The following is a 72089-nucleotide window of genomic DNA, read 5'->3' as shown; positions in this document are numbered from 1 at the left end:
CACCTGATGCTGATGTAACCGAATAATTTTTTTTAAAATCTCAAATCCCCTCAAAGACTGCCTAATTATCCTCTTCCTCCTCAATGATCACGCTGATAGCTTGTAAGAACATTTTTGGCTCTGGGCGCCGCCACCAGTGCCTAAGGCCCAATTTTTCAGCCCCTGTTTAACAGGGGCGTGTAATTACAATTTTTAATGCAATACTTTGCAGCAGGGCTCGTTCCTGCGTTCCAACTAGAGTATCTGTGAGGGGTTGCAGTGTTGTGGCACCAGCACCAGTGCCTAAGGCCCAATTTTTCAGCCCCTGTCTAACAGGGGCGTGTAATTACAATTTTTGATCTAATATTTCACAGCAGGGCCCGTTTCTGCTCCCGCCAAGAGCGAGTGAGGACTTACAGTGTTGTAGCACCAGCACCACCACCACCACCAAAGGCCCAATTTTTCTGCCCCTGTTGGGCATGTAATTACAATTCTTGATCTAATATTTCACAGCAGGGCCTGTTTCTGCACCCACCAAGAGCGAGTGAGGACTTACAGTGTTGTGGCACCAGAACCACCACCACCACCAAAGGCCCAATTTTTCTGCCCCTGTTGGACATGTAATTACAATTCTTGATCTAATATTTCACAGCAGGGCCCTGTGAGGGCTTACAGTGTTGTGGCCACAACACCTAAGGCCCAAATTTCTGCTGAGTATATAGGGCAGGCCCCTACTTTCAAACATCCAACTTACAAAAAACTCCTACTTGCAAACAGAAGGAGATAACAGGAAGTGAGATGAAATCTACCCCTAGGAAGGGAAATTCTCTCCTGTAAGAGTTAATATGGGAAAAACATTTCTCCTTTCCACTGATGCTTTATCACCAATCCTTGTTTCACAAAAAAACCCAAATTTTCAAAAAACATTTGTCATTGGGACAAAAAGTGAGGTGAAATTTTCTGAAGAGGAGCACAGGCAGCAAAACAAATGTCACAGGGGTGATAACCCTTCCCTATGTTTTCCAAAAAGCTTAAAATAGATTTTTTGGCTGGAGCTAAACACGCTAAAAATGTACCAGTTCAGAATTACAAACAGATTCTGCTTAACAACAAACCTATAGTCCCTATCTTGTTTGCACTGCCTGTATACTGCTGTTCAGAGTACAGAGCCTGTATACTGCTATTTCCTTTTTTAATTTGGGTGCGGGGTTCCCCTTAATATCCATACAAGACCCAAAGGGCCTGGTAATGGACTAGGGGGTACCCATGCCGTTTGTCTCACTGATTTTCATCCATATTGCCAGGACCCGACATTACATTAAAGCCGCAAGCAGTTTTAAATGACTTTTTTTCCTTTAAAAATGACATTTTGTGCAGGGACTGTTCTAAGCATGGGAAACATGCCCCACTTTACAGGCATACTATAGACACCCCCCAAGAACGATAGTTAAAGGAATATTTCACTTTTTTTTTTTTTTACTTTAAGCATCATTAAAATCACTCCTCCCGAAAAAACGGCCGTTTTTAAAAGTTTTTTTTGCATTGATACATGTCCCCTGGGGCAGGACCCGGGTCCCCAAACCCTTTTTAGGACAATACCATGCAAATTAGCCTTTAAAATGAGCACTTTTGATTTTGAACGTTCGAGTCCCATAGACGTCAATGGGGTTCTAACGTTCGTGCGAATTTTCGGTCCGTTCGCAGGTTCTGGTGCGAACCGAACCGGGGGGTGTTCGGCTCATCCCTATTGGTGATCCCACAATAGGGAGACAACTTTATCGCAGATGGGAGTTTAACAAGACTTGTAGCCACTCATTAAAATTAGAAGAAAAGAGGTTTAACTTTAAACTACGTAGAGGGTTTTTTACTGTAAGAGCAGCAAGGATGCGGATTTCCCTTCCACAGGCGGTGGTCTCAGCGCTGGGGGGGGCATTGATAGTTTTAAGTAACTATTAGATTGAATGACCGCAACATACAGGGATATACAATGTAATACTGACATATAATCACACACACTGGTTGGACTTGATGGACTTGTCTCTTTTTTCAGCCTCATATAAGAAATTATATTCATATTTACCAAATACATTTTTTTCCTGACAATAGTAAATAAAGAAATGATGTGTAATACCACTACATGTGCCTTTTAGAAACACTCTGTGTTTAACTATAACATTCATATAAAATAGTAATTTTGCCAGATCATATTCTTGTGTCTTAATGGATGGTAACATCCTTCTATAACACATTGACTGCCAATGAAATATGATTGCTTTGTCAATCATTGTGGCTGTTATTCACTTGTCACAGATGTGGATCTCATCACGAGCCTTTACAGGTTGAAGGTTTTCAAAAATTAGCCAGTAACCCAAGCTGGAACAGACTGTGGACTTAACATATGTTTCTCCAGAAAACTAACACCCAAGGTGTGATGTCAGTGGCTGCAGGGAGCACACCTTTCACCCAAGCAGCACAGAAAATATACTGATGGATGTGCATCTCAGCCAGCTGTCACTATAGATTGATTGCACAAAGGATGCTGTTGCGATTAAAAATTGAGAGTATAATATTTCTGGTCTAATGATATATGCTGAGCTAGAATTCACTGGTAATTCCACATAAAAAATAAATAAGAGACTCAGAACATATGGCTTTTATGGAATATTGATTAAGCAAACAGATCACTTAATACTTTCGATACTACACCAGAGACTCTTTATTTCAGCATCTTCTATATTAAAAGTGTTTTTCTCTTGCAGGAATTTGCAAGACCTGTCTATGAACATAAGTATCCTTCTGAAGTGCCCCCCCCCATATACAGAACAGTGCAGGGAAGTTACATAGCTTTGTATGTCTGCACCGATCCCCACAGACCCATTTACAGTATGTGACCACACAGGTGTAGGAGCCGTTAGTTTGAAAAGTACTCTGAAACTGGTTTCTTTCCCAACTGATTAGAATACCACCTCTACCACTCATCCCCTCCAATATGATGAGCTGATCGGTTTCTATGTGGAGCTGCACCAGATTTTGCACTCTCCAGTTTTAATGAATCAACCCCAATGCATATTATATAGACAAAGAATATGGAATTCAGTCCTATGGACTTTTATTGTACCACCATGAACATGGACCATGAAAGTCTATAGTGCCTCAATTCCATATTCTTTGTCTATACATTATATTGGGATGAAGGTACCTTATCTTAATTATATTTTAGCCCACTTTAAACCTCTATGTAAATTAGAAAATGGATTGGTCAAATAAAAGCAAGGCAACACAAACTGTAACCAAATGTAGTAACACATTCTTCCTATACAGGGTGATTCTATACCAGTGTTTCTCAACTCCAGTCCTCAAGGCACCCCAACAGGCTTTCCATTAGTTTGCTCAGGTGATTTGATCAGTTTCACTGCCTTAGTAATTACCATAGCTGTTTCATCTGAGAGAAATCCTGAAAACATGAGCTGTTGGGGCGCCTTGAGGACTGGAGTTGAGAAACACTGTTCTATACCAACATTATATATAGAAAGCAACACCAAAGGTAATCGGGCCCAGGTCTTACCATATAATCTGACCAACTTAAACTATAACAGGGTCACCAAGAGTGCAAAAGGGCAACTTGATGAAGGATAGTATAAACCCCCGGAGGCTACGCTGTCACCAAAACCCTGGCGTGACCCTGCTAGGTCCAAGTCTGCCTGCAGGACTTTACTATAAAACAGGTGACACAGTTTTCAAGAACTATGGGTGGCAAGATCTTTAGGCCGGGTTCACACTGGTACGACAAACGCTCCAACATTGGGAGCTCATGTCGCATGACGTGTGAAATCACGCAGCCCACAATGTCAAAAAAAGGGGTTAGGATGAGTGAGTGCCCCCTGAACAAACGCTATGAGATCCGTCTTAACTGTTCGGACACAAGTCGGTCCAACTTTGAAAATGCTTGATTTCTGCCAGCTTTTGTTGTGGCCATTATGGCAATGCACAGCCGGTGATGTTCAATGTCTTCAGTCTGCTTTTAATTAAAAAAGAAAAAACTATTGGGGAGGCATTTAGTGGAGTTAGTTTGCAAAAGAACTTAAAGTGGTATTAAATGCTTCAATACAGGACAATTTTACCCCCTTCTTGCCCAGGCCGATTTCATCATTCACAGCTGTCACACTTTGAATGACTATTGCGCAGTCATGCAACACTGTACCAATATGAAATTTTTATCATTTTCATATGGAGATTTATTTCAGTGGCATTTAATCACATTTTGTTTATTTTTTGCAAAATAAATGTGTGTTTCTTTGTTTCTGTTATAAAATTTTGCAAATAAATATTCTTTTTTCATCGATTTAGGCCAAAATGTATACTGATACATTTCTTTGGTGAAAAAAACACAAATCAGTGTATATTATTTAGCCTGTAGGGAAGTTATAGAGTCCACAAAATTGGTATATACTTGTAGTGCCCTGGGGTTTAGTAAGGGAGCTCCTTGCCAAATTCCTTGTCGGAAGTAGCTACAGTAGTTAATTATTAGGGAACCATTGACTTCTCCCTAAGTTTGGCCTGGTTGTACTTTCCTCTTCTACCACCAGGTGGTCGGGCACTTGGAGGTATGGGATTGAGAAGGACAACTCAATGTCAGGTGATGGGTATATGGAGTATCTCAGCCAATGGGCAGGGATTTTGTTGAATCCCTTGGCCTGCTGGGAAAGCCTATATATTTGGGTGAGGTCAGGTGACTGAAGTTCTTCTTGTGCGCCACCCAGACGGCGACGGGTGTTGTCTGCCCTGGGCTGCTAGGCCAGAGATTGGGCCTATCCCAGGGGGAACAGGCTGCCAGGCTGTGTGAGGGCCTATCCAGAGTAAAAGGGCAGCGCAGGGTTGGGACTGCGGCTTGCAGTCCAGCCAAAAGTTATGGAACCTGTCGAGGTCGGAGGTAGAAGGGAAGCTGTCGCCACTAAGGGACCAATCGCTTTTACCAGGGACCACAGTGAGTAACTGAAGCAAGTACCAGAGCAGTATTCTCACCGAACAGGCACGGTGGAGAATCGGGAAACTTCAATCACAGAGCTCATCTCAATAGAACACAATGAAAGGCATGTAACAAAGCCTTTCATAGTGTACAAATATCATGTGATCTGCTGTGATTGGCCATAGCAATCACATGGTACTAGCAGCAGGAAAATACAATGATTTGTCATCGGCCGTGTCTGGTTTACATGGCAGGAGACAGATCGTGCCTGAGCATGGCCTATGGGGGGCGATCCTCGGAGGATGTGCTATGATGTCCTCCCAGAACAACAGTGTTCCCGCTCAGCCATCATTTTACAATACATCGGGCGGTAAGAGGTTAAAGGTAGAATTTTCTTATTTTAAATAACAAAAATAGAATACTTACCAGTGGAAGGTTTTAAAACCCTTTAGCATTTAGGACCACTTTAACTGTAGCAAGAAATGGAACAGGTTCAAAAACGTAGAGGTAAGTCTATGCATTTCTGGATGGATGCTATGATAGTTTTCTATGGTAGACTAAACAGGCAGGGCAATGCCTAGGGAGCAGGAGGAAGAGGCTTTGTTGGGATAAAGTTTCAATTGCTGCCATACAGTATAATGAATGGGTTCACAACCCTCTCACCAATCCTGCGCTCCAGCCATGGATGTAGATGGCGGAGGGGCCCCTCATGGGTTGATGGCATGAGCTCCAGCAAACCCTCACTGGAATACCGTGACTGCCGCTGCTTAGGCCAAGCTGGTGGGCAAGTGTTTGTATGGCTCAGCACTCTAGCCTAGATGTCTTTTCTCTTCCCCAGTTCTGGTGTCGATAGCCCTGAGTCTGCCCCTGCAGTTCACTAAGAATATCTCCCCTCCTCCCTCAGGCTGCATGGCTCCTGGGGAACTGTAGTTTCTTCCCCGCTGTAAAGCAGTGTCACCTGTTCATAGTAATATAGGTGTCAAGGATGTACAACTGGCTGAAGACAAACTGATTTATACTTGAAGTCTGAGCCTGCCCTGCTGCATGTGCCATGTCAGATAGGTGACAGCAGGTGAGGAGGGGTGGTTTTGATTGAAAAGTTGACTTTTAGACGAGGAATTAGAGAAATGTTTTAATGTTTTTTTAAACTTTTTTTGTTTAATAAGTGACTTTTTCTAAGGTGTGGGTGTTTTTATTTATAATTATTTTGGGGGAAACAGTAATGCCCCATACACATGATCAGAAATTCTGCCAGCAAAAGTCAGGTGTGAGCTTTTGGTCAGAAATTCCGACCTTGTGTATGCTCCATCGGACTTTTGCTGGCAGAATTCCAGCCAGCAAAAGATTGAGAGCATGTTCTCTATTTTTTGTTTGTTAAGAGTTCCTATCCGAAAATGCATTTGTCTGTATGCAATTCGGACACGCAAAAAATCACGCATGTTCAGAAGCATTGAACTTCATTTTCTTGGCTCGTCATAGTGTTGTATGTCACCGTGTTCTTGACGGTCGAAAGTTCAGAGAACTTTTGGGTGACCGTGTGTATGCAAGGCAAGCTTGAGCGGAATTCCGTCGGAAACACCATCCAAGTTTTTTCTGACAGAATTTCTGATCGTGTGTACAGGGCATTACAATAGGAACTATATTTTCCTTACTCATTCATGTAAGGGGGACGGCTAGATATCTAGAGGCCCTCTTTAAATTAAAGGGAGTTTCCAGATTCCGATAATTTACCCTTTTCAGACTGCCACACCGACCAGACCAGGGATGTGGGGATGATTGTCTCCATCAATACAGGGACAAGGTTGTTATGGATACCAATGTATATAGCGAAGAAGCCCTCAGACAGATATTGGATCAGAACACCTATAATAAACTCAGGGGAGATCCCACAAAGCTATGCAAAAGCACTTTTGTCAGGGAACTGCCAGGACGTAGGGTATGTGCACGCACATACAGTGGTGCCTGTATGCCCGTGTGCGCACCACAGGTGCGCATGCGTGCACAGTGGGTGTGCGCTAAGCGCTGCTTGGCGCCAACAGGCTTTCAAAAGAACAGCAGCTGCGCTTGTGCAGTGCTGTTTGATCTGCAGCTCTGTGCCTTGTATCCTTTATCCTGCCAGCTGATCATCTGTACCGACCCGGCTCTGTTGACCTACCCGCTATCTCCAATCCCGACCTCGGCTTGTCTGACCCTGCTCATACCTCCTGCTTGTTTACCTGCTGCCGACCTCTGCCTGTTTATCTGACCCTGCTTCAGCCTGCTGCATTAACCTGCCTGATTGCCTATTCTGACTCGGCCTGTCTGACCCTGCTACTGCTTGCTGCCTTGCTTGGTTTTTTTTCCTGTGTTGACCTGGCTTGTCTCACCCAGCTCCAGCTTGCTGCTGATCCTGCACCTATCAGCTCATTAGGTTGCTGACCTGCTCCTGCCTCTGCTGTCGTCTGCAGTTCCAGCCATTCCTGGAGGGACATCATCCTACTACTGTGCCAGCTGCTACAACTTCCACAGGCACTCCTACCTCACTGCGCTCATGAGACCACTGTCCCACTCCAGTGGCTCCTGAACCAGGGCTGTAAGAGAGGTCTCCTCCTACAAGTCAGGCTCTACTATGAAGTACATCACAACTTTATTTAATTTAATTAACAAAGGAGTTTATTTAGGGGTCTTTAGTGTTAGGGAGGCAGAGGCTCTGATCCCTGAATGTCTGGTCATTCCTACTTTCCTTCATCTTTGTTTCTTTGAATGAACGCCTTAGACAATGGTTAGATGCACAATTGCAACCCCTAGTGGGAGCACTTCCCAGTTATCTCAAGGACACCAAGCATCTCCTCCATCTTATGGGGGATTTTGATTGGAAGCCAGAGTATCTTTGGATGACCTGCGATGTTAACAGCTTATATTCGAATATACCACACCAACTGGTCAGGAAGGCAGTGTCTTTTTATTTAGATTATCATACTGAGTTACCATTGGTACAGTGACTCTTTCTTTTGGAGGTTTTGGATTACTTACTCACACACAATGTTTTCATTTTTGATGGTATTCTTTATCTCCAAAGACGTAGGGCGGCTATGGGAGCTACATTCTCACCATCACTCGCTAACCTCTTTATGGGGTGGTGGGAACGCTCCCACATCTTTCAAGATTTCAACCCTTTTAGAAATCATATATACTTTTTCCGTCGGTATATAAACGACCTGTTGTTCATTTGAGATACTGGAATGGGAGATTTTGATTCTTTTTTGTCCTTTCTGAATCTTAATTATATGGGCTTATCTTTCATGGGTCATGTAGAATGTAAGGAAATTCCCTTTCTAGATGTACTATTAAGAGCATCCACCAATTAGCCTCCCCGGCACAAATAGAGCTTTCTTTTGGTGGTATTTGATCACCTCTGGGTTTTTTATTTTTTGTTAAAAAAATTTAAAAAGACCGAAATAAAAAAAAATACAAAACCATTTTATATTTTGTTAATAAATTTTGAAAACAGGTAATTTTTCTCCTTCATTGATGTACGCTGATGAGGCTGCACTGATGCGCACTGATAGGCTGCACTTATGGGCACTGATAGGCTGCATTGATGGGCACTGATGGGCACTAATAGGCAGCACTGATGGGCACTAATAGGCAGCACTGGTGGGCACTGATAAGGTGGCACTGGTGGGCACTGATAGGTGGCATTGGTGGGCACTGAGAGGTGGCACTGATGGGTGGCACTCATGGGTGGCACTGAAGGGCATTGATAGGTGGCATTGAAGGGCATTGATAGGTGGCACTGAAGGGCACTAATAGGTGGCACTGATAGCTTGCACTGATGGGCACTGATAGGGGGCAGTGATAGTGATAGGCAGTGATAGGCACTGATCGGCACTGGTAGGTGACATTGATAGGCAGCACTGCTAGGTGGCACTGATGAGGCACTGATTGGCACCACTTGTGGGCATTGATAGGTGGCACTTATTGCTGGCGCTTATGCACTGGTGGGCACTGATTCATGGCACTGTGTGGGCACTGGCAGGTGGCACTGGCAGGCGGTACTGGTGGGCACAGATGAGGCGGCTTCGCCTCTTCCTCTTTGGGACCGATGTCCCTTGCACAGAAGCCGGTGATCTGCTTTTTTTTCTCCTCACGCTGTAAGCGTGAGGAGAAAAAATAAACGATTACCGATCACCTGTTTACATCACGTGATCAGCTGTCATTGGCTGATAGCTGATTACGTGGTAAGGGGCTGGGATCGTCCCCTTACTCCGATCTGTGATAACCCGAGTCTCATTGACTCTGATCACAGCGTGTGCCGTGCGTGCCCTGCAGGGGGTGCGCGGGGAGTTTGCAAAGGGGAGGATGTATATTGTCGGCCTCCCGGCAAAGTAGATCCGCACTGTAGCCATCATTCAGCTATAGCACGGACCTGAAGGGGTTAAAGCGGAGTTTCACCCAGATTTTTTTTTTAAAGGTAATCCGTTCTATTACACACGTTAAACAGGATTAATCCATGTCATAAAACCAATCGCCGCTCAATTCCCGTTTTTTTAATCATACTTACTGTGTGTATTTACTCTGCAGAGCGCATCCATTTCTACTAAGGGCATGTGAAGCCACCTAGCAGTCTCTTCCGGGATATGGTGATGCTGTATACCCAGCATGCACCTCCCGAACAACGCGATGCTAGCCTCTGGCGCTGCCCACTGACTCCTGAAAAAGAATGACACACATCTCCCCGGAGCACAAGCAAGCACAAACGCCAAGGGAAATTACGTCAATCGCCGCAGACCGGAAGTGGCAGAATAGAAGGGACCCCGTAGCAACAGTGCTTACTGAGTGATTAAAAATAAATAAAAATTTCTCCAAATGTTGTTGCTCATGGAGAATGCTATGGTTTCATGTAAAGATAATTTTATGGGTGGAACTCTGCTTTAATATCATACCGAGAAAGGCTAGCTCCCTGGCCTTTCTCCTAGTTTTTTTTTTCATTCTAAACCAGTGGCGGCTGGTGCTCAAAATTTTAGGGGCGCAAACTGAAAAATACTGAACACCCTCATCAATTGCAGCCTCACTGTGCCCATCAAATGCAGCCATTGTGCCCATAAAATGCAGCCTCACTGTGCCCATCAAATGCAGCCACTTGTGCCAATCAAATGCAGCCACTTGTGCCCATCATATGCAGCCACTTATGCCCCATCATATGCAGCCACTTGTGCCCATCATATGCAGCCACTTATGCCAATCAAATGCAGCCACTTGTGCCCATCATATGCAGCCATTTGTCCCCGTCAAATGCAGCCACTTGTGCCCCATCATATGCAGCCACTTGTGCCCCATCATATGCAGCCACTTGTGCAGCCACTTGTGCCTATCAAATGCAGCCACTTGCGCCCATCATATGCAGCCACTAGTGCCCAGTATATGCAGCCACTTGTGCCCATCATATGCAGCCAGGTGCGTCCCCCGGCTCGGCTGTCACTTCACTAACCTCCCCACGGCCGGTACCGCAGGACTTACCGCTCGTGTGGTGGAGCTCTGCTCCTCTCCTGGAGTGACAAGGCTCTCCTCCTCGGTGGGAAGTGGCGGCTGCGGCTCCCGTGTCCACTCGGCTCCTCAGGCTTCCTCCAGCCGTGTCTCCTCTTCCACCAAAGCATTATGCATCCAATAGGCAGGGGCGGATTAATGCACAGGTTGGTCTAGGCTGCAGCCTAGGGCCCCACGTGTGCAAGGGCCCCCGATTGGCCATGATATTTTTAATAATTTATATATATTTATGTATGTGTAGAATAAAATCCATGCCTGCGTGTTATACAAATACGCCGATAAATGTTTTTTTACCAACAGGGGGCGGGGATCGGGTGGTCCGCCCTGGGTGCCACCCATTGGGGGGGGTGTCAGGCCAGCTGTACTGCCTCTCCTGGCCCTGGGAAAGCGCTGCCAGCATACTTTAAAGTTGAGAAAACATTACTGCCAACCCTTTCTCGTGCACAGCTCCTCGTGTGTCACTCTCAATGTAAATGGAAGTGTCTTAATACCTCAATTAAAGCCGCTCTGTCTGGCTGCTCTCCTCCTCCCACTCCACCTCCTTCCCGAGTGTAGCCTTTGATTGCAGGAGGAGAGCGGTCATGTGACCATCAATGAAACAGCAGAGGAGAGCAGTCACATGACCGGGTCACGAAGAACGGCGTTAATTGAGGTATTTAGAAGCTTTGATTTACAATGAGTGACACAGGAGGTGCGGTGTATGAGAAAGGGCTGGCAGTGATGTTTTCTCAACTTTAGAGTATTCTTTCCCAGGAGACTGGGGGTCTCCTGGGTGTGCAGGGGGGCTTTATAATGAAAGAGGCCTGTGTGATATGCAGGCAAAGGGGTCTGTGTACTATGCAGATGTCTGTGTACTGTGAAGGGAAAGGGGGCTGTGTTATGTGGAGGGGGTCTGTGTACTGTGCAGAGCGTTGTGTACTGTGCAGGGAAAGGGGTCTGTGTACTGTGCAGGGGGGGCTGTGTATTGTGTAGGGGGTCTGTGTACTGTGCAGAGGGTTGTGTACTGTGCAGGGGGCTGTGTACTGTACAGGGGGTCTGTGTACTGTGCAGAGGGTTGTGTACTGTGCAGGGAAAGAGGTCTGTGTACTGTGCAGAGGGGCTGTGTACTGTGCAGGGGAGCTGTGTATTGTGCAATGGGGCTGTGTACTGTGCAGGGGGCTGTGGGAAGTTTTTTTCCTGAAACTTCCCTCTTAATGTTAAGGTACGTGTTATATGCACTCTGAAGATAAAAAAAAGGCGCCACTCTAAGTGCAGTAAAAAACATGGAGTTTAATAAAACTGTAAAAAGATACTTACAAAGTACCTAGTGAACAAGCATGTTGGCAAAAGCTATCCTGGGAGTGAGTCTGGTCCGTTTCCTGGATTGCAGTGGTGTACGATGGACAGGCTGGCACTTCCTGCCGTTGGAACGTATGATTGTTCTGCTGTTGATTATTGCTTGCTTTTATGTGCTGTTGCTGCTGTTTATGGTATTTGTATGGCTTTTATTCTATTGGAATATTACACAGTGTTTTGATTAGTCTCTGTCAGGATGTTGTGATTTTGCCTCAGTTAAACAGGAGCTGCTGCAGACGTTTTTGGCCTAACTGTTGGTTTAGAAAGGTCAAATCTGTTACCAGCTTGCAGGTGTATTTTGAATGCTTTTTTTCTGTGGCATTGCTGTTTATAGTAGGCTCATGTCTGAATGTGTTTGGGCTGTAGACCTGAGAGTTGCACTTGAGGCGTGTAATATAGGTCTACCCTTTTACACATGGCACTAAATAATTTATTTTCTGGTAAAGCATGCTTAGGAGGGGGCCACACAAAAAGTAGCCTAGGGGCCCATGACCACCTTAATCCTCCACTGCCAATAGGATTGCCTAATGCTTTGGCCAATTGGGAGACAGGTCTCACTGACCTGCCTGCTGATTGGCAGGGAGGAACTTTAGTGTGAAAATAGTGAAAATTCATTTGCTATGGCACACAACAGGGTGGAATCAGGATGCAGTGCTCTGCGCCCCAAGCCCACCCTATTTTGAAGCCTATTAGAGCGTCTGGCTCTAATCGCGTGCTTCAAAATACATACCCCCGCATATCCCCCCCATAGTATTTCATGTGTCCAGCATCCTGAAAGGGGACAGGCATGAATAGGAGGGCGGCGGAGGTGTCGGGGGGGGGGCGGCGGCCCATGAGCCCACAATGCACGGGCCACCACTGTTCTAAACTTAGCCTTAACACCACTTAGTTTAGAGGAAATTATAAATGTGGGGGTAGGGCGTGTCCTTGTTGTCTCCATGTTTTGGGTGGAGAAGGGATTACATCAAGTGTTAACCATAAGGAATTTAACCTGAAACATTTTTATAACGGTAACACTAATTATGTAATCTATGTGATCACATGCAAATCATGCCAGGTACAATATGTGGGACACGCAACTAGGCATCCAAGAGACAGATTCCGGGAGCATCTCAGTGATATCAGATTAAACAAATCAACTAATGTAGTTAGACATTATAATAGATATCACGGGGGTAACTTGGATTTTGCATTGGTACAGATTGTGAAAAAGGTAAGACTCCCTCCTAGAGGAGGGAACCTTTTTTGGTTGCTGCGCAGGAGGGAGGTGTTTTGGATTTTTCAATTTACAGACCCGGATTCCAGGTGGTTAGAACGTTGAATAGAATGTGTCCCATTATTATGAGTGATGCTGTACCTCCCTTATGCACAGCTTTTCTCTGGATCCCTTGGAGGCTTGTTTTGATTTTTGTCTTCTTCGTTTATTTGCTCATGGAGTCCAATTTTTTGGCCCTTTGGGTCTTTGTCCACATGTTTGACTGGGTTTTGTAATATATAATTATTTTGATTGATTTTCTATAATTTCTAATGTTTGTTGGACAGTATATATGTGGAATATGTAAACTGGAGATGTATTCAGCATCTAGGTATACCATCAGCCAATGTAATTCACTGTACACTATGCATCCACCACCAAGCAGAGAGAATGAATACTCTTAGAGGACTAAGTGGACCCCATGCCAGCGCCAAAGAGTCAAACAAGCATGAGAACTGTGAATGTAGTCACTCGCAGGGGACAGCGTAGAGGATCGACTTCAACAACACTGACGCGTTTTGTCCCCAGGACATCATCTAGGGTGTTGTCCTAGGGGGCGAAACGTGTCAATCGTAGTGAGCTAGCTCCATGGTATTGCGCTTCCTGGATTTAATTGTCATCACATTTTCTCTGTGCCTGAACTTGTCATCATTGATGTAATTGTTCTACCTTTTATAATAAACCCTCAGTTTATGGTTTTACCCTATGTGACAGCTTCTTTCTTTTATGAACGGTGGAGTTCAAGACTTTATCTGTTAATAAGATGGTGTTGAAGTCGATCCTCTATGCTGTCCCCTGCGGGTGACTACATTCCCAGTTCTCATGCTTGATTGACTCTGCCGCTGGCATAGGGTCCACTTAGTCCGCTAAGAGTATTCATTCTCTCTGCTTAGTGCACTATTAACGGTCATTTATGACATTTATATGCACGATTTATTTACACAGTCATATGTTCATTAGTTGTATTTTTGCACATTATGTTTATATATGCAGTATTTGCTTAGTCAAATGTTTATGTGCATATTTGCACATTTTTGCTTGGTTACACATGCAATATTGAATAGTGCTGCACTTTATTTTGATTTCAATCCAGCAGGCTGGTTGTACCCAACTTGATCAATTGATCAACTTGTTGCATTCAGCCTGCCCACACATGGTTCAAATCTCGAACGGTTCCAGCTGAACCGGCTGAGACTAGAACCATCTGTGGCCAGCTTTAGGTTTTAGAAGAAATTAGTAAACTAATATTTCCATTTGAAAGAAAGATATATTTATAGATTTCCTATTTTGCATATTTTTAAAGTATTGGGAGTGTGGTGTAACTCCCTAATACCTTAGATCCCATTCATAAAAATGTATTTAAAGAATGCACTCAAAGAGTCCCAATGTCACTACTACCCCAACGCAGGTATTCAGACACTATAGCTGGCTACTGTGCTCTTCACCTATAGCAGCCCCCTTTCCTGTAGAGAAAGCAGGCCTACTGGTATTGGGTTGCCCCCAGGACTTATACACAATGCTATAGTGCCAGCCTGGCCACAACGCCAGGGCAAGTGCGATCTGAGCAAAGCAAACAGATACTTGTGGTTAGCAGACAGATAGCGTGGTTATATGACAGTCCAGGTAAAAGGCAGGCTGCATTCAGGGAATAGTCCAAAGTCATACATAGGGAAATCCAATCTAGCAGAGCAGGACAGACAGACAGGGAGCTTGTTCAGGAACAACACACATATCACACTTTATCACAAGCACCCAAATAAGGGTTTAGCTGGCTTATAACAGGTTTGAGTTTCCACCCAGAGACTGACCAAATTAATCAGCCTGCACGTGGACAAAGACAGGGAGAAAGCTTGCCAAATCCCAGATGCTGAAATGAGGAGCACATGTACTAGACGCTCCTGATATTACCCCCCCCCCCCCAAGGAGGGGACCATCAGACCCTTAAAGATGAGCTGGACATCCAGCACAGGACCATTAGAATGGGCAGAGGTCAGTGGATCCTGTCACGGTCCCTACCGTGCCATGCAGACGGCCAGGCCCCTAGTGGCTCAAAGAGGTATTGAACCTATGACTACCTGTTTAGTGCTCTTGTTGCTTTGCCTCTGAGCCACTCCTCAGTTCTTAATTCTGCCTGCTTTCCAGCCAAGCCTAGTTCTGTAGGAAGTACTGAGGGCTTTTCTCTGGATCTTTCCTTGCAATCAGTACTTGTCACTCCTGGATCAGCTGAGGCAGGTTACCTAATCAGCTGTGTATAAAACACTGAGGGCTTTGTCAGTTCATTCTCTCCTGTTTTGCCTAAGGTTCCCGTGTTCCAGTATTCCCGTGTTCCAGTATTCCCGTGTTCCAGTATTCCCGTGTTCCAGTATTCCCGCGTTCTACTTACAGCGTTCAAAGACTGAAAAGTTCAGATGGTAAACACCAATCAATAAAAGTGATCACAGGAACAGGTAAAAATGAAATAAAAGCAATGTGGGATACAAGAAATGCTAGCATTTCTTGTATCCCACATTGCTTTTATTTCATTTTTACCTGTTCCTGTGATCACTTTTATTGATTGGTGTTTACCATCTGAACTTTTATTCTTAATAGACCTCATTGGTTTTTGACCTGCACCATTGGAGTTCTTCTCCTTCCTTCTGCTTAACATGACCATTCCCTGGAGCCCTCACGGAACATCGTTGAAGACGGCTATTCAACAGGGGAGTACTTGGAGCCTTCACGGTCCAGGAGCTGAGGATACCACCTTGAACGGGTTCTTCCATCTGTGTCCAGTATCGGAGCGACATCTGATGAATACAACAACATCTGATATACATAATATAAGATCCCAAGCCTGTCTGATCCCTCTGTCGTATGGCATTTGGGGTCCATTTATATCTTGAGTTCCGCTGTTGTTGACTACAGACAAGCCTTACACTGACTATCTCACAATTGGGATTACCCTCACCAGAGGAATATACCATTTAAGATTTTCTGTGGACATTCTTTCTCACACCCCTACTGGGTTATATTTAGCATACTGGGTTATATTTAGCATAGCCAATTTATATTGTTTTTTGGTTTCTTTTTAGATGTGTTATTTATTTTCTACTTTTGTGATTTATTTTAACTTTTTAGTAGTGCTACACTATTATTATATTATGAACACAGTGTTGACATGTGTTAGTAAAACTGAAAATATATCATCACTACTTTGTTTATCCAGGTGGGTTATACCTTTTTTTTTTTTTTTTTTTTTTTCTTCAGCACAGATTGGGCTTTTATTTGTGGGTAAATGGTAAAACGTATTTCATGTTATCATTTTTTATTATCAAAGAAAAAACTGTCCCAAAACAGCAAGAAAATAATATACATTTTTTTTTAAAATTAGCTGTATACTGTATTTCTTGCTGTTACCATAACTTACCACCAAAGAACAACCCAAAATAAATTATCCTTCTCCTAACGATCACAGTGATACCACAAACATGTACGTTATTTGTTGTTTGTACCTGTAGTAAGGCCCAGACTCAATGGTGTGCAATTTGCTTTTTTTTTATTCTCCCTAAGGCCTCATGCACACAGTCGAACTAGCTCTACAACATATCCAAAGTTGAGGTTCCTAGCACCAAGTGGCCCCAAGATACGGGGCCCCAAAATTGGGTCGCAAAATGTCAAGCACTTTTCTGCAGCAGAGAATGACATTTTGCAACCCAAATTTGGGGCCCCATATCTCGGGGCCACTTGGTGCTAGGAACCCCAGCTTTGGATATGTTATAGTGTTAGTTTCACTGTGGGGTTCCTAGCGCCAAGTGGCCCTGAGATACGAGGCCCCAAATTTGGGTTGCAAAATTTAATTCTTTGCTCTGCAGACTCTTATAGACGCAAATGCGGTAAAACGCGGCTAAACGCGGCTAAACGCGGCATGCAAACGCAGCAAAACGGGCATTTCTAAATGCCGATTTCAGCTTTTAAAAACATGTGTTCAGCAGAGTTTGCACCAGCGTCTCCTGTGCATGAAGCCTAAACCACACACACTAATTTTTGGAAATGAAACTGTTTTATGGATGGGTTTACTTCCGCTTTAACAATATTTTTTAGGTTTTTTTTTTTTATATACACTTGTATGTTTACATTTTTCTCCCCTAACAAGGAGAGAAAGATAAAATGTATCTTTCCCTCCATTCAGAGGAGAGAAAAAAAACACAGGGTGACTGATTACTAACAGATTGGCTAATCAGAGGCTATCGCAGCAATTATGTGATCAGGAACTGGGACTCCTGTTTCCCAATTATTAGTAGAAGACCTGGGTCTCTTGGTGAGAGTCTGGTTTCTGTAATGGGAGTGCACTATGTGATGTGCTCCCAACACAAACACATGTACGCATATATGGAGCCTCCCGGAAGAAGGCCCACTTCAGTGTGTAGAGGTGGCAAGGGGTTAATGGGGGACTGTACTGATGTACACAACATTAAAGACTGGGCCCACTAATTAGCTGGCTGAAGTTTGAGAGTCAGGAGCCATATACTTACCAACTGCTTCACAGGGACCCTGAAATTAGTTGCTCATAGCCAGTGGTACCTCTTTCAGGTTATATGTAGGATGATCTATATACAGAGTGTGCACTCTGAGATACTGACTATTGATTGCAGAAGAGCTACCGTGGACTTATTCATCTTTATTAATACTGTTCATTTCTGATACTGTTCTTTGTTGGGTTTTACTTCAGTGGCACAGTGATTAGTACAGTGATTAGACTGAGCTGCTGTAACCTAGTAATTACCTCATTCAGTTTATCATGAGCGAAAAAGCTTCTTTCACCTACTCATACATCCTTGTACATTGCTATTTACTTTTAACTTGTGACAATATACATGCTTTCCTGAAGCCCTAACATACTGTAGGGATGTGTAGGATACTAATACTTGTGCTCACAGAACAGAAAACCTGTTATTCCAAGCGACTTCTCTAGGAGTAAATTGTACTACTAATTCATCACACAAAATGCAATAAAACTTATACAAATAATTTTATTAACAAGAGTGGTCTATATAATACATTAGAAAGATTTAAAGGAAAGGTAGTGCCAAAGCTCTTTTGGCCCTACTTCTCTTGTAGGTCACAGGAATGCACTTAGTTTTGCACTCCTGTGACCCATATTCTGACGTCACTCAGTCAGTCCTGGCTCTGCAAGGATCCCAACTTAAATGTCTGGATCCACCCAGATGTCTGAGCATCAGCCGGCTCGGCCTCTCAGCACACCACTGATAGACTGAGCCAACTGCTCCCGTCCCTACACAGCCTGTGCTTCAGTGAGCATTGGAGAGGCAGAACATCCACCTAGCTAGGTATGTAGATTTGATTGTTTTTTTTTTCCTGCACTTCTCTTTAAATTGAGTTTCTTTAAAGAGATATTGAACCCTCCATTTTTTAAAGTATTTTCAACAGCTGATTTAATCATTTCTTGAGTATGCAGCATCTTTATTATTTTAAGCTTGCCTGTGCTAAAGTTTAGCTGGTGCCACCTGTTCCAGATTTCCTGTTTTAGGGCTGGTTCCATAGAACCATAGAAACCCAGTCTGGATGTGTTCAGGATGCATTTCTGCATGCACTGTGCATTTTTTTGCGTATTAAATGCGTCCCAGTGCCGTTTTCTCTGTCCTGGGGTTTGTTTGTTTTTTTGCTGTAATGCGTTCCAGTGCAGTCTCTTGCAGAATAAAATTGCAGCATGTTCTACTTTTGTTGACTCTACTGAAACACACTACAATGGTGTCAACTTTGCCATTGAAATCTTACAGTCCATGCATTTTTTTATGCAGAAAAAAATGCACTGGGCTGCATGTGGTGTTAGCCTTTCTCTAGCAGTGTTCTATGGAGCCACCCTGGCATGCAGAGATTACTGATGTGTCTCCCTACACTGTGTGCACCAACAGAAACACATAGCCCTGTAGCCTAGGATGGCAAGGTACTCCCATGCTCCTCCCTCTTCTTACCCTCCTCCCTTCTGCAAGCTAATGCTAAATGCACAGTTATGCAGCTCTGCATGCCGGGTTTACAGGGGCACAGCAGCCCATTCATTTGAATTCTGTTCGAGTCTGTCTTGGAATACATGAAGACAGAGAAGGATTTTGGGGCAGCTTACATCCACAGAAAATCTGTGGTTAGTTCTCCTCCAAGATCTCTGGAACAACCTACCTGCTTAGTTCTATCGAAACTGTGTGCAAGTGTACCTAGAAGAATTGATGCTGTTTTGAAGGCAAAGGGTGGTCACACCAAATATTTATTTGAATTGGATTTCTCTTCTGTTCATTCACTTTCCATTTTGTTAATTGATACAAATAAACTAAACTAAACACCCAATTGGTTCCTGGTGTGAAATGTAACAATATACAAGGATGTAAGAATGTTGCCATTGTATATCTTGTTCCTACTTGAAGGAGGGCATAAGCTATATAGCCTGAAACTGTCGTATTTGGAACGATATGTAATTTATTACATGTGAACTTTCTACAACAAATTTTTAAAGGAGAAGTCAAGCCTGAGCTTGTTTGACTGGGCTTCTCCGATGGGTCACAGGAGTGCAATTCGTTTTGCACTCCTGTGACCCATTTTCAGCAGAGAGCGGTCTGAAGTCCGCTCTCTGCTGACATCACTGGAATCGGTCCAGGCACCGCGTCATCACGACAATAAAGTCTGCATCCGCCAGGTGCCTGGACTGACACCCGTCTCAGCCTCTCAGCGGCTGAAAATGGGTCACAGGAGTGCAAAACGAATTGCACTCCTGTGACCCATCGGAGAAGCCCAGCCAAACAAGCTCAGGCTTGACTTCTCCTTTAAAAATTTGTTGTATAAAGTTCACATGTAATAAATTACATATTGTTCCAAATACGACAGTTTCATGCTATATAGCTTATGCCCTCCTTCAAGTAAGAACAAGATATACAATGGCAACATTCTTACATCCTTGTATATTGATACATTTCACACTAGGAACCAATTGGGTATCAATTTAACAATTAATCAATACAAATTGTCAGAATTACTTCATCCGAAATCCCAGAGAGAAGGAGATGCAGTCACCCTCCAAATCAAACAGAAAATGTTCCTTTAACTGCTTCCGGACCAGCCGCCACAGTTTTACTGCGGCAGGTTGGCTCCCCTGCACGAAACCACATAACTGTATGCACGCGCGTGCTGCACAGCAGGGGTGCCGGTGCTCGTGGCCGACGGCCGCGATGACCGCCAGCCACGAGCGATCGTGAAGAGGAGAGACAGCACAGGGATGAGTGTGTGTAAACAAACACTTCCTTGTTCTATTCTGACAGGGGTGACAGATCGTGTGTTCCTATTAGCTAGGAACCACAATTTGTCACTTCCTGTAGTTAGCCCCTCCCCCTTCAGTTAGAATTACCTCCCAGGGAACACAGATAACCCCTTCACGCCCCCTAGTGTTAACCCCTTCACTGCCTGTGACATTTTTACAGTAATCAATGCATTTTTAATCGCACCGATTGCTGTATTAATGTCAATGGTTCCAAAAATATGTCAAAATTGTCCGAAGTGTCCACCATAATGTCACAGTCACGATAAAAATCTCAGATCGCCACCATTACTAGTAAAAAAAAATAATAATAAAAATGCTATAAATCTATCCCCTATTTTGTAGACACTATAACTTTTGCGCAAACCAATCAATATACGCTTATTGAGATTTTTTTTTTTTTTTACCAAAAATATGTAGAAGAATACATATTGGCCTAAACTGAGGAAAAAAATATTTTTTTTACATATTTTTGGGGGATATTTATTATAACAAAAAGTAAAAAATAATGCATTTTTTTTCAAAATTGTTGCTCTTTTTTTGTTTGTAGCGCAAAAAATAAAAACCGCAGAGGCAATCAAATACCACCAAAGGAAACCTCTATTTGTGGGAAAAAAAGGACATCAATTTTGTTTGGGTACAATGTCGCACAACCGCGCAATTGTCAGTTAAAATGTTGCAGTGCCGAATCGCAAAAAGTGCTCTGGTCAGGAAGGGGGTAAATTCTTCCAAGGCTGAAGTGGTTAACCTAATATCAGGATATAAATATATATACACAAATTAAATCAACAATAAAAATAGAAAATAAAAAATGCATGGTAACACCAATGAACATAAATAACATCCTATTAATCGTAATTTGTTCAGAAAATACCTATGAACCTCAAAATATCTCCTCCCACTATTTTATTTTTATACCAATATTATAGGGATCTACAGAAATAAATGTAAGTCAAAATAAGAGTTCAGGCCCCTGGGTTGTAAAGTATCCAGTCCATTTATCCACTGTACTTCCAATCTTTTAAAAATCAATTCTCGATATCCCCCCCCAGTCTATTTAGGGGAACTGCATCGATGACCATGTATTTCACTTGTGACGCTGTGTGCCCCATTTCTACATAATGCCTAGCTAATGGCAATTTTGTAAAAATATTTATGCCTAGCAATTCTATCTTTTACTTTTTGTGTGGTTTCACCAACATATAAAAAGCCGCAAGGACATTTAATAACATATATCACATACAAAGATGGGCATGTTTAATATCCCTTTATTTCAATATTATTACCTCTATGTGGATGTGTCAGAAATGTCCATTTAATTATTGAGTTACATTGTATACAATTTAAACATGGATATGATCCACGGTTATGTGGTCCCAAAAAAGGTTAAATTGAGTGTTTTTGTGGAGATTGGGCAGATCTGATCAATCTACTGTGTATAGTTCTATCTTTACGATATGAGGGAAATGGAGGATTATAAAATTCAGGGATTTGGGTAAACTTTTCTTTCAATATATGCCAGTGTTTTTTGATGATTTTATGTATTCAAAATGAGTGTGGATGGAATTAGGACACAAATGGTAATCTTTTATTCGTCCTATTTGTTCTCTTTTTAATGGCCACATTTGTCCTTCCTTCTTAGGTTGTAAAAGAAGGAAGGACAAATGCAGGATATCCTCTCTAAGTTAGCTTATTTCCATTTCATCTAAACATTTTTCTCGATCTTCATTATCAGTAACAATTCTTTTGACCCTTATTAATAGGCTTTTTAGACTGGATTTAAATACCTCAGGTGGATGAAAATTTTTATAGTGTAAAATGTGGGTTACGATCGGTTGGTTTCATATATAAATCACTAATGAGCCTACCATTTTCTTAATATCTTTTTCATTTATCTTAATACATATATCCCAAAAAGGATTTTTTTTCTTTACTTAAACTCATATTAAATTCCAAGCCAGGTATCAAGTAGTTAATATATGCATGAAATAATGATAGAGTGTTCAAGTTGCCCTCCCATATCGCAAACACGTCATCCAAAAAACAAAACCAGCATTTACAATTTTCTTTAAAAAAGATATTATTAAAAATAAAAGATTCTTCCACCATATCAAACAAAAGTGGGGGGCAACATTTGAACCCATCGCCGCACCCCTAAGTTGTAGGTAATATATCTCTTTAAAGAGAAAAACACTCTCCTCTAAAACTATTTTCAATCATTGCATCAAAAAAGTGATTTGATTTGTATTGTATAATCCTTAAGTAGTTAGGAGTCGGCGGCAGGCTTCAATACCTAATTCATGAGGAATTATTGTATATAAACTTGGAATGTCCCAAGTGACCAGAATTGAGTCTGTAGATACAGTCAAATCCCTAATTTTAGACAAAAAAAATCATAAGAATCTTGTATATATGATTTAATTTGTCTGGTCAGAGGTGTAAAACACTTGTCCAAATATCTAGCCAATGGAGCTGTAAGAGTCTCAGCATCGGACACTATGGGATGACCGGGTGGGTCATTCAAATTTTTATGGATCTTGGGTAACATGTATATGACAGGTGTAATGGGAAACTCCACTATTAAATATGACTGTGTATCCCCATCTATGATTTTATCATCTACTGCTCATTTTACCACTTTTTTTTATTCGATCTTGTATGCTGAATATTGGATTAGCATCAAGACGAATATAAGTTTGATTGTCTGATAATTGTCTCATTTCTTCTTTTTTATACTTCACAGTATCCATAACAACAATAGATCCGCCCTTGTCGGCAGGCTTGATAGTTATATCAAGCCAATGCTTGTTTTTCATCATGGTTCAAATTGTTTTGTGAATGGTCTAATATCAATCGATAATGCATTATTGAAAATTGTATTAGAGAAGAGCGTGTTTTTCTCTTTAAAGAGATATATTACCTACAACTTAGGGGTGCGGCGTTGGGTTCAAATATTGCCCCCCCCCCCCCATATGCAAACACTTTTTGTTGATATGGTGGAAGAATCTTTTATTTTTAATAATATCTTATTTAAAGAAAATTGTAAATGCTGGTTTCGTTTTTCGGATGACGTGTTTGCGATATGGGAGGGCGACTTGAACACTCTATCGTTATTTAATGCATATATTAACTACTTGATACCTGGTTTGGAATTTAATATGAGTTTAAGTAAAGAAAAAAAATCCTTTTTTGGATACATGTATTAAGATGGTAGGCTCATTAGTGTTTTATATATGAAACCAACCGATTGTAACCAACTTTTATGCAATAAAAGTTTCCATACACCTGGGTTATTTAAATCCATTCCAAAAAGCCAATTAATAAGGGTCAACAGAATTGTTACTGTTAATGAAGATTGAGAAAAACTTTAGATGAAAAGGAAAGTAAGCTGACTCAGAGAGGATATCCTGCCGAGGTTGTAAAAGAAGAAAGGAAAAATGTGGCCATTGAAAGGAGAACAAATAAGAGGAATAAAAGATTGTCATTTGTGTACCAATTCCGTCCACACTAATTTTGAAAAACATTAGCATATATTAAAAGAGAATTTTACCCATATCCCTGAATTTTATAATCCTCCATTTCCCTCATATTGCAAAGGTAGAACTATACAAAGTAGAATGATCAGATCTGACAATTCTCCACAAAAAAACACTCAATTTAACCTTCTTGGGACCACATAACCATGGATCATAATTCATGTTTAAATTGTATAAAATGTAACTCAATGATTAAAGGGACTTTTCTGACACATCGACATAGAGGTAATAATATTGATATAAAGGGATATTACACATGCAAATCTTCGTTTTCGTAATATATATTATTAAATGTCCTTGCGGCTTTTTATATGTTGGTGAAACAACACAAAAAGTAAAACATAGAATTGATAGACAAATATTCAGTGAGGGATAAACTTAAAAAATTGCCATTAGCTAGACATTATGTAGAAATGGGGCACACAGTGTCATTGATGCAGTTCCCCTGAAAAGACGGGGGGGGGGTTAATCAGGAATTGATTTTAAAAAGATTGGAAGTACAGTGGATAAATTGACTGGATACTTTACAACCCAGGGGCCTGAACTCTGATTTTGACTTACATTTATTTCTCTAGATCCCTATAATATTGGTAGAAAAATAGAACAGTGGGAGGAGATATTTTGAGGTTCCTAGGTATTTTCTGAACAAATTACATTACAATTAACCACTTCAGCCCCGGAAGGTTTTACCCCCTTCCTGACCAGAGCACTTTTTACAATTCGGCACTGCGTCGCTTTAACTGCTAATTGCGCGGTCATGCAATGCTGTACCCAAACGAAATTTGCGTCCTTTTCTTCCCACAAATAGAGCTTTCTTTTGATGGTATTTGATCACCTCTGCCGTTTTTATTTTTTGCTCTATACACGGAAAAAGACCGAAAATTTTGAAAAAAAATGATATTTTCTACTTTTTGTTCTAAAAAAAATCCAATAAACTCAATTTTAGTCATACATTTAGGTCAAAATGTATTCGGCCACATGTCTTTGGTAAAAAAAATGTCAATAAGTGTATATTTATTGGTTTGCGCAAAAGTTATAGCGCCTACAAACTAGGGTACATTTTCTGGAATTTACACAGCCTTTAATTTATGACTGCCTATGTCGTTTCTTGAGGTGCTAAAATGGCAGGGCAGTACAAAACCCCCACAAATGACCCCATTTTGGAAAGTAGACACCCCAAGGAAATTGCTGAGAGGCATGTTGAGCCCATTGAATATTCATTTTTTTTGTCCCAAGTGATTGAATAATGACAAAAAAAAAAAAATTACAAAAAGTTGTCACTAAATGATATATTGCTCACACAGGCCATGGGCATATGTGGAATTGCACCCCAAAATACATTTAGCTGCTTCTTCTGAGTATGGGGATACCACATGTGTGGGACTTTTTGGGAGCCTAGCCGCGTACGGGGCCCCGAAAACCAATCACTGCCTTCAGGATTTCTAAGGGCGTACATTTTTGATTTTACTCCTCATTACCTATCACAGTTTTGAAGGCCATAAAATGCCCAGATGGCATAAAACCCCCCCAAATGACCCCATTTTGGAAAGTAGACACCCCAAGCTATTTGCTTTGAGGCATGTTGAGTCCATGGAATGTTTTATATTTTGACACAAGTTGCGGGAAAGTGACAAATTTTTTTTTTTTTTTTTTTGCACAAAGTTGTCACTAAATGATATATTGCTCACACAGGCCATGGGCATATGTGGAATTGCACCCCAAAATACATTTAGCTACTTCTCCTGAGTACGGGGATACCACATGTGTGGGACTTTTTGGGAGCCTAGCCGCGTACAGGGCCCCGAAAACCAATCACCGCCTTCAGGATTTCTAAGGGTGTAAATTTTTGATTTCACTCTTCACTGCCTATCACAGTTTCGGAGGCCATGGAATGCCCAGGTGGCACAAACCCCCCCCCCAAATGACCCCATTTTGGAAAGTAGACACCCCAAGCTATTTGCTGAGAGGCATGGTGAGTATTTTGCAGCTCTCATTTGTTTTTGAAAATAAAGAAAGACGAGAAAAAACATTTTTTTTTTCTTTTTTCAATTTTCAAAACTTTGTGACAAAAAGTGAGGTCTGCAAAATACTCACTATACCTCTCATCAAATAGCTTGAGGTGTCTACTTTCCAAAATGGGGTCATTTGGGGGGGTTTTTTGCCACCTGGGCATTCCATGGCCTCCGAAACTGTGATAGGCAGTGAAGAGTGAAATCAAAAATTTACGGCCTTAGAAAGCCTGAAGGCGGTGCTTGGTTTTTGGTTTCCCGTACGCGGCTAGGCTCCCAAAAAGTCTCACACATGTGGTATCCCCGTACTCAGGAGAAGCAACAGAATGCATTTTGGGGTGTAATTTCACATATTCCCATGGCATGTTTGAGCAATATATCATTTAGTGACAACTTTGCGCAAAAAAAAATAAAAAAAATAAAAAATTGTCTCTTTCCCGCAACTTGTGTCACAATATAAAATATTCCATGGACTCGACATGCCTCTCAGCAAATAGCTTGGGGTGTCTACTTTCCAAAATGGGGTCATTTGGGGGGGTTTTGAACTGTCCTGGCATTTTATGCACAACATTTAGAAGCTTATGTCACACATCACCCACTCTTCTAACCACTTGAAGACAAAGCCCTTTCTGACACTTTTTGATTACATAAAAAAATAATTTTTTTTTGCAAGAAAATTACTTTGAACCCCCAAACATTATATATTTTTTTAAAGCAAATGCACTACATATTAAAATGGTGGGTGTTTCATTTTTTTTTTTTCACACAGTATTTGCGCAGCGATTTTTCAAACGCATTTTTTGGGGAAAAAACACACTTTTTTAAATTTTAATGCACTAAAACACACTATATTGCCCAAATGTTTGATGAAATAAAAAAGATGATCTTAGGCCGAGTACATGGATACCAAACATGACATGCTTTAAAATTGCGCACAAACGTGCAGTGGCGACAAACTAAATACATTTTTAAAAGCCTTTAAAAGCCTTTACAGGTTACCACTTTAGATTTACAGAGGAGGTCTACTGCTAAAATTACTGCCCTCAATCTGACGTTTGCGGTGATACCTCACATGCATGGTGCAATTGCTGTTTACATTTGACGCCAGACCGACGCTTGCGTTCGCCTTAGCACGAGAGCAGGGGGGACAGGGGTGCTTTTTTTTTTTTTTTTTTTTTTCTTTATTATTATTATTTTTTTTATCTTATTTTAAAACTGTTCCTTTCATTTTTTTTTTTTTTTAAATCATTTTTATTGTTATCTCAGGGAATGTAAATATCCCCTATCATAGCAATAGGTAGTGACAGGTACTCTTTTTTGAAAAAATTGGGGTCTATTAGACCCTAGATTTCTCCTCTGCCCTCAAAGCATCTGACCTCACCAAGATCGGTGTGATAAAATGCTTTCCCAATTTCCCAATGGCGCTGTTTACATCCGGCGAAATCTAAGTCATAAAATGCTCGTAGCTTCTGGTTTCTTAGGCCATAGAGATGATTGGAGCCACTCTGGTCTCTGATCAGCTCTATGGTCAGCTGGCTGAATCACCGGCTGCATTCTCAGGTTCCCTGTTGAGACAGGAGAGCCAGAGAAAAACACGGAAGACGGTGGGGGGGGCATTCCCTCCCACTGCTTGTAAAAGCAGTCTAGAGGCTAATTAGCCGCTAGGATTGCTTTTACATGAAAGCCGACCGCTGGCTGAAAAGAATGATACCAAGATGATACCTAAACCTGCAGGCATCATTCTGGTATAACCACTCAAAGTCGTGAATGGCGTACCTGAAGACAAAAAAATGGTTAACAATAAAGCACAGTAAACGGTAAAGTATAAAAAATTGCATACCTGAAAAGCAAACATGATAAAACATAATAACAATAAAACATTGCAGAATAGAATACAGTAAAAAAGAGCAGAACAATAGAGAGAGAATAGAGAGAGAAAGAACAATAAAACGACAACTATTATTTTTTATTTTATATTTTTGTTTGTGTTTTTTTTTTTTTTTACACTTTTTTTTGTAACTAACTTTTATAACTGTAAACGGTTCCAGGTTCGGCTCTCTAAAAAAATGCGATGGCATCTTGGGAGACCCTGTGAAAGTGTGCCTAGTCTGTGCAATGCTGTACCCTACGCTAATACTCAACTAGTGAATGGTAGCGTTCAAAAGATTCACCAATGCAAAGACCAGGATTGTCAGGACAGGAGAGACAACAATAGCGGGTGTCACGCCTATATCCTCGCTTGCTGCAGACACGACATCTTTTTTGGGGGGGTTCGTTGGGTAGGGGTACTCGGGAGGACATAAAAATGCCTCTCATGCAGCCAACTGCATTTGGTTGGGGATGTGAATGGGGGAAGTACGGGCGCTGCAGAAGTGGTGGGTTCCCAATTAGGATTGGCGAATGCAGCAGGAAGGGCATTATGGGCACGATGGGCCTGTGTTTGTCTTTTTGGTGGCAGCGGGACACTACTTGTGCTTGCCACCTCACCAGCTTGAACTGCACTTATGGGACTCGCCACGTCACCAAGTGTTACTGCAGTGCGGGTTTGATTACGACCGGGGTGTACTAGGCCGCTGGTGCTTGCCAGTTCACCAAAACGCTACAAAAAGATACTGTTAGCGATCGCAGGGATCAGGGATTATGCATTCAGTGTTTTGTAAGTGACAGTGATCGATCGATACTGCACTTGGGTGGGCTGGGCTGGGCCGGGTGGAGGGGCAAAACGCAGGTGCTAGCAGGTATCTGGGCTGATCCCGCTAACACTGCGTTTGTGGGAACCCTAAACTGCTGGGGACGCTAGTATAGATCTGATCAGATCAGATATTGATCCGATCAGATACTATACCACCAAGGGAGGTGTACGGTGCGTGCATGGGTGTTAGCGGTACTGGCGCTAACCTGACGCTGCCTGGGGCTGGTGCTTGTCAGTTCACCAAAACACTACCAAAAAAACTGTTAGCGATTGCAGGGATCAGGCCTGACTCTGCGAACGCTGCAGTTATGCGTTTAGTGTTTTGTAAGTGACAGTGATCGATTGATACTGCACTTGGGTGGGCTGGGCTGGGCCGGGCGGAGGGGCAAAACGCAGGTGCTAGCAGGTATCTGGGCTGATCCCGCTAACACTGCGTGTTTGGGAACCCTGAACTGCTGGGGACGCTAGTATAGATCTGATCGGATCAGATATTGATCCGTTCAGATACTATACCACTAAGGGAGGTGTACGGTGCGTGCTTGGGTGTTAGCGGTACTGGCGCTAACCTGACGCTGCCTGGGGCTGGTGCTTGCCAGTTCACCAAAACGCTACCAAGAAAACTGTTAGCGATTGCAGGGATCAGGCCTGACTCTGCGAACGCTGCAGTTATTTGTTTAGTGTTTTGTAAGTGACAGTGATCGATCGATACTGCACTTGGGTGGGCTGGGCTGGGCCGGGCGGAGGGGAAAAACGCAGGTGCTAGCGGGTATCTGGGCTGATCCCGCTAACACTGCGTTTATGGGAACCCTAAACTGCTGGGGACGCTAGTATAGATCTGATCAGATCAGATATTGATCCGTACAGATACTATACCACTAAGGGAGGCGTATGCTGCGTGCGTGGGTGTTAGCGGTACTGGCGCTAATCTGACGCTGCCTGGGGCGACGCATATCACCGCCGGGCGATCAGGGGGCTAAACCTTTATTTGGTAATAAACGGCGGGTGCCCTGACACTATAAAAAATAAACGAACTAACCAGCGTCACTCGTAACACTTATACGGTGATCAGTGGTGAAAGGGTTAACTAGGGGGCAATCAAGGGGTTAAAACATTTATTAGATAGTATATGGGGGTTCCTGAAGCTATAAAACGCTGACGGCGAACCTAAATATTTACCTCCCTAACTAGCGTCACCAGCGACTCTAATGCCCCGTACACACAGTCGGACATTGATCGGACATTCCGACAACAAAATCCTCGGATTTTTTCCTACGGATGTTGGCTCAAACTTGTTTTGCCTACACATGGTCGCACAAAGTTGTCGGAATTTCCGATCGCCAAGAACGCGGTGAAGTCAAGCACGTACGACGAGACTAGAAAAGGCCGGTTCAGAACCAAGCGCAGCACCCTTTGGGCTCCTTTTGCTAATCTCGTGTTAGTAAAAGTTTGGTGAGAGACGATTTGCGCTTTTTCAGACTCGTGGCTTTCAGATCGTTTTCTGCCGTTCAGTTTGTGCTTGTGGGTTTGTATCTGCTCTTCAGTGCGTGCAAGCAAGTTCCGCGTGACTTTAGTCACTGTATTCTTGTTCGTTCGTTACTGGTTTTCAGGTCGCTCTTCACAGGCCTTGCTGTTCTTCAGTGCGTTCTGTTACTTCGTTCTGAGCAGCCGACCGTTTTCTAGCCATGTTTCGTATGCGTACTCCTCGTAGAGTTCGTGCTGTGCGGGGGCTTGGTGTTGGGGTCCTGACCTTGACACAAGTCCAGTCCATGAACAGGGTGGGGAGGAGTTCATGGACCAAGAATTGGTTGCTTCAGCGTGACCAGTTCTGTCATATGCCTTTGCTCCGTGAGATCCGTGAGAATAATCCTGATGATTTCAGGAACTTTCTCAGGATGACGGACCCCGTGTTTCACCGTCTGTTGGCTTCGCTGACCCCCTATATCAGCAGGCAGGATACCTGCATGAGGCAAGCCATCACTGCGGAGCAGAGGTTGGTCGCTACCTTGCGGTATTTGGCCACAGGGAGAAGTCTGCAGGACTTGAAGTTCTCGACAGGCATCTCCCCCCAGGCTCTGGGTATCATCATCCCAGAGACCTGTTCTGCCATCATCCAGGTTCTGCAGGAGTATATGAAGGTAAGATTTTTATCCTTTTATATCACATTTTATTGTATTGAATGTTTGCTAATATATTGTATTTCTTTCCTCATTCCCTAATTACCATGATTGTAATATGCTGTGAATGTTCCCTTTGTCCTCATGCATGCTGGATTTTTATGTAATTATTATTTTATGTCCTTCATACATATTTGCCCTTCAATAACCTCTCCAGCATGGTGTCCCCTGCCCTATATTCACCTCATGTAGACACTTAACAATGTATTTTATCAGCTCCATAGTAGTGCTTTACCCCAAACACCCCCTAAAATGTTTGGAAATGTTATTTTGGATTTAAATTCAGGCAGAGGGCCAGAGGCTTTTTTTTGTGGTGTCCCCAAATTTTTGGTAACCCTCCCTCCCCCAACTGCTAAGTCAGCTGATCCCAATTCTCTATCCTCAATCATCTATCTGCTGACTTTGCCAAACCCATACACACTATACCCATCTCTTTTGTGGTCAGATTTATGGCTGAATTACCCAAAGCATGTAGTGCAAGGGCCTGCCTGTATACTTTCCAATAGTACTGTTTAAAGTTTTTGTATCCTATTATTATCTTGATAGGTAATAGCAGAATGTCCAAATGTGCTCAAATGTGTACAGTGTGTATTTATATCTTTGTATTATGACACTTCTTACCTGTCCAGTGGTCTGCCAATAGTGTAACTAAGGAGGGGCTGTTCCAAGTAATACCCTGTATTTAGGCATTCATCTCTCAATGAAGTGAAGAGGGTTACCTGTCCAAGAGTCCCCCCCCCCTATAATGTTAGAAATGGCCCATGAGAGGGGGGGGAGGGGGAATATGATAGGTGTACCTTATACTTTGTTGTTGTTAAATTCCCCTTAATAAATGCTATCTGGAGGTTGACCCATAATGTTTGTGTCTAATCTGCTTGCCAGGTTTATGTGAAAAAATAGTAATGTTTATTGTTTTTTCCTCAACAGTTTCCTTCCACGCCACAGGAATGGCAGACTGTGGCCTCCCACTTTGCCCAGCGGTGGGACTTTCCTAACTGCGGAGGGGCAATTGATGGGAAACACGTCCACATCGTCCCACCACCCAACTCGGGGTCGTACTATTATAATTACAAGGGGTTTAATAGTATAGTGATGTTGGCGGTGGTGTCGGCTAATTACGAGTTCTTGTATGTGGACGTGGGGAAGAATGGCCGGATGTCCGATGGTGGAGTCATCGCCCAGACGGAGTTCTACAGGCGTCTCCAGAATGGCAGTTTGGACTTGCCACCTCCAGAGGACAATGTTGAAGGTCTCCCATTTGTGTTCGTTGCTGATGAAGCATTTGCGCTGGGGGACCACCTGATGCGGCCATTCCCGATGAGGACCCTCACCCCGGAACAGAGGGTTTTTAATTACCGGCTGGCCAGAGCCCGAAGAGTGGTGGAGAACACATTTGGAATCCTGGCCAGCCGGTTCCGACTATTTCTGACACCCATCCATATGGCGGAGTATAAACTGAACCATATTATACTGGCGTGCTGTGTTCTCCATAATTTTTTAAGAAAACATTCAGCCAACTATGCTGGCTCAGTTGGGCCTGAGGCCGGAATACCAAATACATCAACAATGACGGCACTTGAAAGCGGCCGTCCTGGCTTGCCCTCCCTGAATGCCCGTGATGTCCGGTTACAATACCTGGAGTTCTTTGCGGGTAGGGGGGCTATCAATATGCTAGACAATCTGTGACACCTTTTTCAAATAAAAAACAACCAAAAGCTATTCTTGGTGGACATTTCCTGCTTGTGTTTGTTTAAGCTGACCCTGACAGAAATGTGTTGAGTGCAGAAAATGTCGTGATTGGGTAACCTTATAAAAAACAGTGTTGGCTGGTACTTCCTAAATGCAAAAACACTTTTCACTACAAGTGCACTTGCAACTGCACTGAACCTGCACTTGTAGTGCAAAGTGTATTTGCCCTTAGGAAATAACCCCCATTTGTGCATAAAACAGCAATTACATCACCCCAAAAGTGTTGTAGTGTTGAGACAATAATCCACACATTCTTGAGTAAGGCACTTTTTTATACCTGCACAATCACATGCGCATTTACCCAAGGTTTTTAAAACAAACCAACATGTTTGTTGTATAAAATGTTTGCATTAGCATTATGAAAAATCAAAATATCCATTTCTGATAAAACAGGCCTGTGTAAAACCAACAAGAAAGCCAAAAAACTAGAACTTACAAAGTTCACATTAGGTAAAACCTGAAGGCTATATCAGACATCAGTATTTAGGAACTGGGTTTGATATAGCGTTCAGATGGGGGGAACTCACCCCCTGGAAAAGCCAAATTTGGAAGATGCACACCAATTTACGAATGTCCACATGTGCTATCTGCCATCAGGGGGGGGATCAAGGGACGTGTTTTGGGGGAGCAACCCTTCCTCAACGCTACTTTATAATTGAGGAAGGGGTTGCACCCCCAAAACGCGTCCATTGATCTCCCGTGATGGCAGATAGCACATGTTGGCACACTGTGTGCATCCTCCAAATTTGGCTTTTCGAAACATTGTAAAAATTTAAATTACATAAAACAGGTGATTTTGTGGGGTTTAAATTCGCCCCAAAACATCAATGATGTTATTATTTTTTTTAAGAAGATCAGTGATTTGTTGCTGGATGTTTTGCAATTGGAGATTACATCCCATGATCTCCCCTATCAGTATCTGGGCACTTTCTGATGTAAAACGTTCTCTCTCCCTCACATCACGATCACCTAAAAAGAGATAAAGAACAAAAAAAACAGGTCTCAAAAATCTGCCACCAGCCATCTCTTTTACCTGAGCCTGTGGTCGCAGACACTCACCTGTTGTGGTGCCAATCTCCACCACATCTTCTTCTTCCTCCTGCTCTTCTTCTTGGGTTGGTATTTCCCCTTCTTCCAGAGGGGGGGGGCTCTGGTCTCCTGGGATGAGGGGTGTCCGAGTCTTTTCTCCCCTATGTAAAACAAAAATGGTATACTTAGCACACAGATATTTGATGGCAGAACTATAGAAATAGGAAACATTGCTTGGAAGTGGGGTAAAATTGTCTATTTTAGCCGAGTTCCAAGATGTATATTTTTTAGTGCCCTTTGTCAAGCTGCAATACTTTACCTGTTTGGTACAAGCTTCACAGATGTAACCCCCCCTATAGTATACACTGGAGCACCTGTGTGCCCCCCCTAATAAAAATGGTGTTCTGGGGTCCCACACTAGTGCTCCAGTGTCCAGATGTGAAAACAGCTGCTCAGTGTCCTCTCCTTACACACAATCTAGTTTGCATTTCATTCTAGTAACAAACCCATCTACACAAACTAATATTTGGCATCCAAGTAGGCCCAAAAAAAAAGTGTGAAAATGCATATGGCCTAAACAATGGTGTTCTAGAGGCCGAAAGAAAAATGTTTGATACGAATGAATAATGGGCCCATGAACATTAAAGTTGCCCTTTTAAACGTTACAATTACTAAAAGCATATGGAGCAGAACGAACGGAATAAAGACAGAAAGAATATGAACACAGCACAACTACTTACTTTTTTGCAGCACTCTCCGGATCTTTCGGTACTGCTCTGGCTCTCTCAACTTCAGGTCCGACCACCGCTTCCTGAGCTGATCTTTTGATCTTCGTACCCCGAAATTCCTCTCCAGACTCCGGACCACTTTACCAATGATTTTGGCCTTTCTGATGTTGGGGTTGGGGTAAGGCCCATATTTTCCATCATAGTCGGACTTCTTCATGATGTCGACCATCTCCAACATCTCCCCAAACGACATATTTGTGGCCTTAAAACGTCTCCTTCTGGATCGGGACGTGCCTGGATCCGGGCTTTCCTCCTCCTCCTCGTTGTTCGAATTATCACGCACCTGGTGTAACTCCGCCATCATGCTCTTCCCCCACTGCGCCGAACGAAAAGGGGCGGGGAATAGAATAGAAAGAACGTCAGGGGCGGGCGGAGTTACACACATGCGCAGTGTGTATAAAGCGTAACACGCGTGCGTATTACGTACGATCTGTGAGCGGAGGAAGGAGCATTGGACGCGCCGATCGTAAGAACGAAGGTAAGAGACAAACTTGGGCCTATACTGCTTCTAGATTGAGGCCTATATTGTAACAAGATTAGGAGAGTTTGGTCTGACATTAGGCTTTGTCTTGTGTTGTGTCTTGCAGTGAACATGGATATCTTAATGAGAGATACTGACTTTATGTCACTATTCATTGATATGCTAAGGGAGCTGCCCTGTCTGTGGGAGATTACCCACCCCCATTTCAAAAACCAAGCAAAGAGGAAGGCAGCACTGGAGCAATTGTGTGAAATTGTGAAGCAGGTGATCCCAACGGCAGACATCACCTATTTAAAGATTTTCATTGGTGGCCTGAGGAGCACATATCTGAGGGAGCGCAAGAAAGTCCTGGATTCACAGAGATCTGGAGCAGCAGATGACATCTATGTCCCCAGGATGTTGTACTACGACAGGCTGCACTTTCTGGCAGGCCAGACTGAACCCAGGCCATCCCTCTCAAGTCTTCCTTCCACGCTTCCTTCCCCCCCGGCTGAGGCTTCTGACGCCCAACCTGGGCCTTCCAGGCCATATGTGGAGGAGCCCAGATTGAGCCAGGTATAGCATTCCTCTAAATATTGCTGGTTGTCCAATCAATGATGTTAACTAGATGTTAGTTGGGAGTACTCATTTATGATTGTGATTGATGATGCCAAAACTAAAACCATGTCCCTTTTTCATACACAGGGAAGTCTCAGCCAGGAGGTGGCTGATCTGCAGGTCCCTCCACCCACCCTGAAAACAGAAAGTGGCAGCAGGAGGAGTAGCCTAGAGGAGGCGGCTATCAGATTCTTTTGGAGGGCTACAGAGGTCCTGGGAGCACCACAGACCAGGGAGGAGAATATTGCTGCATTCATTGCCTATAAAATGCAGAGGATGGAGGAGGGCCAACAAGCCATGTGTCAGGCCCTCATATCAGAGGCTCTGGAGAAAGGTGTGAGGGGCCAACTTACACCTCACACACAGCTTTGGGATGGTCCTCCTCCTCCTCCTCCCTCTCCTCCAGGTCCTCCCAGTCCTCCTCCAGGTCCTCCCAGTCCTCCTCCAGGTCCTCCCAGTCCTCCTCCTCCTCCAGGTCCTACTCCTCCTCCTCCTCCAGAACCTACTCCTCCTCCTGCCACATCTCCTACTGCACAGCCACAGCCCGGAAGGAAGTGTGAAAGGAAGACCAGAGAGTGATTGCCCTGGATCCAGTCTGGTCGGCCAAAAGATGCAGCCTCTTGTGGTACCACAGCCTGGGGACACTGATGTCATCTGCTGCTATCCAAGTCTCTGTGAATCCCGGACCAGACTGCCCTCCCTTATATATGGACTCCTCAGGCCACCAATTTTGAGGTTTAAGAATTGATGTCTGCCGTGGGGGTCCCAGGCTTCGCTAATTTCTCTTGTTGATCCAGTGTTGCCTTCCTCTTTGCTTGGTTCTGATACCTTAATAAAGGATTTTTGTTTTGAATTATACTCTCCTATGTGTTTTACTTCAAAAATGACAGTTTGTTTGTGAGGATTCAGGTACATTTCTAATATACAATGTGAAATGAACAAGGGACACCAACAACAAAAAATCTCCTGGAGATTAAATAATAAAAGATATCAATGGTGTTGGGGTAACTTGCCACACAAAACACACCCAAAAATATTCTGGAGTAAAAATAAAAATAACATTGAACAAAGATCAGCCTTGGAAAAAATACAAACATTAAAGAAAAAAAAAGGCTTAAAAACCAAAAAAAAAATCAAAAAAAAATATAAAACTGTCAGATGTGACAACTAATATTGAGGGAATCCCACTAAAAAAACACAAATAAAAGTTTGTGAGAAGTGTGTGTGAATATGAGCAGCAAAACTACTTAATTCTTGTCACATTATAAAGAAGAAGAGAGTGCGCTGTATTAAACCATTTTTTACATTGCAGCGTGACGAAAGTGCTGTATCCATTGCGAACGCTAAGTTTACCAGAACGAGCTGTCCCGTGTCGGAATTTCTTCTGAGCATGCGTGGCACTTTGTGCGTCGGAACAGGCCACACACGGTCGGAATTGACGCGATCGGATTTTGTTGTCGGAAAATTTTATCTCCTGCTGTCCAACTTTGTGTGTCGGAAAATCCGATGGAAAATGTCCGATGGCGCCCACACACGGTCGGAATTTCCGACAACACGCTCCGATCGGACATTTTCCATCGGAAAATCCGACCGTGTGTACGGGGCATAATACAGCGATCAGAAAAATGATCGCTTAGTGACACTGGTGACAGGGGGTGATCAAGGGGTTAAAACTTTATTAGGGGGGGTTAGGGGGGTACCCTAGACCTAAAGGGGGCTACCACTCACTGCCCTAACACTGTAACTGTCACAAACTGACACCATGCAGTAATCAGAAAAAAAAAAAAAAAAATACTGCTTGGTGTCAGTTTGTGACGGGGGGTGATTTGGGGGGGATCGGGGGGCGATCGGGGGGGGATCGGGGGTGTAAAGTATGCCTGGCATGTTCTACTGTGTTGTGTGTAGTGTTGTGCACTTACATGTCTTCTCTCCTCGGCGCTGGAACGGAAACTGCCAAGCCGAGGAGAGATGACATCACATCCTCTGCCTGTGTGAAACTACACACAGGCAGGGGAGGATTCCGATTGGCTGGGAGCGATCGCGAGGGGGGGGCCACGATCGGATGGTCTCCCCCTCGCCTCCCAACGCTCCCAGTCAAATGCCGACCGCCGCTGGCACCGGGGGGGGGTCCAGTCGGACCCCCCGCCCGTGGGAGGCAGATCACGTACAGGTACGTGATTCTGCCTGCCCGTGCCATTCTGCCGACGTATATCTACGTTAGGCGGTCGGCAAGTGGTTAATATGATGTCATTTATGTTCATTGGTGTTATTTTAACCACTTGCCATCCACGCTATAGCCGAATGACGGCCACAGTGTGGACCTGAATTTCCGGGAAGAGGCAATTTTGCCTCATTTGTGCCCATTAGAACCAACCCCCTGCCATTGCCACCTGCCAGTGCCCACCAGTGCCACCTATCAATGCCCATGAGTGCCACCTATCAATGCCCACAAGTGCCACCTATCAATGCCCACCAGTGGTGCCAATCAGTGCCACCTAGCAGTGCTGCCTATCAGTGTAACTGATCAGTGCCCATTATTGCCACCCATCAGTGCCCATCACTGCCACCTATCGGTGCCCATCAGTGCCGCCTCATCAAGCGTACATAAATGAAGGAGAAAAATTACCTGTTTGCAAAATTTTATAACAAAATATAAAAATTTTTTTTTTTTTTTTTTAATTCTGTCTTTTTAAATTTTTTTAACAAAAAATAAAAACCGCAGAGGTGATCAAATACCACCAAAAGAAAGCTCTATTTGTGGGGAAAAAAATGATAAAAATGTCATTTGGGTACAGCATGTAGCATAACCGCGCAATTGTCATTCAAAGTGCATCAGCGCTGAAAGCTGAAAATTGGTCTGGACAGGAGGGGGGTTTAAGTGCCCAGTAAGCAAGTGGTTAAACACATTCGGACATAAATTGTAAGTAAAATGCATTTTTTCCTAGGTAACATTATTATTTTTTTATTTTCAATTTTTTATTGTTGATTCATTTGTGTATATGTTTATATCCTGATATTAGGTTAAAGGAACATTTTCTGTGTGATTTGGAAGGGGACTGCATCTCATTAAACCTTCTCTCTGGGATTTCGGATGAAGTAATTCTGACAATTTGTGTTAATTGTTAAATTGATACCCAATTGATTCCTGGTGTGAAATGTAACAATATAAAAGGATGTAAGAATATTGTTATTGTATGTCATGTTCCTACTTGAAGAAGGACGTAAGCTATAAAGCCCAAAACTGACGTATTTGGAACAATGTGCGATATGCACACACACACACACACACACAGTATACTATACTGTGACAGGGCTGCCCCTTGCCATGGTATCAGTAGGGATAAGGTGTCACCCAGGATTTTCTCCCTTGTGCAGGTTGTGGAGCTTTGGGATGTTTGTCCCGAGTAGAAAAAACAGGTTTTGCAGTTTTCAGTAACACATGCTTATAGAATACCAGTATCCAGGCAGGGTTATCTATCCGATGATGCCTGTATAACTCCAGTCATGTTGTTACAATGGAGGGCATGCAGGGCATGGAACCTACACAGAAGTAATGACCACCAATGCTGAGGGGAATATTAATTACTTCCACTGAACACCAATGCCTGAGTGGTGATCTTTAATTAGTGTGGCATTCACTGCCATGCTGATGCTCACTCAGAAAGTGTCTAAAATGTCACGGTTTCTATGAAGATGCCTTATACCAAGCCCTAAGCATTCACATTCAAAATGTACATTTCATATACAAAAAGTATTTTGCATGGTATTACTCACAGGCAAAAACATAGACCCTTGAGGAAGTCACCATTTGAGGAAACGCGTTGAGATGGAGCCAGACTGGCTGAGGTCACCGTGTATTGCACTTACTACTGATTGGGATTCAAAATGTTTGTACTGATTAGTGTTATGATATATTGGCACATGTGAGTGTTTTTAATACTTCTTTTTAATAAAATGGTTTTAAAGGGATTGTAAACCCTCACTTTTTTTTTTTAAATAACAAACATGTCATACTTACCAACACTGTGCAGTTTGTTTTGCAGAGTGGCCCCGATCATCATCTTCTGGGATCCCCTGGTTGCTCTTGTGGCTCCTCCTCGCATCGGTAAACCCCCTGGGAGAAGCGCTCTCCCAGAAGGTTACCTTGTGGGCGTGCTCCCAAATCCAGCATTTGCGTCTATCGACACAGAATGCTGGACTCGGCGCCACCCCCTGGTGCCTGCATCATTGGATTTTATTGACAGCAGTGGGAGCCAATGACTGTGCTGCTATCAATCCAATCAAAAGCCGAGAACCCTGGGCAGAGAGGTACAGCTCGTATCCACCGAGGGAAGGGCTCAGGTCAGTAAAATGGGAGGGCTGGGGGGCAGTCACTGTCAGAAGTTTTTTCACCTTAATGCATAGGATGCATTAAGGTGAAAAACATGAGGGTTTACAACCCCTTTAACTAGTATATACTCTTGGAGTATTTTGGTTCCTCTTTCATATATGTCTATACTTGAGACAGATGGTTACATGTGAAAGGTGGAGGAGTCTGTTAACAAGCCTGGAGGAACGCATACTTGTATTACCAAGCTGCATATCACCACTCAATCATTTGTCTCTGGTAAGTGCTCTTCGATGACACTGTGGTGGTGTGTATTCAATGGGAGGATTGTGCTTACAAAGGAGAACACAGGAGTTTCACTGACACCAAATGGGAATTTGATTTGTGCTTTGTGATTGTTGATTCACTGCAAATATATATAACATAATGTAAACATGTTTTTATATATGTTTACTGCACCAGTAGAACACTTCTGGACTAATTACATTTTTCTGTTTCAATACTGTAGTTATTATTGTTTTTTTATTAAACAAGTAAAAAAGAAAAAAAAAAAAGAGATCATTTGGTGGAGCAGCGAACAATCCTTGTCTGCTCCAAGCATGTAACGGAGAAACATACAAATACAAGGTTTGGTAGAAACTGACGAGGACCACAGCACAAAATCTGTCATGGGGCCCTCTAACGTACATAAACTTGTGTTTAAGGAAGACATAAACTTATTATATACTACTACTAGAGCGTTTGAATAACATAAACGCAGGAGGGTTACCCAACGGTTAACCCCTTGATGAAACCTATATACATAAGAAAAATCATGGACTTAGAAGCATAGCATCGCAATAACTTAATCCATAATGAAATAGTATTGGTGGCAATAATGCCTCTTACTCATATTGTGCGATCGTTAAGGCACTTGCAACTATCACCATTGCAACTATCCCATTTGAGGGATCATATTCCCTAAAATATGCCCAGAAGAGTCTGGGTTACAAAAAAGGGCTACACACATACTATGCCAAGATTGGCAAAGAACAGTGAGGGGAACAGTGAGGGGAAAAGAAGGAAAAAGAATGGGAAGTAGTAAAATCCATCCGGGAACCTCCCATTGGTCGACTTGAAAAATATCTCTACTATGTATTAGGGACCTACAAGTAGGTAAGCCAGGGGGATCATTTTTTTATCGTTTGTTCAGTAGAGCAACCCTAGCATTCTTAACGATATTAACTATTGTAACCAAAAACATGAATAAATGAACCCTCATCCAAAACTGGTGAATCTTGGGGCATGCCCACCATATGTGTAGTGTTGTGCCCACTTGGCCACAACCCCTGAAGCAGGACAGGCGCTCTGGCACTAAGTACCATCTAGCATGTACTTTGTATCCTGCCTCAATCAGGGCAACATTGAGGATACCTTTGTGGATTCTTGAACTCCATTTGCGTCAGTCCTCTGCTTCAGGGGCTTTCCCATGCAACCTGGTAAGACAATGTAGCCAGGGGGCTGGTGAACACTCTGTAGAGCATAGAGATACCCCCCACCCCACCGGAGAGCTGCATCCTGTATGCACTGGTGCATACTGTTAGATCAGAGCCACCTTTTTTGTAATGAATTAAGAAAGTGAAAAAATTGTTGTAAGTGAAAGTTTTCAGTGGGAGTCATCTCCAAGCTGCCCACAAAGTGTGAAGAGGGACGTATTCCTCTGTAGTAAAAAAGTCGCCTATACGGTATAATCCCTTGTTCACCCACCATCCAAATCTGTCAGGATGTATACCAGGGGGAACAGGGGATTGCTGAACAGAGGAGCCACAGGGGTGTGTGCAGAGCGTAGGGGCCATCTACTGCAACTTGTGTCCCATATGCGTAATGAGTAGGAGAGTGTGGGGCATAAAATAGCCTTATGGTGTCTCGGGAGGGTCCATAGGATAAGGTCCATTGCCAGAGACGGGTAAGCCTGGGCATCCAGTGGGACCCAGTCAGGCGATAATGCCGACTCTGAAGTTGGCATAAATGGTCTAGCTGCGCAGCAATGTAGTATTTCCAGAATTCCGGCACCCCAAACCACGCAGGTCCTTATGAGCCTACATTGTAGCCCTAGCTATCCTAGGTCCTTTGGTGCCCCAAATAAAGTGGAAACTTTGAGATTGGAATAGTGGAATAGCATCGTCAGGGACTTGAATTTGCAGTGTTCGAAAGTAATACAACAATTTAGGTAAGACTGTCATTTTTACAGACGCAATTCTGCCCATCCATGATAGATTCCCATCAGTCGATGTCTTCATGTCCTCTAGTAATTTAGCAAACAAGGGTGGGTAGTTGGCTTTATATAATGAGGCTATATTGGAGGTCCATTGGATTCCCAAATAGGAGAGGGACATCGGTTGCCAATTAAAAGAATATTTGGACTGGATACTTTGAAGCGCTGAAGTAGATTGACGTTTAGCGCCTCAGATTTGTAATGGTTAACTATCAGGCCAGAACGTTTCCCAAATTGATTCAATAAAGATGACTAATTTCATTTTTTATATGATCATATATGGTTTGTTTATTTAATACAATTAGCGCTGAATATCTTTGCTTTTATTAAATCTTCATTTTGCATTTTTTTAATTTCTAAAAATTTCAGGTCAAAAATGTTAACAAATGTAGTGAATTATGAAAAAATAAAGAGCAACTATGGGGGAAATTAAAACTGGTGCACACAGAATCTGATGCAGCTGTGCATAGTAACAATCAGCTTCTATCTTGCTAACAGCTTATTTAGTTAGGCTTTGACAATAAAACCTAGAAGCTGATAGGCTTCCTCTAAAGTGGTTGTAAATCTCTATATATTCCCAGTGAAGTGACTGGTCTCAGGTGATATACAGAGATTAAATAAATCCTCCTACATACGTTGCACCTGCCTATCTGCAGTCTTCTCTATTCAAAGTCCAGAGTTTATAAAGCTTGTCTGAACTGTCAGAAAACAGGGGGTGGAGAGATGAAGTTATGCTCTGCTGAGCTCAGTGAGGGGATCTCTGAGAGCTGATTGCAGGGAAAGGACACACCCCCATTCACACAGCACACAGGAACGGAGCTGAGACTGTCAATTACAGGCTGTGTGCTGAAGGTCCCTCCCCTGTCACCTTTTTTCTCTTGGTGTCAGGAAAACTTGTCAGAAATTAATAATACTAGCAGACAGAAAAAGAATCAAGTAGCAGACAGAAATGACACCTAGTGCTCTTAAAAAGACAAGTACACACTATAATGGGATATGCTGTGCTCATATTTTATGTCAGAGGTTTACAACCACTTTAAATTAAAAATACATGCTAACTGTGGTTTTCCTGGTATCTGTACCATACACTGAGACACCGTATGAGTTAAATAATTTACTCTGAGCCTTGCAGGTTCTCCAAGGTTGCACTATTTAACATTTAATTCCAGGAATACCTTGAACCACCTTATCTCTAATTGATTTTATTATCTTTTCTTTCTACAGTGAAGAAATTTACTTTTAAAAGGTTAGAGGTGCTCTACAACTACCTTTGTCATTTTATTTAACCCTGTTAATATCAAACACTATTATGGCCTTTTCTTTATACTCATTAGCAGAAAAATAGAATAAAGATGTTCAGGAGCTGAATAAATATTCATAAAATGAATCTTTTATTCTCTAGATATTATTTCACTGTGTAGTGTGTAAAGCTTTATATATAAATAACAATGAGGTAATTATTTAAATGTTTTAAATTAGAAGTCACTTTTCTTATTAGGGAGGCACACTGGCTTACTCGGGTTGGCACTGCACAAGAGGAGGGAAACCTACATAGGGCGAAAGATATTTATGCATTGTGAGGAACAGGTATCATGAAGCCTATTCACTAATGGGACTTTTCTTTGCTGGATAGTAGTATAGAGCTAACCCCTAGAGGGCCGCTGAATTTTGGGTCCCCTATTCCTGTACAACCAGGTAACATGATTTTTTAAACTTGCATCCAGACACAGAAACCAGTCCATGGGCTTGTTTTTATGTTTTATTGAGGTAATTTAACTTCGATAGGGATGAGGGCTTATTGGATGCCCAAAACTGAGTTCAGCAAGGACTTTGGAGGACAACTTCTCTATGTACAATTTGCAGCAAAAATGTATCATAGACTGTACTCTCTCCAGAATAATGTCAGTCCTTAATGGGTCAGTGGCAAAATATCTTCTGGCAGAAGCTTTATGTCCCCTTAGTAGAAATAGCAAAGTCCCAAACAGTATGCAGGAGCACTGTGTCCCTTTGGTAGAAATAGCAAAGTTCCAACTGTTTGCAGGAGCACTATGTTCCATTGGTGGAAAATAGCAAAGTCTCTATTATATGCCTGAGCTCTATGTCCCCTCAGTAAAAATATCAAAGCCTCAATAGTATGCAGGAGCTCTATTTCCTAGTATATATGGATTAAAGATTTTTTTTTTTTTTGGTTTTGGAAAGAGTGGAGTAGGTTTACAACCCCTAACAGGATTTTTTTTTTCAGCTTGTGCCCCTGTTAGACGGAGTCAAAGAGGAAAGATTCCAACAGCGACACTAGTTCTGGTGACCCTGGTGACAACCAGGGATTCCCCTCACCTTTTGGGGATTTTCTCTCACTTCCCGTTTTAGCTATGGGACAGGAAGTAAAGGGCAATCTTCCCAATTGGGACACAGGTGGCAAAAAACTGACAGGAGCTATAAACCTTTCCTACCCTAGCCAATATGAAAAAGTTTTGCCTTTAGTTATACTTTAAAGCTCAATTGAACCTTTGGTTTAAGGCAGCTAAATACATTCAAGGTCCATCTAAACAAATGGTGTTTGTTGTCGTAGACCCCTTTCACACTGGGGCGCTTTTCAGGTGTTTGAATGGGCAACGCTGCAGAAGCGCTGCAAAACAGGCACTATTAACCCCTTCTTTGGCTGCTAGTGGGGGTTAAAAGCGTCCCTGTCTGAGTAGAAAAGCCTATGTCAGCAGGGGGAATGGGGGGGGCTTAAGGTGATATGGTTATATAAAACCTGAGCCTATTCTGCTATGGGCCAAGAGTGTAAAATGCACAGACTGCAGAGGTCAGGAGTGTGAAAAGGCACAGAGCACAATTGCCAGGAGTGCATAACATGGAACACAGGGGTCAGGAGTGCATAAGGTACAGAACATGAGGTTCGGGAGTATGTAATACAGAACGCAGGGGTCAGGAGTGTGTAAGGTACAGAGCACAAGGGTCAAAAGTGCATAGCACATAACACAGGGGTCAGTAGTGTGTAGCGCAGAACACAGGGGTCAGGACTGCATGGCACAGAGGAGTATGCAAAGCAGTCAGTGCAGGGATCAAGAGTATGTAATGCACAGAGTGCAGGGATCAGTAGTATGTAATGCACAGAGAGCAAAGATCAAGAGTATGTAAAGCACAAAGTGCAGGGGTCAGGAGGGTGTTATGTACAGAGTGAAGAGATCAGAGGTGTGTAGCACAGCATGTAGAGGTCAGTAACAAGTAATGTACAGGCCAATGCACATAGTAGAATGAAACATTTCACCCTTCTCCCAGTACAGACACCCCCAAACTCTTCTCAATTACAGATGTCTCACCCTTAAACCTCTCCTAGTACAGGGATCTTTGCTACCCAAATCCTTCTAGAGTAAAGATCTCTCAAATTATGTCCAAGTACAGACTGCTCCCCCAAATACCCCTCAGTACAGAACACCCCCTTTCCAATACATACTCCCCCCCCCCCCACCCTTCCCCCAGTACAGACTACTGCATGTCAGAGCTTCGGAGGAGCTTCGGGGGAGCCTTCCCCAGCACTGCACCACTGAGTGCCCAGGGGCATTTGTTTCATAGGGACAGACCCCTCAAAATGAAAGGTAACCATAAGAAGGACAAATTGTAACCATAAGCTAAAAGTCTGATTTGGTAAGGGGTATGTTAGATCTCTGCAGAAAGGCCACTGCATCCATACAGGGAGCAAGGCTCACATTTTACAGCTTCTGGAATAGAACACATTGAACTATAACACAATGAACGCCTTTGGATTTGATGCACCTGAAATGTGTTTAGCTGGTTGAAACTGAAGCTTCAATTGGGCCATAAAGGAATTTGATACATTTATGTATAATAAAGATTAGTCTTGGTATAAAAATGAATAAATATGTAAACAAAATGTTTTGTCTATTCCACTCAGAAATGACTCTCTGTCCATGAGAGTTGTCAAACACACTATAGATGTAATTATGTGGATATAATTATCTAACTGTGTCTAAGGAGTTTAATTCATGGGAAATAATGTGGTATCATCACCTATAGAGTTAGAGCAGATTAACTTAATTCATATCAGTAATTAGTGCTGTAAGACCTACCTTTTAAAACTTGTTCTGCAAGGTTGACTATATACATCACTGTTCTCAGACATGCATATAATTGCTGTTCTTCTATAAGGAAGCCGAGATATGTCATTGTTATCTATTACCTGCACCTGAAATTTCTTGGAGTGTTTACATTTATAAGGAAAGGAGGTAACACTTCTCAGAGCTCTTGCAGATAACTAGCAGGTAGGCACAGGTCTGATTTTGGATACTTTCCAGCCTTGTTTGAGCACATGTGCTATTACTCTCATAAATTGATTCCACGCCCTGAAAAAGAAAGACTCAGTAGGTACCACTGCCAAGGCTTAAAAGAGTCATTAGTTAATGCAGTCATTTATTTCAAAGAGTCACATTGCAATGTTGCTGCCTTGTGGAAGAGCTTCCCATTAAAGGAGGAAAAACAAAATATTGTCATAGGCTGACAAATCTATGCTCCTAGTGTCATAATTTGGACAACTCCACATTTCCTAGACTTGGAAGTATGTGTGATGCATATGGAATATGCTTATGAAGAACTATTGACTTGATCTATTGTCATGTCAGCATAAAGCAAATCTAACTAATCAGTGAGCCAGGACCCAAAGATGAGTCCTATAATAAATGTCCAGTGAAATTATACTACTATGTTTAAAAAAGAAAATAGAATTCAATAAACCTTTTACAACACAGTTTGGCAGGAGGTCACTATAAAACTACAGTACCCACATCTAATTCAGGCAAGCATTTGTACCAGTTTCGGTAACACTACTGACACCTGTGACACAGTCAAGTAGTTTTTATTACCACCACTTCCGGACCGCCCACCGTGGATATACGTCACTACTTTGCCTTTAATTACCGGGGTTTTGGCAGCAGATAGCTGCCATAACCCCAGTATTTTTTTAAACTGCGGGCGGTCTGCTTTAACATAAAAATGGTTTCAGCGGTGGATTCACTGCAAGATCACTTTATGGGCAGTGGGAGAGGTGCCCCCTCCCCTCCAGCCGCTTCCCGGTAGTCTCTGCCACATACTGGAGCCGTGGGTAGTGGTGGAATTGATCCAATCCCCGGGATGGATGGGCAGGAAGTCGAGTGAGGGTAAGATGGCCCCCACTCGACCCTATGCCCTTGGAGGACTGGAGCAATGTCAAATGTCACTTCCGCCCTCCGGCCTTAAAGGGATAATTGTTTTTATTGCTTTTAAGTGTAAATATGAGATCTGAGGTCTTGCTTATTTCTATTACAAGGGATGTTTACATTCCTTGTAATAGGAATAAAAATTATCGCATTTTTTTTTAAAGTACCAGTGTAAAAATAAATAATATACAGTAAAATAAATAAGAGAAAACATTTTTTAAAGCACCCTGTCCCTCCGAGTTCACACACAGAATCAAACTCACAAGCAAATCATGCCCACATATGTAAACAGTGTTCAAACCACACATGTGAGGTATTGCCACAATCGTTAGAGCGAGAGCAATAATTCTAGCACTGAATCTCCTCTGTGACTCTAAACTGATAACCTGTAGACATTTTTAAACATTGCCTTTGGAGATTTATAAGTACCAAAGTTTGTCGCCGTTCCACGAGTGTGTGCAATTTTGAAGTATGACATGTTAGGTACCAATTTACTCGGTGTAACTTTATATTTTACATTATAGAAAAAAATTGGCTAAATTTACTGTTTTCCAATTTTTTTATTTTAAATAATTGCGTTTGTAAGACCGCTGCGCAAATACGGCGTGACATAAGGTAGAGCAATGATCTCCATTTCATTCTCTAGGGTCTCTGCTAAAAAAAAAAAAAATACAAAATAATGTTTGGGGGTTCTAAGCAATTTTCTAGCAAAAAAAAAATATTTTAACTTGTAAACAACAAGTGTCATAAATAGGCTCGATCCTTAAAGTGGAGTTCCACCCAAAAGTGGAACTTCTTCTTATATGCTTCCTGCCCCCCTCCAGTGTCACATTTGGCACCTTTCAGTGGGTAGGGAGGAATGGGGACCCGTTTTTGACAGGTCCCCTTCCACACTTCCGATAGACGGCCACAGCCTGATCTCCCGGAAGTTTGGCCCCACTCCTCTCTCCCCCGCTGCTGGGCCAATTAGAAAGTGCAGCGCGCTTTGCCAATGCGCAGTAGAGACCCAGCCATGAACTGTCTGGTTCCCCTACCAGAAATGGCGGCGGCAGCATCTGGGAGTAGATCCGAAGATCGGCTGGGGTGCCGACATCGCAGGCTCCCTGGACAGGCACATAGCATAACTTAAAAAAAAATCAAATGTAGCTTACCTTTTTTTTTCCTCCAGCAATGAAATATCCCAGGCAGTTTTCTTTGTTTATGAGGAGGATGTGCTTCTGATAGAGGCGATGCAGTCATGCCAACACACAGTGTGAAGGTATGATCCACCTTTCTTACTATCAGAAAGCCAGACCATAGAACTGAAGTTCTATTTTACTAAAATTGGAGAGTGCAAAATCTGGTGCAGCTGTTCATGGAGCCCAATCAGCTTCTAACTTCAGCTTGTTCAATTAACCACTTGCCCTCTGGAAGGTGTACCCCTCTTCATGACCAGACCATTTTTTATGATACGGCATGGTTCGGGGTTAAAGTTCAGTACTATTATGGTATCATTCAGTACCATTAGCATGACCAGACCATTTTTTATGATACGGCATGGCTCGGGGTTAAAGTTCAGTACTATTATGGTATCATTCAGTACCATTAGCGGTAGCCCGAGCAACACTCAGGATTGCATCTCAGGATCCTGGTGCAGTGGACTTACCTTGTGCCCAGGATCCTGCAATGTCCCCCCGCTGTGTTTGTGGGCTGTGTCCTCCACCCGATGCCTCTGTGTGCCGGGCTCCGTTCCCTGCGAGCGTCACGGCCAGGGCCGGACTTATCATTGGGCTTGAGTGGGCTCAAGCCCATGGGCCTAATAGGGGGCCCCGTGGGCAGGGCCGGATCCACAGCAAACTCCCGCCCGCTAGCCAGCCCGTTTCGCCGGCACCACTGCTTATTATTTAACGGGGACCGATCGGGCTTGTGTACTTTCACTTCCTGGTAGCGGTGGAACGCAAGATAGGGCCTCCCATGTCTTGCATCATTTCCGGCTGATTACATCACGTCCGCCCTATCATGCATCCCACAGCTACCAGGAAGTGAGATTACACAAGCCTGATAAGCAGCGGTGCCGACAAAATGGGCTGGCTAGCAGGAGGGAGTTTGCCACCCCCCCCCCCGAATGATAGAAATCATGGGGCCCCCGTACATCCTACCTGACGGGGCCCCCTTCGACCCGGTGGCAGGCAACATGACAAGTGACACCCTACATCAGCTGGCAAGTGACACCCTGCATCCCCTGGCAAGTGACACCCTGCATCGCTGACAAGTGACACCCTGCATCCGCTGACAAGTGACACCCTGCACCCGCTGACAAGTGACACCCTGCATCCGCTGGCAAGTGACACCCTGCATCCGCTGACAAGTGACATGGCAAGTGACACCCTGCATCCGCTGGCAAGTGACACCCTGCATCCGCTGGCAAGTGACACCCTGCATCCGCTGGCAAGTGACACCCTGCATCCGCTGACAAGTGACACCCTGCATTGCTGACAAGTGACACCCTGCATCCGCTGGCAAGTGACACCCTGCATCTGCTGGCAAGTGACACCCTGCATCGCTGGCAAGTGACACCCTGCATCCGCTGACAAGTGACACCCTGCATCTGCTGGCAAGTGACACCCTGCATCCGCTGGCAAGTGACACCCTGCATCTGCTGGCAAGTGACACCCTGCATCCGCTGGCAAATGACACCCTGCATCTGCTGACAAGTGACACCCTGCATCTGCTGACAAGTGACACCCTGCATCTGCTGACAAGTGACACCCTGCATCCGCTGACAAGTGACACCCTGCATCTGCTGACAAGTGACACCCTGCATCGCTGGCAAGTGACACCCTGCATCCGCTGACAAGTGACACCCTGCATCTGCTGGCAAGTGACACCCTGCATCCGCTGGCAAGTGACACCCTGCATCTGCTGGCAAGTGACACCCTGCATCCGCTGGCAAATGACACCCTGCATCTGCTGACAAGTGACACCCTGCATCTGCTGACAAGTGACACCCTGCATCTGCTGACAAGTGACACCCTGCATCCGCTGACAAGTGACACCCTGCATCTGCTGACAAGTGACACCCTGCATCCGCTGACAAGTGACGTGGCAAGTGGCAATCCGCATCTGAAGGCAGGTGACGTTGGCAAGTGACACGCTCAGGCTCCGACTGATTCTGCTTATGGTGAGTTATTTTATTTCATATAACAATGTAATAATAGGAATATTGCACTTCAATCATTTTTTTTGCGATACGGCACTGCGTCGATTTAACTGACAATTGCGCAGTTGTGTGATGCTGTACCCAAACACTCGGCTACTCTCGGCTCCGCTCGGGACTGTGAGAGGACCCGAGAGCCGCTGAGAGGACCCAAGAGCCACCGAGATACACAGGACTCTGTATCTCGGCTGCGCCATTTTTAAACTTCAAGACTGCAATGACAAGGCTGCAAATGACACTGGGGCAAGGCTGCAATGACACTTGACAAGGCTACAGATGGATGGACAAGGCTGCAGATGGACGCTGTGCAAGGCTGCATTGATGGGCATTTAAATGTACGTTTTTTCCTTAAACTTCCCTCCTAAAAGTTTTTGTCTTTAAAATTCCCTCCTAAACTTGGGGTGCGTGTTATACGCCGATAAATACGGTAATGTACAGAAGGTAGGGCCCGAAAGTGACACAAGCCCAGGGGCCCCCACCACCCTAAGTCCTGCCCTGGTCACGGCGCATGGGAGCAGAGCCCGGCGGCAAATTCAAAACGTAAGAAATTCATAACACATACAGTACACTGTAATCTTACAGATTACATTACTGTATGAAATCATTTCACCTCCCTTTTGTCCCTAATGCTTTGTCCAGTGCCCTGCATGCAGTTTTATATTATATATACTGTTCTTTCTGCCTGGAAACTGGAGATTGTCCATAGCAACCAAAAAGTGTTTCTTTATGTCAAAAGTGGTTTTAGACCAGCTAGAAAACAGTGATAGTAAATTAGAACACTTGCAGAATTGAGCGATAGTGAATCATGGGGAAATTCATTTTATTATTATTATATTATTATTATTTTTTTATTTATTTATAGTTATTTATTATATTATAATTTATGATTTAGTGTTTCAAACTTTATCATACCCGGGATGTCTACTAGACTCTTGTTTGGACAGATTTAAATGTTTTATTACTAAGAATTACAGGCCTAAAATATAAAACGCCAAATTTCTATGCAAAAGCGCTTGCATAGCTTGTAGCGCTTTGAGACGCAAAAATCTGACATAATCATACCGCCAGGGTGGCTATCTGACAATTGCGCGGTCATGCGACGCTGTACCCAAATAACATTTATGTTATTTTTTCCCACAAAGCTTTCTTTTGGTGGTATTTGCCTCTGCGGTTTTTATTTTTTGTGCTATAAACAAAAAAAGACCGACAATTTTGAAAAAATAAATAGAAATTTCTTACTTTCTGCTATAAAATATATCCAATTAAAAAAAATGTAAAAAATCTAATTTCTTCATCAGTTTAGGCCAGTATGTATTTTGCTACATGTTTTTGCTAGAATAAAATCCCAATAAGTGTATATTAATTGGTTTGCGCTAAAGTTATAGCATCTACAAACTATGGGATAGATTTATGGAATTTTTAATTTTTTTTTTACTAGTAATGTGGTGATCATGGACTTATAGCTGGACTGTGATATTGCAGCTGGAAGATCGGACACTAAGTGACACTTTTTGGGGACCACTGACACTAATACAGTGATCAGTGCTAAAGTTATGCACTGTCACTGTACTAATGACACTGGCAGAGAAGGAGTTAATATCAGGAGCGATCAAAGGGTTAAATGTGTTCCTAAGGAGTGCTTGCTAACTGTGTGGGGGGGGGTGCTTTTACTGTGGGAAGGCAGAGATCTGTGTTCCTGCCATGTAGGAACACAGGATCACAGCCTTCCCTTCTCACAGAACAGCGACCTACCTTGTTTACATAGCAGATCGCTATTCTGCCTGTCTCCCAAACGATTGGCGGGTCCCGGCAGACATTGCGTCCACCGGACCCGCTGATTGTCTCCCACTGTGTCCAATCGAATGGCATGCGTGCCCCAGACCCGGAAGTGCAGGATCACGTACAGGTACTTGCTCCTGCCTGGGGAGCCGCTTTGCCGCCGTATATATAAAATATACGGTCAGCAAGCGGTTAAGCTTTGACAAAAAAAATTGGAAGCTGATTGGACACCTGCACCAGATTTTACACTCTCCAGTTTTAGTAAATCAACTAGAGACTGGAGGGAATTAGCAGCACTGAGATGGAAAACAAATTAAGAAAAAAGACTCAAACTGTTTTACGGAGAAAAAACATGGCATTTGTTCATGATCTACAATGCACAGAGCAAACTAAATGTCACCTAGTTAGGTTTTAGATCTACTTTAAAGATATAAAAATGATAGCATCGTTTAATTGGCTGATGAAGCATAGCTTTCTCCTCGATGCTATGCCTGTTTACTTACAGATTAGATAGCTGGCCTGATAATAATATAATGTATAGTCCAAGCATTTCCTCCCAGAGTAACTCACATTAATAAATAATGATAAATATTATGCTGACCCATAAAACGAATACTGTGTGTGTTACTCTATACAGTTTATTTAATTTTCTTATTATAAACAAATTGTCACCGTAGAAACAAACCACATTGCTTCTATTTTAAATGTGCTAAGAGCTGGACTCTACCTCCACAAACAAAATAATGGTACTTTTATCACTAATGAGTTTGTCTCCCACTGAAGCCATAATTATGTACAATAATTTGTTTGCAAATTAAAATTAATGTGTTTTTCATGGCCAGATATATACAGATATTACACAGTTTGCTTTGAGCTACGGTTGTGGTTCTTCCGGAGACTAAGAACTATTTTTCGGTGGTCAGGTGTCACAAAGATTAATATCTTGTGCAAGATAATATTACAACAAAATATGTAATATACATCTCCTAAAATTGCTAAAATTTTCCTGTTAATTTTAATACACAACCCCATTCATTTATTTACAAATAACGATCGCTGTATAAATTGATAAAGCCATGCAAGTTCATAAGCTTATCAATAATCTTTTGTAGGATACATTTTACCAATGATATTATTGGCTTATTGCTTAAATGAAATGATAAATTGTAATTGTTCCTTTATTCAAAGAAAACAATGTGATGAAGGACTGTTCTGCTTTCGTGCCAGTAATTTTAAAGCAGTGAATAGATTTAGCACTAGAGATATGTAGTGGCCAGGGCTGGATTTCCCATTAGGCACTGTAGGCATGTGCCTACAAGCGCCCTTCATAAAGGGGTCCTCACTAGCTGCTATGAGGGTGCAGGAGACCTATTAGAGAGGTGACACAATCAAGCAGGGCCACCGACATGGGGGTAGTATCGGTCCCCCTGTAGGGTGCCCGAACAGTAGGGAAAACCAGTTGTGAGAAAGACAGGAAGAGCGATCTGTGCGGGGGAACAATTACAGGAATGATGCCCTGTGTCTCACCCTGCAACAGCTGAAAGCTGGCGAGGGAGAGACACAGACACAGGGCATTATTTCTGTAATTGCTCCCCCCTCTGATCGCCCTTCCTAAACGCTCTAAAAAATTCTATTTAATTATGCATTCTTAACCTAAAAAGGGACCTTCTACAGTATTGCTTTCAGCCGCCTGAAACTCGGAATTTCTTTTCATTGTGATTTGACTTTCTGTTAGAGGTTGGTCACATTTGTTCTCCATGGTCCCACTTTATATAGGAACGTAGTCACCATCTCTTGCTTGCTCCTCAGACTATGAACTATGGGATTAGTAGTGCACATTGAGCAATGCACATGGCCGCAACTAATATGCACTATTTATTCCAAACAAACAGAAGTAAAGGGGGGGGGGGGATGGTTCAAGAGCTCATGCATGCTGTTGCAAGAAGGCAAAAAAAAAAAACACAGTAAAGCGATTTCACAAAAAATAGATTACGTGACCATTAAGTAGTGGATGTTTATGGATTATTTTTAGAAAATAAGCTTATTGTTTAGTGTCACTTTAACCCACACAGCACCAGAAGATCACTGATGTAGGGAGTATCCAGCCTCAGTGGAGAGCAGATTTCTATAGCAAGCATCAGCCTGCAGGAGATAGGATGCACTTCATAAGATATAAAGTTATGTCCTTGGCGTTGTATCCGCAATAACATTTTTAACTAAATGTCAGGTTTAAGCATAGATTTTCATATAACATGTAAATATATTTTGACCAATAAAATGTTAATGTATTAGTATTTATTGGATTTTTCTCTATGCTAATTCGCAGTTTGTGCTGGCATCATTTATAGTAAATTTTCTCACTTCAGTCGATCCCCACCTTCTTTATTTGATTTTATTTTTTTGCATGCGTGTTTTTAGCAATGCGTTGGTGCCCACTCAAATGGAATGCTCTACCAAAAGCCTGAAAGCACTGTTTATTTTGCAAAGTGACCATTCAGTGAATAAGGTAGGGCTATGCTTACACCAATCATCCAAAAATTTTAAAGCAGAAATAATACTGTTGTTATTACCTTTCACATGATTGGATATTCAAAGTGAACACAGCTTCACATAATTTACATAATTCACTAAGCTTTGAAAACATGTACTTTGCAAAGTGAATATTTTCTACTCCTTTAACTATTCCACATAACTTAAAAAGTTTTTTTTTAACCTTTTCCTTGTAGTTAAATGGATACAATCACTGGGACCTAAAACAAAATGTGCAGCCCCATATTTATGGCTTAATGGGTAAGGTTTTAATACATTTAAGTAACCTTTGCATCATTTATAACATGTTTTGGTACATTAATACATGTTTTTACAGTAGTGTAACTGTGTACTGCTGTTTTCACAACAAAGTTCTTATACAGCATACAATATCAACTGGTCAGAGAGCTAATCTGAATGGTCATTAAACAGGTAGGTTGTTAAGTGAGCAGTGTCTGTATAGCCATTTTTTTCATGAATATGTGTGTGTAAAGTCTGGTTGAGTGGGAGTTTTCCTTCATTTGTATCTTTGTTGTCATTTTTTTTGTAATGACAATAAATGTTATCTATCTTATCTATCTATCTATCTATCTATCTATCTATCTATCTATCTATCTATCTATCTATCTATCTATCTATCTATCTATCTAGCTATCTATCTTTTTTGCTCCCTTGGTCCCATTGGGGTAATTGCAATTCATTTTCTGTTCTTAAGACTTCTTAAGGAAATTTCTACAAAGTAAAGGGATTTCCCCTCTTAGACAGTTGTCACTGGAACAGGTGTCCCCATTATTTCCCCTTAAAAGGTAACTATACATTTGTGGAAAAAAATATATACAGCATATGAAATTGTTACCCAAGCCATGTTGTACTTTATTGTTATTAGAAATGACCTTTCCTGTTTCATCTGCAATCAATGTAATTTTCTGTAAAATTGAATTTATTATTGCAGCCTTGTAAAATCAAATATTAGGACATGTAATTTCTGTAAACTGACATTAGATGGCACAGGGTAATACATTCATACACTCCCCCTTGGCGCAGTGTGTATCTTTTTTGCCTTCAGGGCATTTTGACAGTACCCGACATGGCGATGATATTGTCCTCTGGGTATTTAAACAGAGCTGTGCGTGGGGTTCTCCTGTGGCCCATTCCCCTGACGATGTCATTTGTGATGAAATGCGTCGGTAGAGACCTTTGGGAGTGACGTTAATGACATGAGTGCGGTGAGTGATTGGAGGACCAGGATGGTTCCGTGACAGCCCACTGGAATGTCTTACACAGGAATTACCTATCTCGATAAGCCATTTCTGGTATATAAACAAAACAACTATACCGTGCTGTCTCTTTCAAATTGTTAGGTAGCAGCCAGCACAGAAAAGGATCAATTGCAAAGTGAAAAGTGTAAAAATAAGTGCAGAGATAAATTCTAACCCAAATCTTGTAAGTGCTTGTTTGCTGGATTTTAATAAAGCTTTTATACAGTTTTATACAATGAGATTGCTTCCTTTCATTTCTGAGTAACATCATTGTGGCCAATCCAGGAGCTGTGGTGGTTCATTGGCTGGGGGTTAGCCAAATTAATCCTAAAAGTGCTATTTGACCGTTTACTGGGACAGGAATGGTCATGGATATCTGATTTTCTCCTGCTTTTAACTACTTCCCACCCAAGGTACGTCATATGACGTCCTTGACTTTGCGGGGGTATTTCTGAATGATGCCTGCAGCTACAGGCGTCATTCAAATATCGGCTTTTTCAGCCAGTGATTCCCTACACCGTAAGAATGATCATAGTGGCTGTTCCACCGCTTGATCATTCTTATGGGCTTCGAGAGGGGACGCTTCCTCTCCCGCCGCCCTCCGGTGCTTCTACCGACTCACCGCTTCCATCGGTGACTCAGACACAGGATCCGCCGGCCCCGGATGTTGACCATGGAGATTTCCAGTAGACCAGATCATCGCCGGAGTCTCTATGATCGTTTGGAGGCCGGGCGCGATGTTATGACATCACGCCCGGCCTCTGCATTAAAACAAATGGTGCCGCCTCAGCTGGGAAGCCGAGATCGGTTTAATTTTTTTTTTATTTCAGGCTTCCCAGCCTAGAGGTGAGATGTGGGGTCTTATTGACCCCATATCTCACTGTAAAGAGGACTGATCGTGCCATATTCCTATTACAAGGGATGTTTACATTCCTTGTAATAGGGATCAAAGTGATCATTTTTTTTTCAAAGTGTCAAACTAAAAAAAAAAAGTAAAATTAACACAAAAAAAAGCGCCCCTGTCCCTGTGTGCTCGCATGAAGAAGCGAACGCATACTTAAGTCCCGCCCACATATAAAAAGGTGTTCAAACCACACATGTGAGGTATCGCCGTGAATGTTAAAGTGAGAGCAATAATTCCAGCCTTAGATCTCCTCTGTAGCTCAAAACATGTAACCAGTAAAAATTTTTAAAGCGTCGCCTATGGGGATTTTTAAGTACCGAAGTTTGGCGACATTCCATGAGTGTGTGCAATTTTGCAGCGTGACATGTTAGGTATCTATTTACTCAGCATAACTTCATCTTTCACATTATGCAAAAAAATTCGGCTAACTCTAATGTTTTTTTTTTTTTTTAAAGCATGAAACTGGTTTTTTTTTTTTAAAAAGTGTTCAAAAAATTGTGCAAATACCGTGCGAGATAAAACGACCGCCATTGTATTCTCTAGGGACTTTGCTAGAACAAACATAAATGTTTGAGGGTTCTATGTAATTTTCTAGCCAAAAAAAGATGAATTTTACATGTAGGAGAGAAATGTCAGAATTGACCTGGATGGGAAGTGGTTAATCTGTGCTCGTGGTCAGCTTTCCACAGGATCTACTCTTTGGTTGGAGGTTACTATTTGATGACCTCAACAGACAACATAGCACTATGGGGGTTATTTACTAAAGGCAACTCCACTTTGCACTGCAAGTGCACTTGGAAGTGCAGTAGCTGTAGATCTGAGGAGGACAGGCAAGGAAAATACAAAACAGCATTTTAGCTTGCACGTGATTGGATGATAAAATCAGTAGAGCTTCCCCTCAGAACTACAGTGATCTACAGCAACTGCACTTACAAGTGCCATTTCAAGTGTACTTGCAGTGCACTTGTAGTGCAGAGTGGATTTGAATTTAGTAAATCAACCCCATTATATTGGCACACTGGACCTTTGGGACTATACTCTATTCTAAAAAAACACTTTTGCTTTGAATTTATCATTATGTGTTTTCTTTTTTAAAATCGCTCTACATTTATATTTATTTATTTAATATTTTTCATAGGGAGTATTATAGCACTTTACTGTTATATATTTAATATAGCAACCTGGAGGTGTTCTTTGCATCACTGGTGTAAGCAGTGGCTCTCAACCTCAGTCCTCAAGTACCCCCAACAAGCCATGTTTGCAGATTTTCCTTTATCTTGCACAGGTGCTTTAAATCAGAGTCAATGGCTTGTTATTTGGACAGCTATTTAGCAAAACATGGCCTGTTGGGAGTACTTGAGGACTGAGGTTGAGAACCACTGGTGTACAGAATGCCCCCAGAAATGGCATTTCCTACTTGCGAGATTGGCGCACTGATTTTCCCAGAAGTCTACACTAAGATACAAGTCACATTTTAGGCATCCTCTGAAATAGGTATTTCAGTTTTGGTGAGATATTCCACATGGGTTAAATACTTCTAAAGGGATGCAGACCCTGTAGCATGTCTCATTAGAAAACTGAGAGTGCACCAGTTGATCATCATGAACCAATCCCTACCTTTCTGTTTGAGTCTGGAAAGCATATGGTGAAACAAACAGATATTTATCCAAAGCAGCAAAACTTTAATCTGCAACAACATTTGTTAAAATCCCTGCAATATATAGTGATCACCCAAAAGGGATTGTTTTTTTTTTTTTTTTCAACAAAGTGGAGTTACTCTTTATCTCCTGTTCTGGGAACTGTAAAATGTCACTTTCTTTCTTCTTGAGAAAGGTCATTAGGATGCATAGAGAAGGCCCATCTACCTAGCTACACAGACAACAAGAAAGAGTTGACAGTGAGGTGAAACCCTTCCATAATCTATCCAAAAACATTTTGGCTTTAAGTACACTTTAATGTAATGTTATGTAATGTTAATCTGGATCTTTCTTAAATTATTTGTCTCAGATTATGTAAACTATTTTTCATTAAAAGACCCACTGCATATTTCCCATGTTTATACTTTATTCTCAAGCTCCACAATCCAGGCATTAGCCACGAAATGTAGCCTTGCAGATAAATTAAACAGTTGTTCAGCTAAAATTTAGGATTAGAAAAAAATCCCTTTATTCATGTGACTATAATTCAAAAATATTACTACATGTGTAGGTTTGTGATGTAGATAGTTACAGCCTTGTACTGCAATATCTATGGTTAATAGTCCCACTGAACAATGTAGTGAATGAGTCTGTCACATAATAAGTGTGAATGGTAAATCAACTAGGCAATGCAGCAGTATTCACTTTAATTTGTTACCAAACTGTAGGAGCATAGATCTCAACTGATGACAGTTAAGCTGTCAATGTGAAGCTCAGTCCCTGAAATCAATATCTTATACAACTCATTAACACATCAACAGACAACACCCAAAACCAGGTGCTTCGATGCCATTACATTTTTTACACCTTAATAATATCCCTGAGGTGCTTATGTATTTGCATGCAGCCAGAATGGAAGATTAGAAACATTAATTACTGTGCTGTGTGTTTACTAACTATACTGTGTGGCATGACCTTAAGATGGGTGAACATGACCAAGAAAAGCTGGGTAACAGAAACAGACTCATGACCTTTAACCACTTCTGGATCGGGCCTCTTTTTGAGATCTGTTGTTTACAAGTTAAAAATCATTTTTTTTTGCTAGAAAACTACTTAAATCCCCCAAACATTATATATATTTTTTCAGACACCCTAGAGAATAAAATGGCAGTCATTGTAATACTTTATGTCACACCGTATTTGCGCAGCGGTCTTACAAGCGCAATTTCTTGGGGAAAAAATACACTTTTTTAAATTACATAATAAGACAACAGTAAAGTTAGCCCAATTGTTTTCTATATTGTGAAAGATAATGTTACTCCGAGCAAATTGATATCCAACATGTTATGGTTTCAAAATTGCACCTGCTCGTGGAATAGGGACAAACTTTGGCACTTAAAAATCTCCATTGGCAACGTTTAAAAATTTCTGCAGGTTACTTGTTTAGAGCCACAGAGAGAGTATTTTGCTAGAATTATTGCTCTCACTCTAATGATCGTGGAGATACCTCACATGTGTAGTTTGAACACTGTTTTCATATGCGGGCGCAACTTACGTATGCGTTTGCTTCTGCACGCGAGCTCGGCGGGACAGGGCACTTTAAAAAATGCTCATTTAAAAAAAAATATGTGGGTCACTTTTATTCCTATTACAAGGAATCTAAACATCCCTTGTAATAGAAAAAAGCATGTGAGATCTGGGGTCAAAAAGACCTATCTCACATTTTTACTTAAATGTAGACATGTGCATTTCGTTTCGTTCCGAATCGAAATTCGGACGAATTTTTCATTATTCGGAAATTTGGATGCATACGAATTTCCGAATTACAAAAGTGATGAATTTAAACTAATCCGAAAAGAAGCGAACGAATTCGAATCGAATTCGAAAACAAATTCGAATCGAATTCGAAAACATATTCGAATCGAATTCGAAAACATAATCGAATTCGAAAACAAATTTGAATCAAATCTGAAAACAATAGAAATCGATTTTCTAAAAAATACAATAAAATAGAATATAAAATCATAAAGCAATAGAATACATATATATAATATTTTTTTTATTCTGTTTTATTGTTTTTCTATGCTTTTCTTTTCTTTTCTATTATTTTCTATTCTTTAATAGTCTTTTCTATTCAAATTCGAAATCATTCTATACGAAATTCGAATTTCGGGACATGGCTTCTGAAGATCGAGCTTCGTATAGAATGAATTTGAATAGAAAAGATTAGACTAGAAAAAAAAATAATAGAAAAGAATAAACTAGAAAAACATATATTGTATTTTATTCTATTCTGTTCTATTGTTTTTCTATTCTATTCTTCTTTATTATTTTCTATTCTATTCTAATAATTTCTATTCAAATTCAATCATTCTATACGAAATTTGAATTTTGGAAAATGGTTTTATATATATATATATATATATATAAAAAAAAACATTTTCAGAAATTCTAATTTTGAAAATCGAATTAGAATAGAAGAAAATAATAGAAAAGAATAGACTAGAAAAACAATAGAATATTATATATATATATAAGTTCCAAAGGTTGCTGCACTTAAAAATGTGTTGCTTTATTCCATCAAATCTTTAGAAAAAAATTACAAAGCAAGTAGAGTCATTCCAAACAGAATCATTACAATCATTTGTTCAGACAAAGATTTGTTCGCACCCTTCCTTAGATCAGTCAGAACACATCTGAACTTTATTTTTATATATACAAGGTCGGTGGGAGGACCTGTTTGCTGACACTAGATTGAAAGCTGTGTGTGGTTCTCCTCTACACTTCAATCCATATATATATATTATATTTTTTTCTATTCTGTTCTATTGTTTTTCTAGTCTATTCTTTTCTACTCTATTCTAATCTTTTCTATTCGAATTTCGAATTCATTTTATACGAAATTCGAATTTCAGAAGATGGTTTTATATATATATATATATATATATATATATATATATATATATATATATATATATATAATTTTTTTCTATGCTGGTCTATGGTTTTTCTATGCTATTCTTTTCTATTATTTTCTAATCTTTTCTATTTGAATGCAAATTCATTCTATACAAAATTCGAATTTCGGAAAATGGTTATATAGAAATAGAATGAAATCGAATTCTAATAGAAAAGACTAGAATAGAAAAAACAATAGAACAATATACATAAAACATCTTCTGGAAATTGGAATTTGGTACAGAATGAATTCGAATTTGAATAGAAAAAATTAGAATAGAATATATTATATTTTTTTCTATTCTGTTCTATTGTTTTTTGCATGCTATTCTTATTTTCTATTCTATTTGAATCTTTTCTGTTGGAGTTCGATTTCATTCTATATGAAATTCGAATTTCGCAAAATGGTTATATATAGTTTACTTTTTCAAATTCGGTCAAATTTTTTTCGAATGCGGTAGAATTTTTTCGAATTTGATATTTTTTTTCGAATGCGGTAGATTTTTTTTCGAATTTGATCGTTTTTTTCGAATGCGGTAGAAATTCTTCGAATTTGATAGTTTTCTTTTCGAATGCGGTAGAATTTTTTAGAATTTGATAGTTTTTTTCGAATGCGGTAGATTTTTTTTAGAATTTGATAGTTTTTTTCAAATGCGGTCGAATTTTTTCGAATACGAATCCTGAAAACGAATGTAACGAATGCAACTAATTTAACTAAACGAATTTAGTTAAATAACTAATAGAAACTGAACAAAAACTAATTTTTTCATCCTGCACATGTCTACTTAAATGCAATGTCTTTTTTTTTTTCAATAATTTTTTTTTTCCCTTTAACATCCCTGGCAGTTTTCCCGAGTGTGGCTCGGGGTTAAATTTTAGCACCATTAGCGGTAACCCCGAGCCACACTCGGGATTGCATTGCAGGATCCTGGTGCAGTGTACTTACCTTGTCCCCAGGATCCTGCGATGTCCCCCCCGCTGTGTCTGCGGGCTCTGTCCTCCACCCGAAGCCTCACTGTGCCGGGCTCCGTTCCCTGCGAGCGTCGCAACGCACGGGGGCGGAGCCCGGCGGCAAATTAAAAAAAGTGAAAATTCATAACACATACAGTACACTGTAATCTTACAGATTACATTACTGTATGACATTATTTCACATCCCTTTTGTCCCCAGTGCTTTGTCCAATGCCCTGCATGCAGTTTTATATTATATATACTGTTCTTTCTGCCTGGAAACTGGAGATTGTCCATAGCAACCAAAAAGTGTCCCTTTACGTCAAAAGTGGGTTTAGACCAGCTAGAAACAGCAATAGTAAATTAGAACACTTGCAGAATTGAGCGATAGTGAATCGAGAGGAAATTAATTAAAAATTAATTTAAAAAATTTTTTTATTATTATTACATTATTATTTTTTATAATTATTTATATTTATTTATTATATTATAATTTTTGTGTTTCAAACTTCATCATACCTGGGATATCTACTAGACTCTTGGTGGACAGATTTAAGTGTGTTATTGCTAAGAATTACAGGCCTACAATATAAAACGCCAAATTTCTATGCAAAATAATTGTACCACTTTGAGACGCAAAAATCTGACATAATCATACCGCCAGAGAGGTTAAAACCAATGGGCGCAAGTGACGTTTGACGTTAAATAAAATGAAAGGGTTAGAACTTCTGCGTGTTAAAGCTGGACTCCAGGCAGACAGCTACATACAATGTTGAAAGACGTATATGAAAGCTACAACATATTTTACCTTTTACTCCTGGCAGCAGCATTTTGGCTGAAAAAAACAATTCACTCCAATAAACATGTTCAATGCATTTAGGCATGGCAAGCGCTTAGACATTAAATTCATTGGCCTGAATAATCATTTATTGTGGCCATTGAAAATAATTTAACGCTCAAGCACTAAAAAGGCTTAGCATTAACACGTGTTTACCTGTGGTCGGTGTTTTATCTGCCAGAGCACCACTGCTCTTGGAAGCACTTGCTGTGGGGGTTGTTTTTCTGCCTCTAAACTCCTCTAAATGCCTATGTGTGCATGAACACAAAGGCCAACATACAGGGGGATTTAGAGGCTTTAAAAAAAAAAATGTCAGACGCCCCTAACAGCCATGTTAAAAATGTCCAGTGCACATGAGGCCTTATGCATACATGCCCTTTAACAATGGCTGTATGCCATTTTCTTTTTTTTTGGTTTATTCTCTCTTTAACCACTTCAGCCCCGGGGGTTTTACCCCATTCATGACCAGGCATTACTTTAATCGATGTCTTTTTTTTTTTCCTCCCAAGTAGAGCTTTCTTTTGGTGGTATTTTACTTTTTGCGCTATAAACAAAATTGCGACAATTTTGAAAACAAAACAATATTTTTTACATTCTGCTATAAAACATATCCAATAAGAAAATAGAAAAAATTAATTTTTTCATCAATTGAGGTCAATATGTATTCAGCTACATATTTTTGGTTAAAAAAATCCCAATAAACATATATTGATTGGTTTGCGCAAAAGTTATAGGGGTTTATTTACTAAAGGCAAATCCAGTTTGTACTACAAATGCACTGCAAGTAAACTTGAAAGTGCACTGAAAGTACACTTGGAAGTGCAGTTGCTGTAGATCTGAGGGGGACATGCAAGGGAAATAAAAAAACAGCACTTTTACTCATACATGATTAGATTATAAAATCAGCAGAGCTTCCCCTTCATTTCAGATCTTCCCCTCAGATCTACAGCAACTGCACTTCCAAGAGCCCTTCCAAGTGCACTTGCAGTGCACTTGTAGTGCAAAGTGGATTTGCCTTTGGTAAATCAACCCCATAGCGTCTACAAACAATGGGATATTTTGCGGACTGCAACATTGTGGCAGACAAATCGGACACCTAACTGACACTTTTGACACTTTTTTGGGGATCAGTTACACTAATACAGTGATCAGTGTTAAAAATATGCACTGTTACTGTACTAATGACACTGGCAGTGAAGTGGTTAACATCCAGAGCGATCAAAGGGTTAATTGTGCTCCTAGTGCTTTCTAACTATGTGGGGGTTGCTCTGACTGGATGACGACAGAGATCAGTGTTCTTGCTTAGCAGGAACACAAGATCTCCATCTTCTTCCCTGTCAGAACGATGATCTGCCTTGTTTACATGGGCAGATAACTGTTCTGCCTCTCTGAGGAACGATCACATCCCACTGATTGGCATCCCCTGGCATCCCACTGATTGGCATCCCCTGTGTCCAATCAGCATGCGATCGCGCCTCTGGTGGTGCACACGTGCCACCGAGTGGCTATTCCACGAAATGCCACATGGGTATGTGATTTTGCGCAACAGAGCCAACCTGCCACAGTAAATATGTGGTAGGTGGTCGGCAAGTGGTTAATTTTTTTCTTATAAATGAAAAAAAAGAACATCAATACTTTAATCATCATATTACATTCTATAAAGCTACTACATACAATATTCAAAGTAACTTAAAAGTAAAGTAAAGTAAAAAAAAAAACCCTCCCTACCCCTCCTCTTTTGGATCCTAATCTTTATCTCTCACTAACCCTTCCTGGGTCACCAGAACCCCTCATACATATACAAGATGTCATTATCCTAGTGAGTTCTCCATTTTCCTAAACCTAATATTTTGTTGTACTTCTTTGATTTCTTAAACTCTAACCATTTACCCCAAATGACAGTATATTTTGCTAAAGTAACCTCTCCTAAGTGCATTGTCTCTTTCATACTCAGGATTTTTTGTGTTCGCCAGAGCCTGAGGATCAATCTTTTAGCTGCATTTTGATAAGTGTGTAACTAAGGATATCTTATATTCTGCTATCGACTTCTCTGTATTATGAAAACAAACGTCTCCATGGTTCGACCGGAAATGGTCTCCGGTTATATCATAGATTGCCTTAACAATCTCCCCCCAGAACACCTGTATCTTTAGGCAGTCCCACCAAAGGTGCATGAAGGTACCTGGCAAATTGCATGCCCTCCAACACAGTGGAGATACATCCGCCCAAAACCTCAGAACCCTCAGCGGGGTCATATACCACCTTGCAAGGAGTTTAAAACACATTTCTGTCAACTTAGCATCAATTGAGGAATAGCATGCTAGTTTCAGAACCTTCCTCCTCTGATGCTTGTTCAGTTCTACCCCCAGGGCCTGCTCCCATTTCCTGAGATACAGCAGTTGTATCAGTTCTCTTCCCTTCACCAACACCTTATATATTTTTGAAATACTATGCTGAGTACTGGTAGGGGAGTTAAACAGCTTCTATACTGGTCTAAGCTTATCTTTTCCTCATAGTGGCCTCGGAAATGTTTGTGCAAAGTGATGCATTTGTGCATGTCTACATTTATCTAATGGCATATTACCCCACGTTTGCTTCAATTTAAAATAAGTGCATATTCTATAGGAATATATAGGGCCGCTTTCTTGATGGTCATAATAGTGTGCCATATTTTTGATAATGCTTGTTGAAATAGCCAACACAGGAGATCAATTGAGAGAGCTGCTTAAACAAGGATCTTCATGGCAGAAATTTTCAGGTAATATTTTAATGAAATCTGCATTTTTGAAAATATTAGAATGGCTTTTAAAATCAAATGAACATGGTCTTGTATATAAAATATATGTAAACCCAAAACCAAAAAAGTCTGACACCTCTACCAGCCTGTGGTTGGATAGAATAGTGAAAGAAAAAGCAGCATACTCTGCTCTCTCCTTTTGTCAGCATGTTTCTTGTTGAAGCATCTAATAAGCTCATCCTTTTTGCTGAAAATAATAGATGGTAGCGGAGATTCCTTCATCCTGGCTTCTTAGTATGGAATTGAATGATTTCTCTTTTTCGAGAGAAATGTAATGGTATATGGCTATCTTTGCGCTGTGGCTGTGGTTAAGAGTGTAAGCAATAGCTGAGAAAAAGATACCATTCTTTTTCAAGCACCGCTTTATGCATTGACATATTTCCTTTAGATCTAGGTCCATCTGGCCAGTATGATCACCTGCTAAATAAGCAGCCTAAATAAGCGCCACTAGGAAACATTTAATAAAGCAAAAATATGGACATAAAGTTGCAATGAAAATAAGGTAAGTGTTCACACTTGGCTCTGTGTGATTCGAACAGTAAAGGGGATTTTTTCCAATGTTCAAAGGTAGTCAGAAAGGAATATGACTTAATTTATGGGAACTTAATACTTCTGGGATGAGCCAGCCAAGGAGCCCACTGTCTGTAAAACTTCTCTCCCATTAGGTGAGATTTGGAGAAGAGATATTCCATGTGGCAGTGTTCATTTAAAGCAGAAATGAGGGAGGTAGCCGTTGGTGGGAGTGGATCTTTCCAGGCATGAGCTATTACTATACATGCTGCAATTAAGATGTGTTGTATTGTTGGTATGTATGCTGTGGGCCAGGGGTAGGCGTCAAGGCCGAAGAGAGCTATTTGTTGGGTCAGTTGTCTGTTAGTATGAGTCACATCAGCTATTAAAGCAGATACTGACTTCCAGAAAAGGACTATGAGGGGGCAGTTCCACCATATATGAGGGATGTCCCCAGTGGTATCTCAATTCTGCCAACAATTTGGGGAGCGGGATAGGAAAATGCATGCCAGTCTGTCAGGCGTATAGTACCATTTGTGGAAATGTTTCATGGGTGTTTCCCAGTGGGATACATTTTTGGAGAAGGTAGTAGGAAGCCGAAGAGCACGGTACCATGCCTCTAGAGGAAAGGACATTTGTAACTTTGATTCCCAGTATATCATGCTGGTGGATTTACTTGTGGCTGTAGGTCTAGAAAGAATGTTGTAGACGTAGGAAATTCCCTTGGTTTTAGTGGTTATTTGTTTTTAGTATGCATGCAGGACACTCAAGACAGCTTATAGGTATCCTCAATGAACCCTGTCAAATGCCTTCTCTGCATCAAGGGAGATCAGCAGAGAAGGCGTTCGGTGGTACTCGGCCCAGTGGATGAGGTCTACATAGCGGCGAGTTCCACCTGAGGCCTGGCACTTGGGGATAAATCCAGTACGAGTGTATGAGTTGAGGCATGTGTTTGGCAAGGGGGGTAGCTAGTAATCTGGCGTACAGTTTGAGGTCTGTGTTAAGGAGGGAAATGGTCCGATAATTGGCCGAATCATGTGGGGATTTACCGGGTTTGTGAATAGTGGTTATGACGGCTTCTAGGGATTCGGATGGAATGTTTCCAGTAGCTAGGAATCTATTGAGGGAGTTACAAAGACTAGTTGTTCACAATACGTTTTGTAGTAATCATTACTTAAGCCATCTGTGCACAGGGCCTTGTGTAGAGGAAGGTATAGTGGTCTGGACTTCTCGTGTTGAGAAGGGTTGTGTGAGTGCTGTTACTTGTGTGGGGGTCAGAGATGGAAGATTCATGGGGAAAGGAAGTTCTGATTCGATGTTTGGTTGGGTTTGGGCTCATAAGGGGAAAGGCTAAGGTTATATAGTCTAGAATAGAAGAAGCCAAAGCAGTTGGCTATTACTTTGGAGTTGAGGAGTCTTTGACCCTGGTAGTCTAATAGGTAAGGGATTTTGGACTGGGCTGCTCTGCGTTTGTATTGTTGTGCTAAAAATATCCCTGCTTTATCACCCTGGGAATACAGAGGTGAGTTTTAATTTTCTCAGGTAGAAGTCATAATTATTCTATAGATAGGAGCTCAAGTCAGACCTAAGCTTATGTAGTTCAGCATGAGTAGCCTTTGAGGAATTTTGCTTGTTACACGTTTCGAGGGTTCTTATGTAATCAAGAAATATGTTAAGGGTCGCGTTGCATTTTTTTCTCTCTTGCGCTCCCAGCTTCAATAAAATTCCTCAGATGACAGACTTGTAGGCATTCCACAGGGGGGTGGGGTTAGCAAAAGATCTAGCATTAAGGTTAAAGAAGTCTCTAATCGCAGAACCGACCTGCTCCCTAATATCTTTGGTACTTAGTATGGAAGAGTTCAATTGCTACAATTTATGAGATGTGCTGGGGGAATAATACAAGGGTGATAGATACAGGGGCGTGGTCAGACCACGATATTACTCCAATAGAGGAGATAGAGATTGACTGAAGTAGTACTTTGGAGGTCAGGAACAGGTCGATCCTGGAGTAAGTCCTCTGGGAATTTGAGTAGAATGTAAAGTCCTTCTCAGTGGCATGTTGACCCCCCCCAGGGGTCATAGAAATCTTCTAAGAGTACTAGAGAAGAAAGGGCAGTAGATCTTCTCCTCTTTGGAGTGGAAGAGTCTAGGGAGTGGACTATTACTTCATTAAAATCACCGCAAATAATGAGTTGGTCTCTGGGATAGTGTTGAATTTTTTGCATGACAGTTTTGTAGAAGGGTTTTTGATGGGTATTAGGGGCGTAGATATTAATGATAGTCAAAGGTTTGTTGTTAAAAGAGGCTAATAGAATCAGTAACCTGCCAGAGCAATCTTGTTCTATGTCTGACAGGCTCTTCACGTATGAAGACAGACACAGCACCTACAGGTCTATGACTGGGCACTCTTCGGAAACACCTCTCTTCTCCCTCTATACTGCTTCCTTGGCTGCCAAATGAAGCCCGCAGTCTGCAGTTCCCTCAGAAGCCTCAGCAACAGGTACACCAGACTGTCCCATTCCTACAAGTAGGACTCCTTGCACACACTCTCTTGCTGCCATAGAGCGCTCAGATGTGAACCCACATGGAGTTTAAGAGAACTAACCTTTCTACACATATTAAATCTCCCCACTAGCCACTCCTTCCCATGTGAATATGTGTTGGTCCATGTGTCTACACAGACTGGTTTTCACCTTTTTAAAGCTCTGATGAAGAGGTTATCCTCGAAACGCGTCAGTAAATATTATACATTTGCCCCCATTCGGGCATGTTCCTCTTGTAACACTACAAGTGTATGTGTGTATATATATATATATATATATATATATATATATATATATATATATATATAGTGTAACACTTTCCTACAATACGTAGTATGTTTTTATTCCTCACATGTATGTATTTTATCACTTATAATTAAACTGTAGAATTTGATGCTAGTGTTTGATCACGCGCCTTCCACCCTTTCTTCCCACATTATCTTCTTCAGACCACCCCGGGTCAGTCTAGGCAGTGGGACACACTAGATCATCTTCTCCAGTCTGGCCATTACAACAGTACTACGTACTCATACCCACTACACCCTCATGAGCGCAGGAGTTTATCTTGATATTTTTTTTCTGTTTACACGGTTAAGGATACACTAGAGCGGACTGCAATCATAACCCCTCTCACTTTTGGAAGATATGTGGGAATAGCTTGTGAGAACACTGCGGGGTGGGTTGACCAAGGAAAAATGTGTTTTCTGGATACATAATATATCGGTGGGTTGGGCAATCGCTTCCCTCTATAATAGGGACTGCTTGAATGGGCTATTCAAGCCTTTGACATTGAAGGAGGTGATTTTGAGTGACATGAGTTCTAATATAAGATATGTCAAAGTGGCACAGAAAGTAGGGGGTCCAAGTAGTCGCTAAAAGTATAACATATGAGTCTCAAGGACCAAAATGCAGCAGTAATGTTTACAGATATACAGAATAGATAAGGAAAATTATGTCTACAAGGTATCTATGTATGTTGTAGAAGCTATATAGGCTTAGTCAACAATGCAGTCTCAAAACGATAAAAGTATACTAGAGTAACCTGAGAAATGCTGTGTGCTTTGCACACAATAGCAGTAGGGCACGGAGAGTCAATGTGGAAGCAGCTTCTGCACAAGTGTATGCATAAGGCATCCAGCTAGATGTAAAGTTGACCAGGGTAGATTATCCCTGGGTGGTGGTAAGGTCATAAACTAGGGTTTATTCCGCGTGTCCCACGCGTTCGAGATTTTGGCAGAAATCTTCTTAGTGAGAGTCTTTGGTGGTGGGTCAGGGAGTATACTCCAGTTGTGCAACTGTTAGATCCCATCCTTAGGGGTTAAGATAGAGATTTGCTGATGTTGGTAGGTGACCAACAGTTTAGTAGGAAACCCCCACTTGTACATGATCCTATGCTCCATAAGGATGGAGGTAACTGGTGCAAATGATTTGCGTGCCTATGCGGTAGTTACCGAAATATCGTTATAGAGTGAGATTTTGGAGAACAGATCACGGAGAATACTGCATAATACCTTCAGGCAAAATTGCTGAATGGCCTCAGAGTGTTCATCCTGAACGTCCACAACAGTGTTCTGAGCAGTTGTAGCTGTTGATAAGCGTTGATCAATGTGGTCAGTGCGTTCTTCTAGGTAATCAACTCTGTTGTGTAGATGGTCAATGGAGGTTTTACATTCTCTCTGCATATCAGCCTGCAGAGAGAGTAGCATTGCTTTAAGAGAATGTTCTGTTGCAGGATTATCTGTAGTTGCAAATGCTGCCAGAGGCTGAGTGGGAGCAGCATCAGCCGTGGGACTACAAGGCTCAGTGCCATACTGTCTCTTCACTGGGGGAGGCTTTGTAGGAGTGCATGCTGGCGAGATGGCAGATCTCTTACCTCTGTCAGTAGAAGAGACCAGATGGGGTTGTTGCTCCTCTGTCTCTTCCATCTCTGAGCCCTGATTGGTGTTTGAGGCAGTCACAGGCAGTGAGTTCGGCGGCAGGACGATCCTGTCTGGGTCGACGCCATCTTGGCTGGGAGGGCCACATGTAGTAATCCAGGTGCCTGCATGTGCCCGTCCATCAGGATCGCCCACGTGTCATAATCCGGGGGTTGAGCCGTGTCTGCTTCCCCTATTCTAGGGGAGAGAGGCTCGGATGGGTAGCTGGGTAGCGCTGTGTAGCTCTGTGGATGAGCAGAGCTCCATGTTCAAGCAGCCATATTTGTCTGCAGCCAGGCCACGCCCTGTAATATATTATTTTACAGACATTACAAGTTGTAGTTACACAGGATTGCCATTAGATGTCAACACAAAGATATTTATACATTGCATATAGAGTCGGGCAGAACATCCTCCCTCCCCCCGGTTTGGTTCACGCCAGAACTCTCGTACATCGCAAAAGTTCGGACCCGAACCCCATTGATGTCTATAGGACCTGAATTTGAGAAATCTAAAGTCCCCATTTTGAAGGCTAATATGCAAGTTATTGGCCATAAAAAGGGTATTGGGGCCAATGTACTGCCCTGGGAGATATGTATCAATGCAAAAATGTTTTTAAAAAAAGATTGTTTTTAGTATATAGACACAATAAATGTGTTAAATCAAGAAGAAGTGATTTCCGCAAAATTCGCAGAGCTTTTTGCAATATTTATTAAAATTCATGAGCCATGTTGATTGTTATCACGGTTCTCTGGCCCTGTACTTTCAACCCAAGTGGCTACTATTGGAGATATCAAGTGTGCAACTGTAGGCTGCTACAGTGATGTTTTTTTTTTATATGAAGTTTTAATAATATTTATGTGAATTGTTACAAATAAAACTTGTTTTTTATCAGCGGTGCCTAGTCCATGTTTCCTTCTTCTATATACAATGTTCCATAAATTAGGATGTGGCACTGAGTTATCTACAACATACACCCACAGTACCATCCTGTGTCGGTGTATTCATTTTCAAAAAGAAAAAACAACAAGAAAAGAAAAGGGGGACCGAAGAGGGAGCAAT

Source organism: Aquarana catesbeiana, linkage group LG02 (genome assembly GCF_042186555.1).
Source record: "Aquarana catesbeiana isolate 2022-GZ linkage group LG02, ASM4218655v1, whole genome shotgun sequence".
Classification (NCBI taxonomy): Eukaryota; Metazoa; Chordata; class Amphibia; order Anura; family Ranidae; genus Aquarana; species Aquarana catesbeiana.
The sequence above is the reverse complement of the archived record's forward strand: the minus strand, read 5'-3'. Positions refer to the sequence as shown.